At 42.5% G+C, this 60,948-nt stretch overlaps 1 protein-coding gene across 1 annotated transcript; it reads right to left on the bottom strand.

Annotated features, from left to right (window-relative positions):
- Positions 1–303: 303 nt before the first annotated feature.
- Positions 304–32,539, bottom strand: galnt13 (polypeptide N-acetylgalactosaminyltransferase 13; the record flags this gene model as incomplete). The annotated part of the gene is made up of 11 exons (XM_083777490.1): positions 304–444; positions 11,786–11,920; positions 12,067–12,165; positions 13,971–14,110; positions 17,742–17,922; positions 18,977–19,094; positions 20,350–20,520; positions 23,059–23,266; positions 23,816–23,982; positions 26,523–26,691; positions 32,398–32,539. 11 exons carry the CDS (start codon positions 32,537–32,539, stop codon positions 304–306), a joined length of 1,671 nt encoding a protein of 556 aa, XP_083633616.1.
- Between the last annotated feature and the right edge of the window lie 28,409 nt (positions 32,540–60,948).

Genomic DNA, 60,948 nt, shown 5'->3' with positions numbered 1-60,948 from the left:
GATGTCTGTGGAGGTGCAGCGAGCCAGTGAGTAGGGACTAGGGAGGTAAGGGGCGGACTGGTGAGGCAAGGCCTCAAGGGCAGTTCAGACCACACTGGGATTTGTTTCTGCAACGTTCTAATGCTTAATTTATGCTCCGTCGCTACGACACTGTCACGTGCCAAAAATAGCTGATCTACAAGCTCAGATAGCGTCACACCTTGCAGATCGGCTATTTTTGGTGCACAACATTGTCACATGACAACGTATAAATTGGGCTTAAAACGGCGTTGTCTTGTCTTTGTCTCTGGTCTGAACATGGCCTCAAACATTCAGAGTCATGTTGCGTAGCAGCCACTGCTGCGAGCGGCTCCCTGTGCAGTCTCTCAATGTGGGAACCATCTTATCCTCCTCTGAGGGCATGTCCAGACACTGGTTACTGTTCACGTGCAGGAGGGTCAGTAGCTGCAAAGACAAGAAACAACAACACTGAACACACGTACAGTTGCACACAGACACGGGCAAGTGTACATACAAACACAGCGCACAGCCGCACACATACAGGTACAGTACACATTCTCTCTCTCACACACACACACACACACACACACACACACACACACACACTGGAAAAGATAGTTTGTCATTGCCCCAGGAATTTACTTTTAAATATGTCTGATCTGGTATTTCATCCTCAACATCTTTGCTGTGTAGGCTGTGTATTGGTGATGATGTGAGTGCAAATAACCCATCATTTGACCTATATTTTGTAGGCTATCCCATTCCCTCTCATTCTTCCTCCTTTTTCTTTCTTCTCCATTCCGTCTCGTCAGTGCTAACAACAAAACGTGAAATGCCATAAATGCCATGTACATTATCAAATACACCTGTAGCGAGTTTAATTCAATTACAGTGAGATAATATGAATCTCAGCATCTGACTACCATCACAGGCAACGACACACCGAGAGAGTGAGAGAGAGAGAAAGAGGGAGAGGGGGTCAGACTCAATGGCCTTAATTAACCATTTATGTCCATGTCCTTTGCGCTAACATACGGTACTTCTGCAATTTTGTACTTCAGTGACTTCAGGGGCCTCAGTAGCAGTAATGATCACTTTGATTATTTTGTCACCAGTGCCCTCGACTGGCGACGAAACGTGAGTTATAGCCCATACAGACACGATGCTATAATTGTGTCCTGATGCTAATGAGCTAATGAGTGCTGTAAAAGCTTTCTTAAGAGAACAAAGATGAAGAAATAAAGAATAAATGGCCCCACCCCTATAGCTTCAAAAGGACCTGCTGCTGAAGGGTTTCAAGTGTTAAAGAGGCTAATACATTCGCTCACAATATGAGAAATGATTGTTGGTCATTAAACACAGCAGCCATCCAGTACCAAACTAAATAAAGGAAGGAACATTACCAAAAACGTGAATAAGTAATCAGGGATAATAATTTGCATTCTCACACAGACACAGACCACTTGTTCTTATTTCTTACAGTGAGACAGTGTGGATTTAAGACTTCATTAAAAACCTTGATTGTGAGTTGACTGTTGACAGAGGATTTCCAATCTAATCAGATGCTCAAATCATAATATTTGAGCTTGAGCTTCACCCAGTTTGTAATACAAATCTCTGATGATCATTCTGGATGTGGATACACATACTTGCTCTCTCTCTCTCTTGCGTGTGCACTGTGCACACTCACATACACACACCTGACTTACAGGGCACTTTGTTCAAACAAAGTGACATCACAGAGAGCATGTGGCATGCCACCTGCCAACCATTACAGTGAGGCAGACCTATGGATGAAATGTAGAACTGTGATTCATTCATCATCACTGACAATGTCTTATTCAAAGTATTGTCCTGATGTAATCACTGCCCCCATTAGCCTCAGTCTTCTTGCACTTTTGGAATAAATACAATCAATGAGATCAAATAAAACATCCCAGCATAACAACTCATAATGGCAACATTATTGCAGACTTATTAATGTTTCATTTAACATACTGTAAGCCTTATATCAGAACTAAATGCATGCCGTGATCAGTAATGCACTAATGAAGATATCCTTTTTGCTCTCATTCAAGGATCCAACCCACTCTGGTTGCATAACTGACAGGGGAGAGACTACAACAGAGGGAGGACGAACAGCCATTCCATATTTAATGAAAATATTAGAAATGTGGGGCCCTTGTCTTTTGCTCATAATTATTTCATGGCTCCTCTGAGGCAGTAAAAATTCCCATCTCAGCCTCCCAGCAAAACCAACCAGTGTTGCAAGAGCAAGTGTGTGTGCGTGCATGCGTGCATGCGTGTGTGCACAGCTGAGACCAGCTAATTAAACGACAGTTTCTAACCATCAGCCCTGCGTGAGGAATAAAGTCCTCCCCCCTCCCCTTTGTCACCAAGGAGCACATTGGACTTGCTGACAGCTACTGAAACCCTGTTTAATGTGCACTTGTGCACTTATGCTGACATCTTATGTCAGCACATAGTGGTGGAAGAAGTACTTAAAGCTGCCATAAGCAATAATATTTGAATAAAATACAAAATGTTTTGTAATAATAATCTAAATCTGCAAGTAACTAGAGGCTAAGGGTTTCAAATAATTGTAGTGGAGAAAAATGTACAATATTTGCCTCTGAGATGTAGTCTCTGAGAGTAGAAGTATAAACTAAAGTATTGAAAATGGAAATACTAAAGTAAAGTAAAAAAATATATCTTAACATTGTCACGGTGACATGCCCCAGAACACTTCTCTGCTGAAGCATAAATTTGACACGCCTAGTCTTTTTTGAGAGTGGTGCGGTCGTGAGACAAAGCATAATTTAAGCTTTAATGCTGCCTAGGTCGCTCACTCTCTGTCTGAGCCTGGCTGTGTGTGTCACAAGGACTTTGAGAGTTAGCAGCAAATCAGGTCATCTAACAGCAGGTCACTTCACCACAGCAAACTTTGACACGGAACACCAGCCCCAGGAGTCATTTACCCAATTTACAGTGCCTGTTGACCAAACAGTGCCATGAATCATGATACAGTAACAGTAAAGACTCTTTGCCTGACACAGAGACGCAGGCCGCAGTGCCTCCCAAACTTTTCAGGTGGAGACCCAAAAGAGAGACTAGACGTTTGCCTAGACGGGACCCAAAATAGTGAAAATAGCAGATATACAAGCACACAACGCGTCGCTTCACTACTTCTTAATTAAATTAATGGTATTTCTTAGATTTAAAATGTATACAATTATTTTCATTGTTTTATTTTAAAAAAAACTTTTGAAATATATTTATTTTAAATGTAGGAAAGGAAAATGGAATTTTTACTACAAATTACAAACTACAAATCAATCAAAATCATGGACCCGTTAGGGTGGTTTCTACACTCTCAGAGTTAACTTAACTTAGATTTTACAATATAAATTCCCAGAGATAGAAATGCAATTAAATGGGGGTCCATAGCCAAATGCATGTCAAACTGGGGGTCCTTGAAATGAAAATTACTGTTAGAGCTGTAAAAAATGTATCTTCTCTTTTGGGGGTCTTTGGCAAAGTTGGCATACATTTTCTAATGGGGGTAGGCGGGCTAATGAGTGTAGATTTTGGGGTCGTTTACATGAAATAGTTTGGGAACCACTTGTGTAATAGTCCTGAGCTATGGGCCACATGTCTCTGTATCTGTGACCAGTGTAATAGTCCTGAGCTATGGGCCACATGCCTCTGTATCTGTGACCAGTGCAATAGTCCTGAGCTATGGGCCACATGTCTCTGTATCTGTGACCAGTGTAATAGTCCTGAGCTATGGGCCACATGTCTCTGTATCTGTGACCAGTGTAATAGTCCTGAGCTATGGGCCACATGCCTCTGTATCTGTGACCAGTGCAATAGTCCTGAGCTATGGGCCACATGTCTCTGTATCTATGACCAGTGTAATAGTCCTGAGCTATGGGCCACATGCCTCTGTATCTGTGACCAGTGTAATAGTCCTGAGCTATGGGCCACATGTCTCTGTATCTGTGACCAGTGCAATAGTCCTGAACTATGGGCCACATGCCTCTGTATCTGTGACCAGTGTAATAGTCCTGAGCTATGGGCCACATGCCTCTGTATCTGTGACCAGTGTAATAGTCCTGAGCTATGGGCCACATGCCTCTGTATCTGTGACCAGTGTAATAGTCCTGAGCTATGGGCCACATGTCTCTGTATCTGTGACCAGTGCAATAGTCCTGAACTATGGGCCACATGTCTCTGTATCTGTGACCAGTGTAATAGTCCTGAGCTATGGGCCACATACCTCTGTATCTGTGACCAGTGCAATAGTCCTGAACTATGGGCCACATGCCTCTGTATCTGTGACCATTGTAATAGTCCTGAGCTATGGGCCACATGTCTCTGTATCTGTGACCAGTGTAATAGTTCTGAGCTATGGGCCACATGCCTCTGTATCTGTGACCAGTGTAATAGTCCTGAGCTATGGGCCACATGCCTCTGTATCTGTGACCAGTGTAATAGTCCTGAGCTATGGGCCACATACCTCTGTATCTGTGACCAGTGTAATAGTCCTGAGCTATGGGCCACATGCCTCTGTATCTGTGACCAGTGTAATAGTCCTGAGCTATGGGCCACATGCCTCTGTATCTGTGACCAGTGTAATAGTCCTGAGCTATGGGCCACATGCCTCTGTATCTGTGACCATTGGATCCCACGGCTACTTACTACTTTTGATTTGGTTGACCATTCTTCTTCTTGATAAACTATGCTATTATTTTTGGTTTAATTCTTGTTGCATTCAAAATAATAAGTTGCATTACAATGTTACTGTCTGTGTGTAGAGGAGATTCATTATTATACTATTTTTGCATTATTTTCACTACAATAACTGCAAAAGCATGACTAGGCATCCTAAATGGAAGAGAATAATATAAGGTCACAGGGAGGGTGTATTACCTTTTTTTAAATGTTTCCATGTTTTGTGCCCCGAGGACCACCTTGAAAATGAGATGGTGTATCTCAAGAGCTTTGATTAGATTAATTAGATTTTTAAATAAATAAATAAATCGTAATCATTTAATGGCTCAAAATGCAGCGCTAAAGAGCTTTCCTTAAAAAAAAACATGAATAGACAGGTAGAGTGAGAGTGGTAGAGGAGGGTGATAATTGAAATACACTGCTCTGACAATAGGGACACAACGCACAGTGTACACAGCTGCTCCGTGGCTATAGTAGTGTTCAAATGCAGCGCTCGCTTCCCGAGAGGACAGGACCATGAAAGCTATGCTCACAATGGAGGATCACTTCAAAAGAACTTGTAAACAATGGCAGTCCCATTTCAATCTGCCCGGTGCATAGATAATCTGCTAAAAATAAACATGTCCTCCGCCTGCAGGCGCCGTTCACCAAGGGCTGGCACTGGCAGTCCAAGGGACAGCCTGTGAATTTTCAAATCAAAATAAAATATTTATGTTGGAAAATAAATGTCAAATGAGATCTAATTTGGTGTGAAGGCTAGCTAAAGGTCTTGCAGATACCATCTTGTACACAGCTGCATTCTGATGCGATGTCTGTCATTGCCTTACGTGTCTGTCTCCCTCTCTTTATTCATTCATTCCCAAAGGTCACCGGTAATAGCTACTAATGGCCCAGAAAACTACTGTATTTGCATGCATATTGTTAGACAATATGCATGCAAATACATTTCTGGGCCATTTAACTACCTGAAAGTACCTGGAAGCTCAACGTCATGATGAGCTTAGCACATGTATATATTGTACAGGTAAATGAAACTACTAACTACAAAGTAAAATGTGATTTTGTTTTACTTTGAGTGTAACCCTTACAGATCGATGTTTACAATTCAAAATGAAATGAAAATGAAACAAACAAAACAATCTCAGGCAATGTTTTAGCCTCACAATCTTTTCAGTAGACATCAGGGAGGCAACAAACACTTCCAGACAAGTGGAACACAAATCAACTATTGGCAGAAAATCTTGTTCAATTAACCACTTGAACTCTATATACTTTGTCGTGCAGAGAATAACAAAAATAGCCAACGTACAAGCTCGTTGTGAGATTGTAGATCTGCTATTTTCACTATTTATGAAATCTCTTTGTCTACAATGCCCAAAATAGGGAAGCCGGGTTGAAAGCAGCTAACATTCTGTTATTATTAAAGTCCACAGCAAGAACAATGCATATCTATTTCCGGCCCACACATGTCAGTAAAACACACCTCAAGTCTAGACTACTACAAAGGGTTCAGGAGTTAAACTGAGACCCCGGACTACACTACAATCTAGTTCCACTGACCTGCTCCTATTCAAGACCCCCGGCATAGACCCCCACTGGCCCAGACCCGAAGGGTGGGGTGGTGGGGGCTACAAACATTAATCAGTAGTCTTGTAGTAGCGGCGTTTTAACACGTCCAGCCGGGTGTGGTTGCGGAGGATCCAGGTCTGCACAGGGCTGTTGTTACAGGTCTCCACGGTGGGGCCATAGGTGCCATCCTCCAGGCGGTTGATGGTCAGACAGGACTGGGTGGTGATGTGGACGAATGTGTGCTTCTGCATTTGGCCATGATGGCAGTGGCCCGGGAGGAGATTGGGAAGACGGGTGAGATCTGACAGGTCATCTCTATTAAAGCCCAGCCTGACCAAGAATAATGATTCTTCATTTTGTGACATATTTTCTTGCCTATGAAATGTAATAGTTTCGGACAATGTGTGTGTGTGTGTGTGTGTGTGTGTGTGTGTGTGTGTGTGTGTGTGTTTAACCTTCAATAATATGGAATTATTGGGTTAGGATTTGACTGCTGGCTCCTAATGTAGCAAAGCAATCTGTTACTCTGTAGCCCAGGAGCCTAATATGTCCCAGGACCTTTTGGACGAGAGGTATGTCGCATTTGTGATGCATTGTGAGCTTGTATCTGTCTGTCTCTGTTTTTGCAGAATGTTTGACTATTTTTGCTGAATGTTTGTCTATTATGACATTACCAGAATAGGGACAGTAGGGTTAATATGCTGAATTACAGAACGTAACAAGCAGGTGTACTGTAACTGTATGCAAGACCAAAGAATAATAATCAGATAATGGGCCAAGTCTCAAGCCTTGCTGAAAATTCACACAGAGAACATGAATTGAACCTAGATTTGTCTACGTATGTCAGTGTCTGAATCTAGAGAAATTATCTGACAGCCGCCATACATTGTAGTGGTGTTTTGGTATATTATTTTTGCTGGTGAGAAAACAAGGAGCACAGCTCGTCGCTGGCTCAAGCCATAGCTGAGTAGGCGAAAAAAGGGCGGCCTGTCTGTCTGTCTGTCTGTCACGATGGCAGATCAGAACAGCAGGAATATGGAAAAGTCAGGTATTTCTGTGAAGCCCAAACTGATGACCAGATTAAATGTTAATGGGATTGTAGCCACCAAGGGTTCAGGGATATCTGTTCTTGTCTGTCACACTGCAGCTAAGAATAACCATGTCATTGACAGTGTTGAAAAGCCCCAATGCTGTTTATGACAGGGACAAGCCTTCTTCGTTCATGAATTATTCAGTTTTTTATATTAAGGATGTACCCAGAGAACAAAGCGTAATGACTTGGGCTCTCTCCAGGGTTTGTACAGGGCTTGATGGAAAGGCCCCCAGATCATTCTCTTATCCTCTTCTACTGTACGGTACTTGTCAGCAGATGAGGACATCTCTATCATTGATAGGTGACATACCATCTTATTCTAAAACTGTATCCTACCAGTTTGAGAGTAAATAACATACCTTTATTATGAGAAACTTTTAATAACCCAGGATATATTGAGAAATGCGAGTTAGAGTTTTCATATGTCACCTCTTCCTTAAAAGGCAACTTTACCAATATTTATATTTGAAGCCTCACTATGTCACTTTTTTGAGGGGCGCTAGCCTGTCCTATGTCCAGCTTTGAGAGTTTGTGTAAACACAAACATTGAAGACAAAAGTGTATAAACACAAACACTGAAGACAAAAGTGAGGACGTAAATTGTGATTAGCCAGAATGAGATGATGTATGATGACATATGATGATAAGAGCGCCCCTCACTTCACACGGGTGAATCTTAATGAATACAATTATTACTTGCGCAAGCAGAGCGCGCAAGTAATAGTTTCGCCCGGCTCGTATGCACCGTCCCAGCCAACCCGCCACTTTTGATGCGTATGCAAATAAAACAGCAAATTGTGCCTGATTTGCTGGGACCAGATTACATGGTGTGTATAATTGTATAACTAGCTCTCAATGATGACGTAAGAAATATGTGGATTAAAGGACCCAATGCCAGAGTGTAATTGGTTTTCGATGGTGACGTAATGACGATATGTTTTAGTATTGGGAGGATTAAAGGTAATGCTCCTATGTATACATGTATGTAATCTGGCACCACTGCCGTATCAGGCACAAGCAGTCATTACGTTACATGCATAAAGTAGGTAGGTAGCAAATAGTTAAACCTAATAATTCAACATTTCAAACGTTCCTTCACAGAGAAACTGAGATTTGACAGTTTGTAGCGGTCGAAAGTACTTGCGCGCTCTGCTTGTGCACTAGTAGGCCGTTTATGGCCTACTAGCAACAAGCAAGTATGCACTCGACAGAGTGCAGTTCTAGTTATCATTATTTTGTGTTTTGTCCAATCTGTATGGTAAAGTATTTTAATAAAAAGCAAAGCTTTTGCCTGATGAAGGCCGCATAGGCCGAAACGTTGCTATTTCCCTGTAAATAAAAGTTGGTCACTGCATTTGAAGACAGTGTGCGGTTGTTTTCCTTGTTCAAAGTATTTTAATACAATATAACTTATACGTATGGGGTGGTTGTATTTAGTCTCCATGCTCTTCTATTTTGTCATTTACAGTAGATTTCATGTCTCACCTAGACACAGGATCTGATATGAATTTTGACCTTGTGTTCATGATTCAATTTATCGCCTGAAAAATGGCAGCACTTGAAACCAGGAGTAGGAAACCGGGTTCAAATCCGGGGTAAGAGGAAAGCTATAGTGCTGCTTTAATCCAATCCTTCTACTGTATATAGTGAGGAGGACATGTGAAAGTGCTCCATGTGTTAAAAGCTCATTCACTCTCTTGGCACTGAAATATCGCTGACATATGTAGCTGTTGATTTGAATGAATTGCATGTGCCTTTTACTCTGTGATTGGTATTGCAATTGACAATACAGTTAAAGTTGAGTTGAGCCCTGCCAGGTAGTACACCCAAGCGAGGTACCAGCCGAGCGAGTGCCTGCGCCCAGTAGTGTGATGACCGTGCTGTCGACTCAGCAGTACTGTCCGACTTTCTGAAAGGGTGGAAATCAGTTCTTATCTAGTTTGAAACGACACATAGTACTTTTTAAAGTAAATGTGTAAATATTACGTCAGTGTCCTGAGCAAATCGGCTTAGTGTCTATTTTTGTTCTACACAAAAATTCCTATTGACAATGAATGGAGAATTTTATGTCATAGTGTCTGAGCAAATAGGCATAGTGTCTATTGAGCGCCCCTCACTTCACACGGGTGTGATTTTTATAAATTGAATTCTTGATTCTCAGACGTTGACGTTCAACATAGGCTATCCGTTATTTGCCGAAACATAGAATGTTAGTTATCCTCTGGTGATTGGGTTGGTCGAGCAAATGTTTATTTATGTGCAGCAGATTGCGACTCTGACTCTGGTTTCTATACATAACAGTCGGTACCTACAGTGTACATATGTATTATGTACATATTATATACATATTTTATACAGTAGGCCTATCTAATGGTGTGTCCGGGTGCAATAGATACAGTAGCATCATTGGCTACAGACATCTCTACAGATTCTGAAGGCTACTGAAAACAAAAGGACGACACTCAAAGGCAGACTCTTGGACAGCTCACCTTAACCCATTCTGACCTGAGATCAGATTCATACGAGGTTTCCACTGGGACACACACTGGTCTGATGAACCCATTCTGACCTGAGATCAGATTCTAAAAATGTCAGTCGCTCTTCGATTTTTCAAAAATAGCAGACCTACAAGCTCGTATCGCGCCACTCGGTGGCGCGATATGAGCTTGTAGATCTGCTATTTTTAAATAGCTAAAGCATAACATGATGCTGACACCAAAATGGGTGCCCGTTCAGAATGGGTTAAAATCATATTCCCAGTTGCCAACATGCTATATAAGGGGAAACGACGAGCAACATATGGCATATTATAACTAGAGCTGGGTGCAATATGCAACACAAGTGCTATCTCTGAAGTAATTGGCAAATACTGGGGCACAGCACCATCTGTTGGCTAGAAGAAATGCATGTTCCACTTTGCTGTTATGGGACTGTGGAATATGTATTTCTGAGTCTGCAGTCTCTTTCGAGTACTATAAAAAAGTCCAGTCAGTAATATGTCAGTGAAATCGCAATCTGATGCCTACCTATAATTTCAGAGGGTTCATGTATGACACATTGTCCTGCTTACCTTGTCTTCCTACCTTTTATCCAAAATATCTGACTGTAGGACCTATAGTCAGATTCAGTCAGGTTCCCGAGGCTACCTACAGTGGTACAGTGGTAGCCTCGGGAACCCATGCGCTACGCAGCCTTCTCATCTAGAGTTTGGACTGCTACATGGCCCTCACATCTATGTTTCACCACCGATCCACTGTTGTGTCTGATGTCAGTGCAGGCTGAAAACCTCTATGTACAGGTATGTGCATTTGACGCGATTTCTGTTGTGTCTGACACCAGTTCATGTTGAATGGTTTATGTTGAGTGTGACATCAGTGGATGTTAATCTCCATATCATTATCATTTGACTAACAGGCATTGCTTTGGCGGGCACTATATGCATAATATAATGTGCTTTTAACGAGGGCCCCCTGGGGGCCTCAACAGGGTGGTTCACTCAACCATTAGGCAATTTAAATATAGGATTTGAAATTGTGTTCATAACAAAATTCTCCCGTTCCTAGAAATGTAGTGGAGTCAAAAGTACAATATTTGTCTTTGAAATGTAGTGTAGTGAAAGGCTAGCTCTGGTCTATAGCTTAGAGCTATGGAACTGTTTTCTTCCTACGCTTGCATAAATGCAGACCAGCCTCTTGTCTGTAGCGAAATATAAAAAAACATTTACCTACTAACCAATACAAAGGCCGTTTGTGTCATTAGAAAGCCTACATTCCTTAAAAAAACATTGACCTACTAACCAATACAAAGGCCGTTTGTGTCATTAGAAAGCCTACATTCCTTAGTGGAGTCACTCTGAGCCCCCACCACAATGCACTTTTAGGCCAGAAAGTGATTTTTCTGGCGATTTTTTTCTCCGGAAGGAATATCTTGTCTGAGATTTTTTTCCCTTGGCAATATCTGTAGAGGGCGCTGTGGAGTAGCTAAAAGTAAAGAAAATTCAAGTGGAAAAACAATCCCTTTCTGGCCAAAAAGTGCATTTTATACATGGGGGACTTAGAGTGCATCCACTAAGGAAAGTAGGCTTTCTAATTACACAAACCGCCTTTGTATTGGTGAGTAGGTAAAACGTTTTTTTATATTTCTGCTACAGACGAGAGGCTGGTCTGCATTTCATGCGAGGGCTAGAAGCAAAGAGTGGCAGAGCCTTAATGCAACAGCAGCAAAGGGCATTAGGGCTATGGACCAGAGCTAGTGAAAGGCATACTGTAGTAACCAAAAAATACAAATACTTAAGTAAAGTCAGATTATGCAAAATAAATCTATCTTTTCTTAGTTATAGTGCTCTGTTACTTTGTTACTGTCTACCACTGCCTGTTATGTAGATCTTACCTCGGTATCATATTCAAACATCTGATTGCCCTTCATGTGATGACACTTGAGCATGACCACAGGGCCGTTGAGACGCGACACATCCAGACACAGGTCATCTGTTCTGATCTCCTTATCTGCTGTATACGAGAACACCTGGGGAACCAAGGTTGAATCTTTCATTAATTTTTAGTTGGTTTTGACTTTATCCAGTGCAGCGATTGTTCATTGAGACACAGACGATATTCCTGTTATCCTGGATCAAATGCAACGCTAAGTGAAATTTTCATTCAGCTCCTCACCTGGTTTCCCCCCATGCCATGGCAGTTGAAGAAGCCGACTTTCTCATTCTCTTTTCTTCCCATGTTGTCCACACACTGATTGGTCTCTACATTCCTGATCTACGGGTAGTAAACAAGCACTGTTATTCACAATATATGTTCCTCATAAAAATGAACTTCTAAAACGGTTAGTCCTAATACGTGATTCTGATTGGCTGGTTACCGTCACGTGACCGTTGTACTGTACATTTCACCGATAACCCACACCTTCAATCACTTCATATAATTCGCAGCTGATTCCGCATCTCTGTACTGGGGAAGGGGAGCGCTTGATTGCCTTACAAACCCATGCCGTGCGGGCGTCTAAGCACCGCCCGGCTCATATGACTGTAAATGTGTGGCTCCAGGCAGCCCAGTAAAGACATCAAGCGCTATTCTCCCGTCACATAGTCTACTTGCCGAGCAAAACAAGGAAGTGATGTGGCTTTCTCTGGTGGCGCAAAGCGTAGCTACTTGAACGTGAATTTAATAGTTTTATTAGGTTAATATTGCTATATGTTTGTAACCGTTTTAGAAAAGCAATAAGCCACTCGAGGCCCCAGCTTATCGGGTATTTTACAATGGCTGGGAGGTAGAAGACCCTCCGCTGCACGTCGGGTCTGCCTACACCTCCCAGCCATTGTAAAATACCCGATAACCTGAGACCTCTCGTGGCTTTTTGCTTAATTTTCGAATACACATGATGACAGCAAACTCTTTCCAGGAAACGTCAATCTAAAGCGCGCGTTTCCCGCTGTTCCTTTTTTTGTTTCCACAATAATTTTGGCACAGATGTCAAGTCTAATTACATATTTACCATTCAGGGAAAGGTGTAATCTAAACCCATTAATTATATTGCTGCAGGAAGTGGCACCAATATTACTCATAATCATGGCACATTTACAGATGAAAAGGATAAATGATAGGACAACACAGTTCTCCACCACCACCGCCATAAAAATGTGCTTTACGACTTTATAATTCACTGTGCTATCTAATAAACTAGCACATTGCGCTAGCTCTAATATAGAGCCGCCTTTATGTAGTGTGTTGCATAATAGGCTTATTATTCCTATGATGCAAGGACGGTGGCATTCATAATTGGGTAATATAAAACGTAACTGCTCCCGCCTTAAAAGAGGTCCATATGTTATGGAGGGAGGGAATCCGTACGAGGACGACGGGAGCTGAGTGGAATGCCGCAGTGGCTAAGAGAAACGGAGTGAGACAGCTTCGTACTGCAGCAGCTGAGGAATCCTGGAGTCTCAGCACTATTAAAGTTTGAGGATTACAACCTCATCTGACCATCAACTCCTTTACTGCCAATCACATTACTTTTAGATGGCCTCCATTTATCATAGGTGTGCATGCATGCACGCATGTACACACACACACACACACACACACACACACACACACACAGTAGACACATTTTTCTATTAGTAAGCTGTGTGTCAGCAATTGCTTCCCCCCCACACTCTGCTCGCAGATGTAATATCACCTGCACTCCGTATGTACTGTAATAAAATAAATTGTTTTTAAAGATGGGGTTTGAAGCAAATCTAGGGTACTGAAACTGCAATATAGAGCAGATCTACAAGCTTACAACACATTCACGATGCAACACGTTGTGAGCTCTATTTTTGTTATTTTTGTGTGACACTGTAGATTGTAGAACAACGTATACGAGTATAAGACTGATTTTCTTAGTGGTTTATTTTAGATTTGTCTCATGTTGATTTATTGACAGACACACACACACACGCGCTAACACTGTGATACTGCCTCCGGAAAACACAGCTCTAGACTAGGAAAGCCAGGCTCTGCCTGTGTAGTGGCTGCTGTGTTGTTGGGGATCAGATTCAGAGTACAAGAAGAGTTCATACCTCGCCAAGAGAGTAGTATCTCCTTGGGATCTGCGAGTCTGGGTAGATATTCTCCAGATACCAGGAGAATGGCCTGCATCTCAAGGCTTCGCGCAGGGCTTTGCGAGAAGACACATCTCCGTAGTCCACCCGCACCACTCCTACAACACAACACACAATCACATCTGAAGTCCCAAAGTGTGCAACTCGTTGATGTCGGGTGGAAACCTTGAATGACCGAAACTGTTCCTTTTTGAGTGGTGCTAACCACTCCTACACGCAGGTATGTATGTATGTATGTATTTGGTTAAAATGGGTAGGGTTTAAAAAAAGGCAAAAGCATGATCTATTGCACTGGCCTAAAAGTGGGTCCTTAAAAACTGCTTCAACTTCTGAGATGTGTGTGTGTGTGTGTGTGTGTGTGTGTGTGTGTGTGTGTGTGTGTGTGTATGTATTTAAAAGGGGGGATTTTTTGTAAAATCCCAACCCACAATACCTTCATATATTTAAAAAGAATACCAAAATAGGGTTACCAGTGAAGGGCAACATGCCTATTCACTGGGGACTATGCAAGGCAGAGGCGTCCACCCCCCTGAGTCCAAGTTAGACTAGACTGCATACCTAATATACAGTACTATGAAGAACAGTACAGTACAGTACAGTACAGTACGATGAAGAACAGTACAGTACAGTACTACGAAGTACATTACAGTATCAACAGCACCACTCACTTTATTACTATATCAAAAAGCAATATAAATGGTAAATGGTGCATTTATATAGCGCCTTTTATCCAAGGCGCTTTACCCATTCACACACACATTCATACACCGATGGCTGCGGAAACCATGCAAGGCACCAACCAGCAGGAGCAAGTAGGGGTTCAGTGTCTTGCTCAAGGACACTTCGACACTAACAGGCAACCTTGCGGTTACCATCCAGCCACTCTACCCCTGAGCCACCGCCGCCCGTATCAAATATGAAATTGTGATGATAGCCGATCGATCCATAAGCTCACAGCGCATCAAATTGAAGCTTGTATATTTTCTACTGTGAATAAATATATAAAACTGTACGGGTCCATTTGGTTCCATTTGTACACTCTCTGTGTTACAAATGGATAAATCAAGGACATTAAATGATAGCGTGCAGCTGCCAGGAGACAGGATTTGCCATATTTATGTAGTGTTTAGACAAAGGACATTGTTTAGAATTAAGATTGTCTAGTCCAGTCCTAATTTTTTGCACTGCCAAAGCTGACCACAAGAGGGAACTTCTGCATCATCAGATCTCGTGAAGCACCCTGCTGTTCTTTCTCTGAAAACTATTTGGGTGTTTACAAATGACATGTTTGTGAGTTAGGTGATAAACATAGCATACATTAGATACATACAGGTACTGTAGCTGAGGTATTGCTAAAGGAGAGGGTCAGTATTTCAAATGAATAAAAGGCTATCATATAATTGACACTGGGTGGAAAAATGGGTTGCAAAATCGTGGGATAAAAATTATTCAATAAAAGGCTATCATAGTTGATACATCAAGCCTATCCATGACGTATCAACACGAGGTGTAATTCATCGAAATAGGATTTGTCAGCAACTGGGTAGAGACACTTTCTAACACACCAGGCAGATGGCTTCTCCACAGTGTCTCTGGAGGAATCATAGAATGCATGTAGTTAGATCCAGGGGGTAATTTACCACGAAAGAGCACATTGTGATGATTGACGATGGAGAGCAGTTTCAGCCGAACTATGAGATTTACAGCGGCACAGTCATCAGCCACAGACCCGAGACAATGCAAAGAACGCCTGCTGTTATCTCAACAACTTCCAGTGCTTTCATCTGGGGAATTATTAGGCATTGAACGTTATCAGATTAGGCGTAAGCAGAAAATCTCTCCCTCTCTCTCGCTTCCTCGACCCCACTTAGCGTTCTCTCAGTAGGGTCTGAGCCTCATATGTTGCGGATGACGAATGGCGTGTTTAATCGTGAAATCGCCAGTGCAAAATCGGGACTGGGAGGGAGATACACTTTGTAAATGGCGTCACTGGATGCCAATACGTGGCTATCTGCCTGATAGCCACGCTGTATTCCTCTGTGCCAATATGGGGACCAGGCTGAGCATCAGCACGTCCCATATCATTCCTCCTAATATCCTGGCGGATCGGGGTTGTCGATGTCGGACCATGGTCCACAGAAAGCCTCATCTATCACTGCCTCGGCACCGCCCACAGATAATCCCACCTGGCTGCCACTCTGAGGAAGACTTTAGTGGTCAAAGGAAGAGGTCATTGTCATACCGTAAGATCATGAACGATCCCTTATATTGTAGGTGGCCAGGCACCTTCCACATGTAGCCAGAGACCGTGTCAAATCATGACTGTTAATTTAAAGCTTTATTCATTCAATTGTTTTAATGAATACAATTATATTTTAACCAATCTGTATGGTATCCAATGAGTATGTTAATACAACATATACTGTAACTAGCACTATCCCTCCTCTTTCATTGAGAGTAGACCATGGTGTCGGCTATAGGACAATACTGCCTGAGTGTGCTCATGAGCCCAATGGCCAAGCGGGGATTCTGTATTAGAAGAGCTGTATGAATTTGAACTCCCACATGGGAGCCAGGTTCGAATTACGGGTAGGCCATGAAATTTATATCAGGCATTTATAAGGAAGCTCTGCTGGATTTGAAGCTGATAATGGCCTAGATTAGAAGATGTTGCTATTTCCCGCCTGCTGGCTGCAGGAGAATTACTACGCCATTGATTACAATGGATAATTGACCAAACTATATACTTGATTTTATTACCTTCTTAGGCTTAGAACATTGTCATAAATTCTTTATGCGTTCAGTCGCTAGTTTATAGTCTTCTTTCAATTATTATTATTATTATTATCCATCCATCCATCCATCCATCCATCCATCTTCAACCGCTTATCCGTAGTCGGGTCACGGGGGGAACAGTCAACCAGAGAGTTCCAGACTTCCCTCTCCAGAGCAACATTAGTGACTTCCTCCTGGGGGTTTCCGAGACGTTCCAAGGCCAGTGAGTCGATGTATTTCCTCCAACTGCGCCTTGGTCTGCCCCGGGGTCTCCTCCCATCTCCTCCCTTAACTTCCCTTATTATTATTATTATTATTTTGTAAATTATGGTCCCATTCATTTTTAAATTGATGATAAAGTAGTGTGCTTCTAGAAGCAGGGCTTCATTGCATTGTGCCAGCTGGTTGGAGGGCCACTCGCCTCTGACACTGTGTTATGATTGTTTCTGACCGAGCTCTGTTTTCTCAGTGAAAATGTGATACGAAACCAAACCATTTTTTATGGAGCTCAACTTTAGAAAAATACTCTTGTACTGTGTTTTCCATAAATAAAAGATCAAGTAGGGGAAGGAAAGTGTGGCTACAGTGAGATATAGAGGCTGGGGTGTTGAAAGCACCACTGAATACTAATGTAAGACGGAGAGGACGGAAAAAGCAAAGTTGGATTCATTAATGACCGAGAGGCATACAGTGCAAAGGACTCAAAAGAGTAACGAATTAAATGAAGCAAGGATTTTGCTTATCATACCAGTCTGTTAGATGTTAGCTAATGCTGCATAATAACTAGCACAGGACAGGAGGCTAGTATTGTAATGGGAAAAGATGGGTTCATATCATATCAACAGTGATGCATACTGAATGGCTTCCTGCGTGTGACAGCACCATTTTGTCCCAACAAATTTGCCCTAAGATATTATGTACATTTAGCAAGTGTATTTTGATCGAACGGTGTACCTGGTGATATGATATAGAAGAAATCTTTGAAGTCGTCCATCCAGACCTCTGCCAGACGCCTATTGTTCTTGTTGATGACTTGGCCCGTTCCTCCGGGGAAACTATATGGGGTGGCCTTCCGGAACACATGTCCCACATGGGAGCATGTGACAATCTCCAATGAGCCGCCGCACTGCCAGATCTACACACAAATTAACCACAACTCATTTTAAACATTGAACTAAGTCATTCATATAAATTTGAGTTGTGTGGGATATAATTAAAATAATAATTAAAATGAGGCTCCTCAACCCCCCCCCCCCCCCCCCCCTCCATTCTGTTTAGCCTAGAACTGGTGTACTGGAGTACACTGATGTGATGTCATTTATCACATGATCCCAAGTTCTAGACCTCCAGTTCTACACTAAACAGAAGGGGGGAGATAGCCCCTCCTATGTCCAGCTTTTGGTGTGTGTAACCCAATTTGTCCTAACACAAACAAACAAACACAAACATTAAATGTCATTGACAATGAAAGGACAATTTTGAGTGTTTGTGTAAACACAAACATTGTGTAACACAAACATTGAAGACAAAAGTGAGGACGCAATTTTGGACGATAAGAGCGCCCCTCACTTCACACAGGGGTGATGTTTGAGGGGCGCTAGCCACAGCTTTTGTCCCCACAAAATGTCGGCAACACATTAAATGCCATTGACAATGAAGGGAAAATTTACGTCAACTTGTCCAACCACGTTTCATATTTGCCATCGACAATGAAAGGAGAAATTAGGTCAAATGTCCGCCAAATATGACCTAAGTTTGTGGCAACAGGCATTCTGATTGGCCAGTGTGAGATGATGCATGATGATAAGAGCGCCCCTCACTTCACATGGGTGTGATTTTATTATTTCCACACAACTCTAAGGTATATTAATGACATAGTTCAATGTTGAAAATGAGTGGTATTCCCCTTGAATCGCACTACATACTACATACTACATAGTAGAACGAATAGCAAAAATTTGCCCAGCTTGCAGGGCTGCCTTTTTACGAATTATTTTAAACTTTTCAGAAAACTCTTTCACCTCTTCATCTATACTGGCATGTCCAAAATAGTTATAGCGGAGTTAATGGGATTAAGGACAATATGGTTTAGTACTATTTGCATGGCTCAGAAACACATTTCGTATGAGGATGCTAGACAAGACACTGCCATAGCAAGGTGGAAATGTCTCTCCATTTCTGTCACTTACTCGGAAAGACATCTCCAAATTCTCGCCACCCCAGATATCCATCCCGGGATCATAGGTTCCGATTTCTTCAAAATATGTCCTGTCTATTGAGAACAAACCCCCAGCCATTGTAGGGGTCCTGCAGAACAGACAAAGCACGTTAAAAGACTGGATTCACAAATGCCTTTTGCGATACAGTATCATATTTCCTCATAATGATTATAGAAATCAGTTTAATGTACTCCCGAGGAGCACCCATTCAGGATATAATAAACCTTAAAGTATGTTGGATGCTTTGAAACAATGCCATTATGTTTTTTAATTAATTATATTTTCAGCCTATACTACGACTCGCTGTCAGTCTGCAGAGTCGGTATGCGTCAAATACTAGGCCATTGGCAACCACACTTTTTTCCCCTGCGCATAGTGGTGTATTTTAAGGAGTGTATTGTTGGTTCCAATGGTCTACAGTGTTACAAGCGGAAAGGGTCCAAATCCTACATCCTACAAATATATATATATATATGATAAGGTGGCATCTCACCCCCAGATATTTGTAAGATCTAAAATGATATAGACTTTGGGCTCCCAGATTCTATATCTGATTATCCCTAAACCAGTCTACAAGCTCACAACGTGTCAATGTAGATTGGCTAGTTGAACTATTCAAAAAAAAAAATCAAAATAGTAAAAAAAGGCAAAGAAGTTTAGGTATAAGGGGTTTAGCGGTGACAAGAATGGTGCCATCTATGTCACTGGCTTGCTGCTACTGTAGACTGGATGGATATACTATATTTAGAGGAAACACATCAATTTCTATCTGCAGGTGAAAATGGAAGTTTCATGGTCATCAGAGGAATTTGAGCATGAATTTTTTTGTAGATTTTTGTGTAGTTTGTACAACAGTACAGTGGTACGATGTTACAGCGATTGTTAAAAAGATAACACAAAAAGACCTAGGGGCTTGTTTCAATTGTGGTCCTGGGTATTCAATTCATCAAGATTTTTAGACAAAGTTGCTCGTCAGTGTCGTGCATCGGAAATAGCCAATCTACAAGCTTGGCACACGTCGAGCTGCGAGACATTGTAGAGCTTGTAGATCAACAATTTTTAGTGTGAAACAAGATGCACAACCATGTATAGATCATGTGTAAACCAGCCATGTCTGTGTTGCAGCCTCCCACCATTACAATCAACCTATATTATATCTCAGCTGAGATGATTAACTGAGAGCCAACATCGATTTGGACTTTAAATCGTTTTTCTGACGTCTGAGTGTAACCTCACTTGATTGGTGTATTGGGTATTATGCCACAGTCAGGTCAGTCACAAAGACCTTTAGACAAAACGCTTTGGAAATGGCTTCATAGGATGGCACATTTCCTTAAGTGTACCTGACAGGAAGTGTTCTGTCCCCCTTGCGTCGATCCATCTCCCTCTGGGGAACCGGGTACCAGCGGAAGTTCAGCTTCCAGTTGAATCCGCCGTAGGTCATGTCAGAGCCTGCCATGTATTCAAAGGTCTCGTCGCTTATGACATCAATAATAGGGCACACCACGGCTTTCCTGCGGACATTCATGAGAGTTAAAAAAAATAAATGTTTTTGACAGCTTATGAAAAAGGATTTACGTTACTGTAAATGTCAAGCGTATTATACAACTAAACTTGGCATTATCATTGAAAGGGGAAAAGAATCATACACATTTGTAAAGTTATTAATGTCTTCTTTCACATCTATTTTCCCCAGACTGTAGCCAGCAGCCTCTATTCATTCTCAGACTGTGAATAAACCTTTTGTATAACTAATGGTTTTGTAAGTGTTCTTTCCTTAGGTGAGAGGAGAAATTAACTGCCAACTGCTGACCACACATATTGCTTTATGCTGTAGCTGCATAATTCACTGCTTTAATACCAACTCAATACACAGAGAAAGGCATCTGCTTGTCATTTCTCCAGACATGACTGCTAAGGAGAAAATCCACTTAGTGGAATCTCACTGTTGCATTATTGATTTAGAGTTGAGTTAAATCTTAAATAAAGTAGCCATCTTAGAAAAAGCTGGGGCATGGTGGCACAGTCGGTAGTGCTGTCGCCTCACAGCTAGAAGGTCCTGACTCCTGTGTTCGATTCCCGCTGGGGACGCTGTGGGTGCTGGGGGGCGTGTTCCCTACCCGAGGCGAGGGTGGCTAAATGGCCCTTCTGTGTGGAGTTTGCATGTTCTCCCCGTGTCCCCTGGGGTAGGTACCCTCACAAAAAACATGCAGTAATCCTGGTCTCTTAACTCCCCTCCATCAGGCACCCTGGCCAGCCAGGGTGCCTGATGGAGGGGAAAGGAACTTGTTCCTTCCACGCGCTACGTCTGTTTTGGCCATAGTAGATGATTTATTATGATTATTGGTACCGATCATTGTCATTTCTTTGTATACAAAACCTAAAAGGCAAAGAAATGTATACAGTATGTCTGAATGGTCAATACCAAAATCACATTAAAATCAATAGATATATTTGTATAACATTTAATCTGCAACTAAAATGTCATGCCTTTGACAACCCTAATGTTCTTGTCCTAGAGCTAAAATTGTCAGTCAGATGCACTCAGCAACACATGCACCTATTATTACATTTGGGAGAATTCCACGCCCACATATTTGTGCCCATGGAGCGCGGAAGTATGCGGAAGTGCTGTTCACACCTGTGCTTTGTCGCCGTGATACGTCACTGTCTCGGCCTTCAACCCAGCATTGTGGGGTCTGTGACTACTGGCCAATCACAGCGTGGCTTTCCTACACCCAGCTTTTGCAGTTCTCTCGCTCTGTGTTGAAAGTGTGAGAGAGCCCTTTTCTGTATCTCATCGAAAAAGGGAAATGTAACCAGGCTTTCCCACAAATGCGGTTTAACAACAACAACAACAACACCACAGACCCGCTTGGATTATCTCTCTGTCTCTCTTATTCACGTGGAAAAAACAACAACACAGAACAACACCAAACGCACATCACTGTCTGTCTTCGTTCAAAATGTACGGTTTGTGTGTGCCTCTCACTCAGACACACGAAATTCACGGAGAAACAACAAGTTAACACTGACCGCATGACGGTAGATGAGAGTGCGCCGCAGGCGCGAGAGATTTGAGTACTATACATTTCCTGCACACAGAATCTAATCAGTATGTGCACCTCTATGCTCTTGAACATACTTACACACATCGATACATGTGCAGGAGCATAAAGGTTTAATGGTTCTATAATATAATAGTCTGTGTAATATGATACTAATTTCTGCCAGGCACCTGCGGCAAATGAATGTCTGACCCCAGATAAGAGATGAGGCATTGCAAAATTATCATCATTCTCTCCATTATAGCGTCACACTTCCACACAGGAACCTTACCTTCCCCCTGTTCTTGCAAAGCAGTTATGAAACAAGACTAAAGTGATATCCCACATGCTCAACAGAAATAATACAATACACAATATAAGTCCTGTCAATCATAATGGACATAGCTGGCATCATGACTAGAGTCAAAACAAGCCATCAGATTTAGCATTGTACTGGGAAAGCATTTGCTTTGAAAAAGCAGATGTCACAGCTATCACACATCCACTTATTCTTTACTCTGGATTGGAGCTGGCATCTGCAATTTGTGTCACTTCTAGCACAGCTCACCCAAACAAAAAGCTAATTTGGGTTAGATGTTCCTCTGAGGCAGCAACAGAAGCTACAACAGAATGAATAATCACTCTTATCAGCAGTACTGCACAGCAAACAGAAAACGTGAGTGTTAATTCAACTCAGAAGGCGCAAAGATGCACTCAAGATTGTGTGTGTACTGCCCTCAGCCATGTCAAAATAAAACATCTCATTGTTTGTGTACTAGTCACAAGTGCTTCTGGCCTCTCTACACAGCCTGGAACTTTGCATTGTAATTGTAGTGTGTTTGATGCAGTGTTGTGCGAAGATAAGAGAGCACAGGAGACTGGGTTCTGGATACATTTGCATCAATAACAATAACCTCATTTGTTTCTCTGTCTCAATAATTCTAAAATGAATGGCGTGAATTCTGTACCCTAAAAGACATCACGCATGTAATATGCAGTTCCCACCTGTCCTCTTTGATCCGGACCAGAAGAGGTTCAAGCCAGCCCACGGTGCTCTCACAGTGGGCGTCCAGGAAGGTGATGACCTGTCCTTTGGTGGCGGCTGCCCCCCTCAGTCGGGCTCTGATTAGACCCGAGCGCTGTTCCATTCTCAGAACTCTCACTGGCACCTCCAGTGTCCGCACGTAGTCATCTAGCTTCTTCTTCAGAAAGTCTGCAGGGACGACATGTTTGTGACGCATCACTGCATGCTTGGCTCCAAAGACAAATGTGTTCAGACAAAGTTGTTCCTTTTGCTTGTCATTCGCGATGTCAAACCTGCATGCTGGTGTGTGTTTCTCTTTGTGCTGCTGTGCATTCATACAATATGAATGCATACAAAGTTTGCAACATTGTAGCTACTAGCTACTCATTCAGCTATTGCCACCCTTTTGCAGAAGTAAGCTCTCTGAACAGTTGTTGCAGTGTGCTTTGTTTACACCTCAGAAACACATTAACCACATTAAACCCTATACTTACTGTAGCTGACCGGATTCCGAGGGGCTCTATACTAGGCCCCCCTCCTTTCATTAGTGCCAAGGAATAACAACACTCATATACATAATTTAGTGAAACAAATTATCCAAGCAAATGACAATTTAATTCATAGGGAAAAGAATCAACCCCCGCAGATAAGGGGTAATAATGCAAATAAGCTCTTGTGAGCTTTATAGTGTTTATACTATTGACCCTTTATTTATTGTGCATACTAGTACCAAGTTACCTCTCTCGCTGGCATCATCCACCAGCAGAATTTCCATTAGCAGGTGTCTGGGGGAACGGTTGATGACACTGTGGACTGTGCGGAGCAGGGTGCTCCATGCCTCGTTGTGGAACACAATCACAATGCTGGTGTTTGGGAGGTCGTCCGGGTGCACCTTGGCCTTACATCTAATCAACAATGGAAAAAGGACTGGGTTGAATGCAGCACAGCGCAGTGCAGTGAAGTACAGGCGAGCTGCATTAAGGTAATGGAATCATGTTGGGGAGTAGAATCCATGGGGACATCTCTGTTGAACATGATCTACTGTACACGTTGGTTATGACTCTGAGCTACTAAATCAGTGGTTCAGTGGACCCCCCATTTGAAAATATATGCCAAGGACCCCCATAAGAGAAGATTTGTATGGCTCTAGCAGTGATTTTCAACCATTTTCATTTCAAGGGCCCCCAGTTTGACCTGAATTAGGCTATGGTCCCTTATTTAACGGCATTTCTATCTCTGGGGCGCCAATGTTGCCAATGAGTTACAGACCCATAAGGGTCCATTTGGTTACTAACAATCATTTAGCTGGGGACCCCCTGAAACTCCCTCAAGGACCCCTAGGGGTCCCCGGGCCTCACTTTGGGAACCACTGTACTAGATTGGCTAGTCTTGCAGCGCAACACCGGCACGTATGAATTAAGCATATTATAATGGAAATGTCCATGTCTTATTATTATTACACATTACTTCACCGGTTGGGTAAGGGAGTGATCCTACATAGTAAACACAGAAATAAACTGATGGATGTCCAGTCCTATTTATTTGACATGTCAATCAACATACCGGTCTATTCCAATGTAATTTCTGTAGCCGTGATGTACCGTCTCTATCTGCCTGGTTAAAACAGCTTGGCACCTTGTGTCCTTCCTATTACTGCACCTGTGACCCTCTAAATACATACCCAGTGCTGTCAATCTAAAGCCTGCCACGATCGGGGTCGAGGCAGATGTTCAAACCCTCCTTGCAGGTCTTACCGCAGTCAGTAGCTTTTTGGTTCTTCCTCGCGGCACAACTCCCCTTCTAGTTGGAAATGTGGTGTGAAATATTGTAGCCAGTATGTGAAAGGGTTGATAGTCATGTCAGCGTGTCTGAACTGGGTGGGTGTCTATTAAAAGCAATGACTGAGGTCAGGGGACTGTGACGGTGCTATAGTGGAGCAATGTTAAATACAGAATGAAGCTGCGTGGTGGCAGAGTGGGAGGTGGCAGAGCCTGGGTGGCAACATTTGGCCAAGCAGGCAGCATACTATGGGTTCCATTCACAGTGACAGGACAGAATGACACAAACTAGCCCAAGAGGATGGCCTAGTTGACAATGTCTTATTCTCCATCCAGAGGCAGTGGTTGCTGGCTATTGCTGGCTACTGTCCACTGGACAGTTTTCTCCATGCGACTGGTGACATTTTTGCAAAGCCAAGCTGTGTATTGTAATATCACTCTTGGGATGTTTCCACCGAGCCAGTAGAAGGAAATACGGGGTACCTTATGCAAATGAATTCTCTCTCAAATGTAGTGTAACATTTTGACTGTATGGGCAAATATGATCAACATTTTTACTTTTGAAAAATTAAATAGCATCATACAGCGAAATTGTTTCGGTAAAGGGCAGCTGTGAGGGTGGTGTGCAATAAAGCTATTCCATAATTTCTCTCAACGCTGGCTGGCAGACACCTCAGACTGTGCTTAATGAAAGCGCTGTTGAGAATTCATGCTAGATTGGAATACATAAACATGAATCACTTTGGTCATTTCTCCAGGAGAGGAGAATGCCTGTGCATATCAGCTGCTGGAGATGAATGTGCTCATGTTTCACGCAAATTGCTCTTTGGGCTTTCATTATGTGCCTCAAGTGGATCTTAGACGCCTGTAAACAAAGCTTCGCTCCCATCAACCTGTCAGCCATTATGTATACACTTGAGGGATCTGATGCATCCAGTGTCAAAACCAGTACCCGTAATTAATAATTATTCAGTGTTGTTGTTTGGTCCATTGTCAACATCGGACAAAACCAGTTCAGAAAACATCCGAATCTGACTCTGATCTTGCTGCTAACAAAATTGATAATGACGACAGTAAGAATGGTTCATTTGTAGTAACACCACCTTCTGCACTGTTTGCATCCCCGCTGAGATTGTAAGGAATCCCTGCTGCCACGCTGAGCTGTCGAATGAACTAGATGGAATTCTGGAGCATTTTATAATGCTGACATCCCATTACTCTGACTATGTCTACGTATGTTAGAGTTCGGATAGGGTTAGGGATAGCAGAATAACGCGCCAGTCAGAATAATGAGCCGTCGGAAAACAAATGACCCAGCACCAACCCAGAGCCCAATGTCTCTCAACACATAAAAGCGCTAAAGCGGCAAGAGTCTAGAAACATATAAGTAATAAAAGCACAAAGCATTGTGTGAAATGTCAGCTCATTTATAATATAAAGGCACCACAGCATCCACTGAGCTATCAAAGCATAGGATATGGAAGAAGAGGCTGTGAAACGAACAGTGGGGATTTGTGTGCGTTTGCACATGTGTGCGTGGAAATGCTCCTAAGTTTATGCGTTTATGCTCGTTGTAGCACGAAGTGTTGTGAGCTTGTAGATTGGCTACTTTCTGTGAGAAACACCTGCATGCATCTACCATTAAGTATAACTGTGGTTTAACTCACCCATCCAGCCTGACATCTGGCAGACTCCTGTTGAGTGCGATCATGTCACTGGCCATCAGGTTGAACTGATTAATCTTAAAGAGCTCTTTCATTTTCTCCTGGTCATCCTTGGGTATGTTCACTGATTTGCCCATCTCTCCTGGGCCCTCATGGCTCCGCGATATCACAGCTGTAACACAAGGTGGGGGGAAGGACGAGAATATTACATGCAGCACATGAAAGCCAACTCACCCTCCTTCTTCTCGGTGCCGGAGGTCAGGTATTGCAGATCACACCACTGTAGGTGTTCTACTGTTGTTAGAAAGAGTGCTATATAATGTATAAAGATTCCAGTGGAGATGGGATGAACTCCGAATGAACTCACCCTTGTTGTAGGTGGAGAGTGTGGCTTTAACACAGAGAAAGATGAAAGAACAGAAAATAAACCTGTCATTGTACAGTCGTAAGATGCGAGATAAGATCTAATAATTTATTTTTTCTATTAATTGAAAAAGTAGAATCGATAGAATGATCCCTAACAAAATACGATCTGATTTCATCACTCCAAGGTTGCACCAAAGGTAAATAACCTCCCACGTACATAAGACAGTACCCTCTCTCTCTCTCTCTTCAATAATCTCTTAGAGTAGAGGCAGTTTTTTCCATGAAAGGGGGCACACAATTCACACTGGCTGCATGGCCTCAGGTTAAGAGGATTCCCTCTAACCCCTTCCTGGAGACGGGCTGGTGTATGTCGAATTGTTGGCCTCGACTGATCCGGCTCTTTTCTCTATGGTGCCGCTGACACTCTCCATTAGGACATAGGCTTTAACCTGATGTGCTTGGCTACGGAGCTGAGTGGAATTATTGACCAAACTGTCCATCAAACACATGCTCTTACCAGACTCGCCAATCCATCATCCTATAGGGACGGATCATCAGAGATCAGCCGTTTACAGGGAAATGCCTACATTTGATGTAATTATTGCCTTTAGAAGGTTTTATGACAAGAGAAGGGAAGAGCTACAGTGTGAAGCAGTAAACCATCAAGGATTGCAAGGCATTGTGAGCTTGTACATTTCTAGGGTCCCCAGTTCCAATATGATTATTTTTGGGGGGTCACGGCCTGAATAAATACATACATACATACATACTGTACATACATACTGTACATACATACTGTACATACAAACATACATACATACATACGCGGTCTAGCTTAAACTTGGACTCAGGGGGGTGGACGCCTCTGCCTTGCATAGTCCCCAGTGAATAGGCAGTTGGCCCTTCACTGGTAACCCTATTTTGGACTCATTTTAAATATATGAAGGTATTGTGGGCAGGGATTTTTACCAAAAAGCCCCCCCTTTTAAAATACATACACACATACATACCTACATAAATACATTTCAGAAGTTTTAGCAGTTTTTAAGGACCCACTTTTAGGCCAGTGCACCAGAGCAAACTCTTGCCTTTTTTTAAACCCTACCCATTCTAACCAAATACATACATACATACATACATACATACACATACATACATACATACATACATACATACATACATACATACATACATACATACATACATACATATGTATTTCAGATGTGAAGAGAACCAACTTAATATTCATTTTCTGGCACATTCACTGTGACCGCATGGTGTTTTTAACTGCCATTATCAAATTAAGCCTATTTGGAATAAGATGAATGGTCAAGGGCCAGGCTGTAACCCCAGGCCCAAAATTAAAACAGTTTTCCCTTAGCAACGCATGTTGGCTACCCTTGGAAAAAGAATTCCAGCCTAACACACCCTTACTGACCTCGTGACAAAGAGCATGCATTATAAATGATGACCACAAACCACAAATTATAAGGGAAGAAAACAGTGGCTTTGTCCTAAGGGCAACATAATTCATTGGCCCTGGCTGCTGCTTGATCTTGGGCCATTACATCAAAAAGCTTCCCCCTGACACTCTGTAGAGATATGATCACTTGTGTTTTCATGTGATGAGGCACATGCGGAGGCGTCTGGAACTGTGAGTTTATTATTATGAATTGAGATTTTTAGCAATGCATTTCTTTAAAACCCCTTTACACTTCATCATACGACACCAGTGTCACGTCACGTGGAAATAGCCATTCTGACACGTTGAGAGTAGAGATGTCCCGATACTGTATCGGTATTGGAAAAGTATCGGATCGTCCCTTATTTGGTCATATCAGGTCATATCGGTATCGGCGAATATGCCAATCTAACCTCCGATCTGACACAGGGGTAAGGGGTTGACACTATGGCAGGTAAATAAAATGTTGGAACATGTGGAGTTTGCTTTCGAGTTTCCCAAACTGCAAGTGCACAGTTGAGTGAGGAGTCTAGAGTCAGCTAGATATCTATAAACATTATTCCCGGTCGGTAAGATCTTTTTTCTTTTTGTATTATTGTCTCCACCAGGCCGAAGGCATGGGGAGAGAGTATGTTTTGCACTCCGTCCGTCCGTCCGTCCGTGTGTCCGTGAACAGCTAATCTCGGCCACCGTTAACCCGGTCGATGCCATATTTTGCACACACACTCCCTGGATGGCAACCATGAACCTCTGCCCCAAACTTTCCAGAACGGCCTGTTATAGCGCCACCAGGAGGCCGCTTTGTGCAAAACAAGTTTTTCAATGCCATATTTTGCACACACACTCCCTGGATGCCAACCATGAACCTCTGCCCCAAACTTTCCAGAACGGCCTGTTATAGCGCCACCAGGAGGCCGCTTTGTGCAAAACACGTTTTTGCACAGTACACCTACAGATTTTGTCCAAACATCACGCAAATTGCTACACAGTCTCTCTAGAGCCATTCAACGAAACGGGTCTTTCAGATTTATCAGACTCCATCCTGATTGGTTAAGATTGGCTTCCAAAGTTCACAGGAGTGCTCAGTTTCAAACAAAATGCTGCAAATCATGAACACATCGCGTGATTTCCGTGAAATTGTGCACCCACATTCCCACTAGGCCGAGGACGAAATGCCACATGAACAATTTCAACTCAGCCTCAAGGTGGCGCTATAACTGGCCAAAAAGTGTTTTTACCTCTAACTGCACGGATCTGTGGATAACCTGGTGGAGACCTGTGCCCAGAAGGGCACTTTTTCTAGTTATAAATATTATTCTCTCGTATCGGTATTCCGTATCGGTATCAGCTAACACAGCAATTGTGGTATCGGATCGGAAACAAAAGAAGTGTATCGGGACATCCTTAGTTGGGAGCTTTAGATCTTCTATTTTTGGAGGCCAGGTTTAAAATCGATAAAATCAAAACTGGAACAACATCAAAAAATATGTTCAAATAAATTAATTCCAAGTGTAAAACTTCTGTCTGTACAGCATGTGCAGGCAGCTCACGTTGTGTTATCCGATTCTCATAGGATGGCCTCTAGCATCTCCAGGCTATTTTCATGCTCGATTTAATTTAATCTTTGCTAGGAGTTTTAGGTTTCTTTATAGACTGGATCAGCTCAGCAACCTGTTCCTTCATCCTCTCTTATAACCTCTTCCTCCTCCCAGTCTGACCCAGCTGGCATGACATACAAGTATCAAATAAACTCGTACTCATCCCCTGCCATATCAGAATCCAAGGCTTCAACGCCCTCCAGAATTGCATCATATGCCGCTCCTCCCTTGGTGCTAAATGGAATTCTAGCGACAAACAAAAACAAAAAGCGGGGTACAAACAAAATCTGCCGGCAAAGGATGATTTGCAGTAGATCGACCAGTTGTGAAGTATGTTTGGTGTGTTTGCGTGCGTGCGTGCATGCCTGCGTGGAACGAGGGCAAGCTTTGTGTGGTGCGCAACTCTCCTCAGTACTGTATCTAAATAATTCATGCGTTTTAGGTTTTTGGGGGTGTTCTTTTTTGTATTCTGAGAATAACGAGAGCATACATTCTCTTGTTCAGATTTTTTGACACACCCCAGATATTACATTTACAAGAGTGGTATGATCTTTTCACCTCAGCTCCCCATCTTAATAGTGACGTAACCCCTTTAGTATCACATTTAAATCAATAGCTAATGGTTAGAGTACATTGCAACTATCTTTTCTACAACTGAAGGTACACAAATTCTGTATCTGTACTTTTATGAGGAAAAGATGAATTCCAGGAGTCATTGCACATGATGGATATGGAAATTAAAGACAGTTCTTTCCTTTAGCATTACACTATAATCTCCCATTTATAGACGTATAGTACTAAAGGCAAGCTGAAAGCTGACCACATTTCGTTTCATTTGGCCCTGGCCTCTTACACACTAGAACATTCAAAATGTGTTTTGTAAAAAAAAACAAGAAAATTACTCAGTTAAAACTGCCAGGTGCAACAAGCTCATTAGCTGCTGTGTTGCGGTGTTCAGAGTATGGGTTTTTATGCCGTTCAGACTCCCATTGGCTTAGGCGGCAGCCAATCATGACTAGGCTGCTAGTCTTTACGGTCGTCGGTAGTGGTGCGTGCAAATGTAGGCCAGCCTGCTTCGCACCTGCCAAAAAGATCTTCGACAGTATTTCAGGGGTCACAATGGTTGCCAACCACTGAAGAACTTATCAGTACACTACACATGGGTAGTGGGTGTCAAACCATAATAATTTCTATCGTGTCACCTGTACAAACAATTCACAAAACCCATTTCATATACTTAGCTGAGACTCAGATAATACAGCTGGTGGGTTTAGTTATAGAAACTAAATGTGACATTATGTTACGTTGTTAGTACATGAAGCTATCATTCTGAATAAGAGTCAAGGAAGGATTCACTGCCAACAAGCAAATCCCAGCCCCATAACAGCACATTGATCACTGCTTGATGATTGCTTTTTCAATGGCAAAACGGTTTCACACCTGGTGAGTATAATATGAGATATGACCAGCCCCAGTGACAGAAAACACTTTGTCTGACACATGGCAATACTACCAGAGCAATGGAATGGAACAGTTCAACTACATCATGTAAAACCACTAAATGGTTTTTGAAACAAAATCCTTTTGAAATCTATATGTGTAGAAAGCACAATACATTCTCACTCAGTGTCAATGGTAATTTGATCATCTCAATGAATCACCATAGCTTATATGTAGACATATGACATACAATATGGGCATAGTATTTATACATTAGTCCAGACCATGTGGTTAAATGGGCCTATTTCAGACTGATCAATTAAATCTATTTGTTGAACTCAATAATATAATACATTAGATTTATAATGGGTTTACAAACTATAATGGTTTAGTAGCTACTACTACTAGCTAGCCTTAAGAGACACAATAGACTGAATGGACAATATTTTATATTACATTCAATACATAATCAAGTGGGTGTTAATTGATTCCATGGCCTGAAAATGTAAAAAGCAAAGAAGTGAATGGCTGCATAATTGTCAGCAGCCTGAACCTGAACAGAATGTCTAATTCTGTCTAAATATTTGACACATTTAAACTTGTCTTAAAGCAATACGTTTGTAATGCTAATTGCTCTTTTTCGGCAGCAGTAGAGTTTTGTGTGTCTCCGGGAAGTTTCTGCCCCAAGCTTCTTGGAAACCTGCTTGAATGGACATGTAAAGGAAATTGAGTGCTAAAGAAGGGAAGGACACTGCTGTAGTTTCAGGTCGATTGGGATTTTGTTCGCGCTAGGAGGCAGAGGAAAGGACCTGGATCTGTCCCAAACCCTTGGAGATGCGGCCAACACTACAGTACAGTCATCATAGAACTGCTAATGCCAGTCTCAAGAGAAAGAGAAATGAATCTCTCCCACCTGAGCTTGGACACTGATGGATGGATCCCTATTTAGGCCCCCTATGGGTCTCTGCGTCTCCAGGCCAGAGGTGAAATAGGCTCGCTGAGGAGCACTCACCTCTGAGGGCGGGGAGCAGCGAGCGGTCCTTCCTATCGTCACATTTGTTGCACTCGCTGAAGTAGAGCAGCAGGAACACATCCACGAGAACCCACACTAATGAGGTGGTCAGAACCACCTTGCAGTAGACAAACCTCCGCATCACCTCTCTGGGACGTCAGCCGAGCTGGGTGGTCCGACAAAGAGAGAGAGAGGGCAGACAGGCGGGCAGGGCAGGCGGTTGAAGTGCTCAGGAGCGTATCAACCACCGATGGGGGTTTTGGAGTGAGACGAGAGGGTGAGGAGACAGGGGAGAGACTGAAGGTGGGTGTCGAAGGGGCGTCATGCCGTCATCCCACTGTGGAATGGGACAGAGAGAAAGTGAGGGTAAAGATAAGGCAAAATAATAAATATAAATTTAGGTTAAGGTGTTTATTCCCCTTCCATGGGACATTTTCTGATCCTGATCATTATTTCAGTCTTGCTACACAAATGATATACATGAAAATACCATGGCGTAGTCATGATGACCTTATCTTGCATGAGGGAACATGACAATAAAGGACTACTTCACCTATTTTCAACCTAGCTTCATATAAATGGCTCTCACTAATGTTCATTCAGATGGCATAATTTCTGTCTATTCACTTTGTGTCTCTGATGAGTGCTGTGGACAGTTCAGAAACATCCCTACCAGTGATATAATCGGCAAGCACATTTGGTAATTTAGTTTTTTTGACTGCCAGGTATTAATTCATGAATGAATTATTCCGCCACTGTCACAGAACCAGAAGTAAACAATGACTGTGTAAAATGCTGCACAATCGTATATTCTTTCACAAGAAAAATCTATGTTGTAACCACGATCATCGGTTCTTTAGTTAAGAGCTGTGAATAAAGCTTGTTTTGACCAAAAACGCCATCCTTTCCTGCATTTATCTCTGATTCTTATCAGAGAGATAAATGCATTTCAGTAAATCTGTTTACATTGAAGCGGATGGGAGACAGACTTTTCGCTTCCGGGTCATTTCCGATTTTATCGGTTTCCTAGAAACCTAGAGCCATTCATATGTTGGCGAAGAGCGCGATCTAAGGTAATCAATGAAAACACTGAAATGATGTCTGGGGACATCATTGGCAGTTAAGTGCTGGATTTAAAATGATGTCATGGGACGTCAATGGTGGTTAATCTTCTGTTTCTATCCTCTTACATAATAATAATAAATACAAATACAAGGTTGAATTCTTTCTTGTTTGAAACGACCAAACCTATACCCACCGATGATGTCACTGGTAGGCAGGTTTCTGAACTATATTGCCACATTAAAGTCACACGCCTCTGTTTATACGTGCACCTTTGTTCGTCTTCTCACACACACACACACACACATGGGGCAGCAGTACAGTACAGTACAGTACAGTACAGTACAGTACAGTACAGTACAGTACAGTACAGTACAGTACAGTACAGTACAGTACAGTACGGTACGGTACGGTACGGTACGGTACGGTACGGTACAGTGCAGTGCGGTACAGTATGGTACATTACAGTACAGTACTGGTGTGGTACCGTACAGTACAGTATGGTACAGTATTGTACAGTACAGCACAGTACGGTACGGTACAGTACAGTACAGTACGGTACGGTACAGTACAGCCTGGTATAGTACAACCTGCTACAGTACAGTATGAGCACACATATATTATATATTCATAACATATATGAAGATATGTTGAAAATGTGTCCTTTAAGTCTGACAATAACTACTTTTAAAATGGATCAATATTATTGTCTGCTTCACCCTTGTGTGTTCCATTACTTTATGTAATTCATTGCAGTACATTAAAGGATTACTTCCTTTTAACCACATTTACCCTAGCTTCCCAATTATGTGCATGTCATAACAGAGGAACATTCAGCAAGAATAGCAGTTGTACAGTTCAAGTAAATCGGCTATTTTCGCAGAAGAGATTTGCTGGGGAAAAGGAGGACAGCTCACGACACCATGTATAGACCCCTGGGGTAACCCGTTCAACAAAGTATATAGGGTTTAAGTGGTTAACGGAAAAGGAGAAAGCTAATTCTCGCTAGGAGGATTCTGTCTCTACAATGGTTGTGTTACCAAGATCAGGAAGACAGATTCCCCACTATAGTTTGTCTAGATGAAAGATTTTATTTATTTTTTATTTGCTAACATGATTTTCACTTATGCCGAAATTATAGACTGGTGAAGGAGCATCTAGCCTACTTCTACAAGCTGATATGAATGTAGAAACAAAACTAGTAAAGTACTTATTTTATTTGAGGAGAGAGAAACAGATTCAAGCTTCTAAAGTGGCAGCACGTAAACATAGGCGGCATGCGGCAGTGCATCATTTATAAATGCACATCCAATTGACAGTTTTGACACTCCAAAATCTTGAGTGTTCATTTAACTGAGAGTTTACAAATGTAACCAAATTAGCTTCAGGGTCCATTTGGTTACATTTATACACTCTGAGTCTAAAGTAATAAATGAACACTGAGGATTTTACTGTGGCCACAATATAAAGTGCATAGAACAGTAAATTGAAGATCCAGTATGCTGATTTGAATATCAAAGGATATCAGAGCAAAGTAAATTCATTCAGATTCATTCTTCAAATTTCTGATGTCTAAGATAAGATGCATACCGTACTTTGAGAAGGCTGTTTTCGATCGATATTTGTATTTCAATAGTCAATATAACTCCTGCTGTGTGTGTGCATGTGAGTTTGTTGCTTTGCGCAGATGCATATATACATACACATAATGCATCTGTGGCCTGTGTGTATCTATGCAGATGTGTTAATGTAAGTGTTTGCGTGTGAAATAGCTTCCCATATTCCTCTTTACCTTCCGTATCAACACACGCTACCTTGAGCATCTCCTGAGGGGAATTTGACAAATGTCCTTATCTTACTTCTGCAGCATATACTACTGTTGGCTTTGCACTCCACAACACACACACACACACACACACACACACACACACACACACACACACACACACACACACTGACACACACCATGGTCTCTGTCTGAATGTCCATCACTAGAGCTGTCACCATGGCCCTGGGCTAACCATTATCTCCTTCAAAAGCAAGACTGTGTCTGTCCGTCCGTATCAAGAGCTCAGATCACACTGTACAAAGGAAGGATCACAGACAAAATCACAGATAAAAAATGTATACTGTATTCCAATGACACTAAATAAGTGGATGCTTTAATGGGCTCAGTCGTAACACACAAAAGTATCACAGTCTAATCAACTAATTGATTTAATTAAGAAAGCCAAACATGGGCACTATAAACTTTTAACACAGTGCAACCTGCAAATATAGGTAGAGAGAGAAAATGAACAGAATAACTCTGGTCTGACTCTGAAATGATGGTGAGAGATGAATGTATAAAACACTTGCGCTCTCATCATACTGAGTTGTATGGTAATTCCACCTCAGCAATCTGACCATGTCTGTCTGGATCTTGGACCATCTGCTTGGCCTATCAGTGGCAGAGTGGTGTTTAGGTCTGGTGCCACAAACAACAACACTACAGGCAGCTCAAGATGCCGCACTCATAGCCTCCCCTGAAGTAGCCTGGGTCATTAGTCCAACCATCTGTACAAATGAATATTCCCTGTCCACTGGGCAGTGTGCTACAATGAGGTCTCCACTCATTACCAGCCAGCCACATATCCCACTGAAAACACCAACATGCCTTAGACGTCATTAACTGCATGCCATCCTCTGCTGTGTGTGTGTGTGTGTGTGTGTGTGTGTGTGTGTGTGTGTGTGTGTGTGTGTGTGTGTGTGTGTGTGTGTGCGTGTGTGTGCGCGCGCGTCCATGCTGGTGCTGAGCCACCAGTGTGGTATTTATATATTTATGATTTATTTAACAATGGTACAGCGAAATTAATGCGTGATTTTGCTAACAATAGTAATTAGTATCCCTGAGTAATCCAAACATGCATAACTAGATCCACACCAATTGCCTAATGAGAGAGGTGTTTGAAATGTATGGTGCTCTCCACCAATTAGATTAGAATAGTATAGGCCTACAGTAGCCGCTGCCTACATCTTTGTTGTGCTGTGGCTGTGCTGTGCATGCATTCAGTTAATCAGTTTTCCAGCAATAATCATAATAATGGATTGCATTTTTATAGCGCTTTTCTATGCACTAGTGACTACGTGCCTACTCTACTGCCTACTCAAATGACTTTACAATGGTCCATTCATTCATACATTTGGAGGTGAAGCGGCGAACAGTCAACGCCAGCGTCTTCACTTACCACATTCACACACCAATGGTGGCAACCACTGGAGGCAACGTGGAGTTCAGTGTCTTGCCCAAGGACACTTCGACATGTAGACAGGAGGAGCCAGGATTCGAACCGCCAACTCACAGGTCATTCATGGACGACCTGCTCTACCTCCTGAGCCACAGCCGCCCCAATAGCTTATTTAGAATTCATACAGTAACACATTCACACGTGGGAGTGGTCCCAATACAACAACCTTCATGGTTGGCCAAATGGCCAGTGAACAAGTTTTCCCATGGAGGAGACTGAAGTTTGAATGCCTTGCTAAAGGCAGGCACCTTTAGTGGCACACTTTAGGCATGTGTTGGTTTGTGCTTTTTGCAGACCCACAACACGGCATTCAAACCAACAACCTTTCAGACAAATGCAGTGCTTCCTTTGTTTCCATAGTTTTACTACCACCACCAGCAGGAACAGCAGGTGATTATCAGACTCGAGGGATGATCCTCTTAAGACCAAATGTAAGTGCTCTGAACACCACTAGTCTACTACAACTACAACAACAAATGTATAGGTGTGTCATATGAGTGTGCTCTTGAACATGGCCTCACACCATTTTCTCACCAATAGATAATAGTATATTTGTGTAATAAGAAATAAGTGCAACTTGCAACATAATTCTCATTGCTAAGTGTAACATTGAATATTATTTTTTATACAAACTACATCTATTTTATTTATACTTAATGTGTAATGTTGATGCATGTTGATTTTATCATTTGCTGTGAGATGGGGGTGAGATAACATGTATGGATGGTACTCACCTGTTGTAGGCTACATAGCCCACACTGGATAAAAGGGTACCGGTAACTTGAAACTAACCATCAGCACCACAACCACCACCACCAACATCATCATATTCATCACTGTCATAACTTATATTAGCCTATGTCATATAGGCTATGAATTCAAGAATTGTTTTGATAAAGCAAAAATAACAACATGCTACTTAGTAGGCCTACTTACAGAAAATACTGGTGCAGTGAATAAATGACCTGTTCCAGTCTTGCTTTCCAACAACGTGTTGAATAGGCATAACAAAACATAACCTATAATAGACTATCAATTATTAATGAAAACTGAATAAATTAGCGTAGCGACCACGCAGTTTCACTAGCCAGACAGTCCATCTCGGTGGTCCACAGTCAATTGATAGTCCAGTTCGATTAGATGAAAGCTATTTATGCACTCCTTAATACAATTTGTCCCTAGTTCTTTTGCAGTCGCCCCGACACGTACAGTATACAATCTCAATGAGTTGGCCGCACAGCGTCATTTTGTACGTTCCAGTTCTATGCAGTCAGTGCAAAATAAGATATGTCTAAAGTATGCACCTGTTCTCCGACAGAATAATCTATGTAGCTATAACGGACAGCAGGCGATACACTGTATGCTTCTAGCACAATCTAACCTCAGCTCACCGAACATAGAAGCGAGTGGAGACTGTGTGGAGAGGAGAAAATACCTCCTCTGTCATTGGTTGTAAACGGTGTCGATCATAAAACCCTCGAAGCGTCGGGGATCTGGTAAATGTAGGCATTTCTGTCGTCGGACTCGTCGGACCTCCGTCCCAAGCCAAGCATCACTAACCAACCACAATAGACACAACTATAGGCTACGCTACAGTCGCAAATATATAATTGCTTATGAATTATTAACACACAGTATTTTACTGATCTCTAGGAAGATTCAGTTAAAGCCTAAAGCAATTAAGTTTGTACCATGATGTAAGGCAGATTTATTTTACCCCTTATGGGCTGTACAAAAATGACACCTAGCCTACACTATAACTGGTACTATGTCATTGTTTTAATTAAGTTATACATGTATAATATAGTCTGTTGACAAAAGGAAAATGCAAATATAGCTGCAAGCAGCGATAAGACGGGGCCAAGCAATAAGAAAAATCACACCTGTGTGAACTGAGCGGTGTAGGCTACTCAAAACACTGCTGTCTGGCTGCAGTTATATGTTATAGTGCTCAGAAATGGCCCTTTTAGGCTGCCACTTTAGCAGTGGTGTAATGGTGATTTTTTCCCCCCCAGTACTCGCACGTGCCTACATATGCATCGTGGCATGAGCACAGAACAGCTAATAGGCTATAGCCTAACCTAAGCTTACATTGTTAAATAGTGTATGAGAGTTTTAGACACACAAAAGTAGACAAATAATCAGACAAACTTCTTTACTGCCCAGTAGCTAAACTAAAAAGCTTGCTTTGGACAAATTAATCTCTTCTTTGATGGAGGAGGAGGCATTCTTGTTGTTGCATGCAGAACACAGCAGCAGTAGCCAGTAGACTAGGCACATGGAGCCATACTGCTGTGCTGTGGTGCTTACCGTGTATGAGAAGTTGAGAACATGCGTTCAGGTAACAGTTAAAGCTGTTGTTATATATGCAAAGTAGTTGCCATTTAAATTCAGCACGGTAGGCCTACTTGACACGGTGTGAAAATAGGGTGGGGGGGGGGGGGGTACTTGGTGCGTCTAGCGTGCACTCGGTGACTCGGTGCGTCCACCATTCCATTCCGTACCTGTGCGTGCAAGTCACAATACGGGCCGTTCTCCGCCCTACCCCTCTCCTATTGTTTATATTGTGTTTAGGATCCAAGATGGCCGCAGCACCAGGAGGGGGTGGGGCCTTAGAGTATATATGAATAGAGAAGACACCCGAGTTCTCCTTCCATCCACTTGCATTAAGTTGCTCAAAAGCGCATGAGGCGATTTCACTCCTCCTTCCTGGTAGGAACAGAGTGCATTCTGGGACGGATTGCAATGGTGAGTGGCCCCAAACACATGAATGCGCTGCCTTTGATCGCGCACGAGCGTCGTCCGTCGTGAACGTGTACAATGATAGTCAACGGACAGCGCGTTCATGTGTTTGGGGCCAGGCTGCAATACCTTCATTCGGCCACTATGTCCATTTCGCCTCAGGGTTTCCTCTGGGTGCCTTCTCTATTCATATATACTCTAAGGGTGGGGCGGAGGTGAGCGTGACATACATGCCCTCACTGGGCTGCATTCAAGACACTTGCCTTGTGTCTGACACCTGACTTGTGTCTAAACACAGCTTTGATGGATGTGTTCTGCCCCCTCCCCCCCATCAAACAAAATGTTTGGTCAAGCCATATGGGCTTCCATTGGAAATGCATTGGAGCGGCCATTAAACACAGGCACAAAACAGACACGAGACAGGTGTCTTGAATGTGTGAACGCAGGCCAGTAAGGGCATATGTCGACCCCACCTGCTCACCTCCGCCCCACCGCCTCCTGGTGCTGCGGCCATCTTGGATCCTAAACACAATATAAACAATTGGAGAGGGGTGGGGCCAAGAAAGACCCTTATTGTTTTGGTACCACACCATGGCACTGCGTTCTACGAGCATGACTCCACTGCACTTTAGGGCTGCCACTTTAGGTCACCCAGTGGTATTGCAGCTGTTTGTACCCTAAGCATACATACATACATACAGACAGACAGATGAGTTATCACTGTTCAAAGTACATGTTATCGCTGTACACAAGGCCGGTCGAACTCTAGCGCCACGCGGCCACGCCACACCATCCAGGTGGCCAGTTGTCCGGGTGCCCACTTGTCTAGGGTGGCCACTTGTCCAGGGTGCCCACATACTGTACTGTATTGTATCGTACTGTACTGTACCATTCAGTACTGCACCTTACTGTACTGTACTGTACTGTACTGCACTGTGTGTGTGTTTTGTGATGTAATTTGCATCACAGCGAAATGTTGTGCAATAAGAGTGTGTCAGACAAAAGTAATATTTGTACAGTAAATATGACAGTTGCATGGAGTGGTTTGGTAGGAGTTTCTTTTACAATTTTTTATGTGCAAACTTCTCTTCAACTGGGATTTCAGATAGTTGTCCATAGATTGTGTGTAGATTAGAATGTTTCACACAAATTGTTCAAAAAAAAAAAGTGATTTTTAAACTGCTCATATTGGCGGAAAATCTGAGGGCAGAGCTTACTGGTCAAAGTGACAGATGTGTTCCGCATGAGTCAAGGCACATGTGTAAACAAGGTCCATGGCTTTTGGCCAAACATGAGTTATGCCTGTTCATGGTTTTTATTTACAAGCGATTGCTATAGCGACCCCCTTTGGCCAGTTGGAGTAAGACTGCAGGTTTCAGTGCTATTTGGCATGACCCTCTACCATACTGTAAAGTTTCATAAACATGTGACTCTGCATGTATGTATTAGGGGCAGAAGAAGAAGTTTCATAACTGCAATTTTCATTGGCTCATAAAACCTTCATTTCTAAACAAAAACAAAAGCCCAACATTTTCATTAGATATTTGTCAAAGTTTGTGTGTAGAAATGGTTTGTGAATTTTGATCAAAGATCCCAGGAGTAGATAGATTTGTGTGTTTCTGTTTTTCATATAATTAAAAATGGTGGGTGATCTAAAGGTCAGAGGTCAGAACACGTTCAGCACGAGGAGACGCATATGTGTAGGCCTATCGAAGTTTCATTGCTGATGGTCATCATGTTTTCTTGTTGGATCATTGACATCATGTTGAGTAGACAATGCTGCCATCACTGCTACCATAGAGATTGTAATGATAACTGCAGTGCAGGCCGATATTAAATAAAAACTATTCAATGTGTAAATGTTTTATGAATCTTCATAGTTTCCTATCTAACCTGATCAAATTTGTATGATCAATTCTACGTTTCTTTTTGCGAACGCACTGAGCACTAACTATGAGACCCTGCAGATCATGTCTGTGTGTCTGTGTGTGTGTCTGTCTGTCCCGCTGTTACACCACCCACCCGCCACCAGAGGGCGCAGCTGTATCACACAAAACACACACACGCACGCACTCACTCACACACACACACACACACACACACACACACACACACACACACACACACAACTTAACTTAAAAAAAACTTAACTTAAAATGAAAAAGAAAAAACTTAACTTAAAAAAAACTTTATAAACACTTAACTTCAAAAAACTTAACTTAAAAATAAAATCTTAAAAACTTAAAAAAAACACAAAAAAACTTAACTTAAAAAAACTTAACTTAAAAATAAAATCTTAAAAAAACACAAAAAGAGAACTTTAAAAAGAAAACCTTAAAAAAGTATGTAATTTATTCTAATTGTTGTTATTGCCATTTACGAGCTGCGTTCGCTTCCCGCGTTTGCGCGTCTTACTTGTGGTAGTGAACTATAGTGATTTATATGCACCTTTTTTATTCTTTGCCCATGCTGCATATCTTACATTTATATATCATCATCAAGGAGGACCAAAACCACCACCAAACCCCCCGGGCCTACCACTTAAAAATGCAAGTTGGATGGAAAACGTCCACTAGATGTCAGTGTACCCCTTGATGATAATTGCTTTAGGTTACTGATTTGATTTTACTAAGCTGCAAAGTGCAACAATGTAGTTGAAAATATAGGCTTTCGGACTCGAACCCGTTCATGACGACCTTTGCTGCATCTCTCCCCTTCTCCCTCTTTCCTATCCATCTTCACTTGATATACTTTCAATAAAGGAAGAAAAGCCAAAAACTAGCCTAATCTAGCTATATATATTTTTTATTAAATGTTTCAGTATCAGAGGAACAAACAGGATTCTTCAGTGATAAACATTCTATTTTGTCTTTCATTTTTTTGGTAGCCTAAAATTTTAAAAACGTATCCCAAAGGTTCAGTCTCATGGTGGCGCTCTTGATGTGCGCTCCGAGTCCGTAGGCTATTTACGCATGATGTGAGCTCCGACTCCTCCGAGCCCTCCCTATGTGGTTTCACCCAAACAGGTAGGCTATAATAATAACCACGGGTTGCTCTAGCTGTTCATACTGCACTGAAACTGGGTAGAGAGCGCATGAAACCAACAGTAATGCGATGCCAAAGCAGATTAATAAACTGCACAAGAGCTGTACCCGATTTGACGGCATCAAACTTCATCAACTCCATCTTTAGGCTTCTTGGACACATTTTCTTCTGGTATCGCGTCAAGTGTTACTTAATTATTTTATCATTCGCATATCGGACGGTGATACCTTAAAGGCTTAAACTTCAAGATTTGGAGATGAATTCGACCGGCTTCAACCTGACGGACGCTGGGCTCTTCAATAAAACTGAGGATTTTTTTTGCTGCAACTTTTCCTCCGTGGTGACTGATAATGGCTTTGTGGCAACCGCTCCGGATGAGAGAAGTCTCTTCATCATGAGGGTTGTCCAAATCGCCGTCATGTGCGTGTTGTCGCTCACAGTTGTGTTTGGCATATTCTTCTTGGGTTGCAACCTTCTCATAAAGTCAGAGGGAATGATAAACTTTTTGGTAACGGACAGGAGACCATCGAAAGAAGTGGAAGCCGTTATTGTCGGTGCCTACTGATGTGGACCATATGGCGTTAAAGTTGTGTAAAACGGTAGCCTCTGTGCGGCAGCTGACGTCCCACATTACTATGAAGACACGGGATGAATTCCAAACGAACATGTTTTCTTGTTGGAAAATAACTTTAGAACAACGTCAACGTGACAATATGGTGTTTTTTGAATCCCGCATTGGCGACTGAGGGTCTGAGGCACAGGTTGCTTTCTGTGACGTGACTATGAATCTATGCCGACAAACAAAATCCATGATGAGTTGGTGTGTTTTAAACACCTGGTCTTATAAAGTATTCAATCACTGTTGTATTTTGAGTAGGCCTACTGTAGATGGAACTCCTTATTGTCTAGCAGCATCCTATTGTCATAGCAGTGATAAATTGGTAGTTTTTGCTGCTAAATCCTGCCGCATATTGCTAAAGTATGATGAGGAAATAATGAATGTGTTTTTGTATGTGTTTTTGCATTATGTTAATCAATGTAATTTCGCCTATCCAAGTTTCCTGATGAAATTTGTAAATCATTATTGACAGCATGGGCAGTAGCTAGATAAAGCCCAGCATATACCCATGTATCTTGGTAGCCTAATAATTGTAATAAATTCATTGTGTAATTAAATATTTTGTTTTAATTAAGTAGACCTATTTTCCTATAGTTGAAAAGAAGAAGAAAAGAAGATGGATTAGACTATACTTTGATGGCCACAGTTTAAATCCACCAGCTCATATAACACACAGTTTAAACTAAGGCGAGCAAGCAAAAGAGAAAATAAAAGGCAAAAAAAAACTAACTGTAGCATGCATGGGCAAGGAAATTATAGGTTTTGTGAGATTCCAATGATTTCAGTTTGAGAAGACTGAAGTTATAGTAATATATATTGCAATTATAATGTATTTCCTGAAAGATTTTATTATCTTTATTACTGGTCAAGTTTCTTACTTGTTTTTTAAAGTGACACTTTCAAAAAGACACTGCATGTCTTTCTTTCTTTCTTTCTTTCTTTCTGTGATTTAATTCGTAAGGGACTATCGGTACCAGAGTTTCATCGGCAGTCCCTTTGGCAGGTCAAGATTAAAACAATAACAAACGGTGCAAAGCAAAAACTGTATACAGTAAGCTCGTACAAAGTTACATTAAAATGTACATCATGTTGATCCATGGAGCATTTAGCATATTTCCGGCCGAAGCATCTGCCCCTGGCTCACCTGGTTGCCAAGTCCCGGGGGTAAAACTAACAGCTTCAGAAATGACTTGCCTTGTCAAGCCAGGGATGATGAAGCCACTGCAATATGCTGCAGTCTGATTTCCCACCTGTGCTCGATACAGATTCATGATGTTTGTTTCCACTTACACCTACTAAAACACCACCGTCTCAATTCTTCCTGCCTAAAATCACATGATTTATCACAATAGTGTATTTTAGTGTATTATACAACATGGAGGCTGCTGTCTTATGCTGATGCAAGTATTATTTGTTAAGTGTGTATTACTGACTGTAATTTGAACGCACACAGTAACAATCACACCAGAGGAAGGAAAGTGCATGGACAGTAGGTTAGGCCTACATGAAAATGATATGAAACAATTACATTATTGTGCCTAAATAATTTGAGTGGTCCAATATGTTAGCAATTATTATGATTTAAATTCATGTTCAGTGTATTTCCTTTAAGTATGGGTCAATTATTAAAAAATGCTTTTATAGTAGAACCATCTTATAAATCACTCCATAAATAAATTCCTCAAGATTTGGTTTTTTTCATAAATCAATGCTATTGAACTCCCTTCACGTTTGTGTCCACGACTCCATTGGACCCTCAAACTGTCTGCTAAAGCAGCTAACTCCACAACCTCTCCCCCTCTCATGCAAGTAATTGACAATATATAAAGTCAGACTTTGATGGGGCAGTATTGCATTTCTTTTTTAAATATATGGTTTTCTTCATTTCCTGAAAATTTTGCATTTTTCATTTCCTGAAAAATGAACATTCTGGAGTAGAAAAGCAAAAGCATATAACTAAAGCATTGTTATAAATGTAAAAATCACAGAAGAGGTCCGAAGTGTGCATAGTTCATAGTACCAAGCATTGTGTCTGCGTGCGTATGTTACCTTACAATTGAATGCACCTTAAAACACGTATACTATTGAGATACATTTCTGTGGAGTGTGTGATACATGTTTGATGCATGCTTAAACTGAAGCTTGAATGAAAGCCAAACCTAATATACAGGGGACCTAGTATATAATACATGTACAGTATAAATTAATATAAATAAATAGAATCTCAATTCCCATATCTAATTCCCCTGACGTAGTTTGTCTTCATGATGCAATGGCTATGACAGAAATGATCAATTTCAGGCCAAACAGCAGACAATTATATTCTGTACATGGTGGTGACTGTTACCATGTACACCTTGTGATTGTTTCATTAAGGAGTGCAAGGGAATAGCTTCCAGGAAAGTGTTGTGCCAGTTTAATATCCAGCAGAGAACAATTTTCTGTCTGCAGCAGCACCATTGTAAACTGTATTTCATGGTGATATATAACACCATTATTTTTTTCCTTCCCCTTTCTTACGCACTTGTCTCAAGGGGAAAAATATTGCTTATTTTTTTATATTTTGGAGAGCCTTCATAAGGTGGCTATAATATTGATGCTGAATAGGAGGAGACCTGTATCATAGCAAGCAATCTTTCATCAGATTTCTTTAAAATGTGAAATCCACTTTAGTTCCCTATCTAGGTGGAAGACACAGACAACTCAAAATTCCTTAGCGTGCCTAGATATTGAGAGGATATAGCAACACCAAAAACACCCATGGCACTCTCTCTTACTATAAACAAACATATAGTCCACCAATGGGCATTTGAGAAACTGCCTTGCATCTCTAGTCTGAGCCGTTGATTAATGAGGGAGTTTTGAGATTTGATCTAATTGCTCAGAATTCAGCAGGTGCCGTAATCACAGGCATTGTTCCTCTTATGGCACAGCCAATGGTTTCACTTCTTTAAAAAAGAAAAAAACTACAAGCAGCCTAATCAGTACAGTATGTATCTGCAGTATAGGTAGGTATAAGCCCATTTCATAGCCCATGCCAGAAGCATTATATCGCATAGGACTACTCAAAACAGCATAGGACTACTTCACGCCCTATCCGTGTCTACTGCATGTGAACTCCATTTCACAGACACAGCATCTGCAGGGTGTTGATTATAGACAAAAAATGGCCCCAGGTCCTGGGCTGCCTTCCTATGATTGGCTGGCTGGTAGAAGCTCAGTTGATGAACTGGATAGCTACTGAGAGTAGCAGATAGCTGCGTGGCAGAGCCACAATCATCTGTTCGGCCAGTTCACTTCTGTTCACACTCTTCCTCTCTTCGGCTGCTTTTACTCTTCTCTATTTTTTCTTTCAGCCAAGTGGTAGGAAAGGTTTTGCAAATCAATGCTCCTAGCTTATAAAACAATACAATACATACGGCTATTATTGGTTTATGGGATTTTATACTATTTTTATTTATTTTCTTTTACAGTATTTATTCGTGTTAAAGCAACAGGCCATACATTTTATGTCTTCTTCTCCCAACAGGTGGGTAATTGTAATGATGTCCCAATGGTGGCACCTATCTATATCTAGTTATTGGAAGAGTAGGTAGACCACCTCCAAGCACTGCATATGTGCTATAGTTATATTGTATTAAATAATATAATCTACCTTAAAGACTGGTTAAAATTAAAATGTATTCATTAAAACAAGTCCTATTGTAGCTAATTGTATCTGATGTATTCTATTGATTTTGCCATGAAATACTCTGACCTCGGTAGGAGCTGAACATTTCAGTGGTGGTAGCTCATAGATTTAAAAAAAGCTGACACAGGTCATGCACTTACCAGCGAAACACAGACATTTCCATCAGGGGATCCGAGGGTAGTTGATCTAAAATAAGCATTATGTGGCATCGTGATTCTATGACAGCATCAGTAATCAGGGGGCTCAAGCTGTGATAAATCTCCATGGACTGGTTTTGGAGAATAATTCCATTACTTGTCGTCTCAGCTGGGTTCCAGCCACAGGATGAGTCATGGCACTCATACACTGTTGATTGTTTCACGGTGAAATATAACATTTGAACAATCCAGTCCTACTCTTGTTAACTCCCCATAATCCCATTGTGTGTGTGTGTGTGTGTGTGTGTGTGTGTGTGTGTGTGTGTGTGTGTGTGTGTGTGTGTGTGTGTGTGTGTGTGTGCGCGCGCGTGTGTGTGCGTGCGTGCTATTATAACTTTATTTAACAATAAGCCAGCAGTAATGTAATACATTAGAACTGTGTAGTGTCACTTCAAAATTGACTCAGTGTGATTGAACATAATCTAATCATTACTGATCTAAATATTGTATTGTTTAGCATGCATTCTGGGCATCGTCCTCTTGTTGAAATATAATAGAGACATCCATGCAGCAGTACATTACTCTTTTTGTCATAAAAACAGGAATAGTACTTGTCACTTGCTTTTCTTAGTGTCTGTAATGATGTGATATTGATCACAAAATCCATTTAAATCCTTGCTCAGGCTTTATTGACTTCGTAACATTTGAAAGTGAACTTTATTTTTCCTTTCTATTTTTCACAGGAATTATACAAACAATAATACTACAAGGGTAATCCCCCCCCCCCCCCCCCCCCAGGCAGCCCTCAAGGCACTGATGTGAGGGACATTTTTCTGTTGGTCTTAAGATAAACTTAAATAAGCCTTTATTTCATACATGAGACTGTGAAGCCTTTTCCATGGTAGTGTTTATTCTGCGTAAACACTGACAGACAGGTCATTTTTAATGGATATACTGGTCAGTAGCCCAGGGAAATCTGGGTCTGGGTTGCTCCACCAGAACAAGCTGGAACAAAGCTGACCCAAAGGAGCGGCGAGGCATGGTGCAGAGAGAGGTCCGAAAGGCTGAGGAGGAGAACCGGCATGTCAAGGCTGTAGCCATGAACAAACAAGGCAGCTGGGCAAGATGGGAGAGTGTGAGAGAGGGCTCTAACCTGGCAGGACATCTGGAGCATGGAAGGCCACCGGATCAAGATCCTGTTGTGTTCTGTAAATGTTCCTATGTTCCTGCCTACACACATGGGGACTGGTAGAGAGCCCTAGCTGCACACTCTGCGGAAGGATAGCTAACCTCAAGCATGTCCTCTCTTCATGTCGCTCAAGCTTAGCAGATGGCAAGTTCCGGTGGCGACACGATCAGATCCTAACACAGTTGGCAGAGGGTGTCGAGCTGGCAAGGGCAAGAAAGATTTCTGATGGGCCCCGCTTTATCCATTTTGTCAGGGCAGGAGGAGCAAAGGGGTCCTGGCCACGGCAAGCGACTGGGAGATGCGAGCCGACCTGAAGAAGCAGCTCAAATTCCCAGAGGAGATAGCCCACACTAGCCTGAGACCAGATATTGTCCTCTGGTCTAAAGGTACCAAACAGGTGGTGCTTATCGAGCTGACGGTACCCTGGGAAGAGAGGATGAAGGAAGCGTACGAGCGCAAGCTCAAGAAATACTAAGCTCTCATCCTCGAGAGCCAGCAAAACGGATGGAAGGCCTGGAATCTGCCGGTGGAGGGGGGCTGCAGGGGCTCGGACTGCTGGGGATCGAAGGGCTGGCTAGGAAACGGCTGGTAGCCAACATCACTAAGCGGGCAGAGGAAGCATCACGGTGGATCTGGATACAAAGAGAGACAATGTATATGCAGAGCCGACCTACTGAAGGACTAAAGACATAGAGTTGGGTGGTTTTCAGCGGGGGTAGAGTCAGGATGGTGGATCTGCCGTTGAGCCCCTCCGAGGTGTCATGGGCTTAAATCAACGAAACACCAGTGAAGGGGGGTGCCCATTTGATAACCTGCTGAAGCCACCCAACTCCTGTCTAGTTGAGGTATGCGGTCAAGCCTAGCCTTGGCTCAGGGAGGAGGACGCCCCTGCCATGCAGAGTCCCGCCGGTGCCTTGAGGGAAGGAGAGACGGAGAGAGCGATGCCACTGGCCCACAGATGGCGCAGGAGCGAGTACCTGCAAAGGTGTGCCTGTTGCGATACCCTTATCGTATTTTGCATATACATTGTCTCCCATAGGGTCAGTACTGCCTACACATGTTTCATCATCACTTGTCACAGCCCTCAGCATTCGTTCTTTGAAGGTGCATAACAAACTTGATTGACCTACATGCAACATATTCTACAAGCTCACTCATGATCTTCATTTCCCGGAAAGTGAGTAATGACACAGTTACAGTAGCTGTCATCTTTCAAATCAGACCATGTACTCCAGAGTGACGTTCCTACGTTTTTGGTCTGGCATGGGGCACCCGGGTGCCACAGGTGCAGCATTGCTCTGATCAGTATGCACCAAACTAGTCACAGGGGAATGCCATGACAATATAGTCACCCCAGGGGCCAGGTTAGGGGCACCTGGCTGGGGACCACAGGCACACAAGATAATTGTAAAAAAAATAAATAATAATAATTGCACACGTTGGGTACTACAGCCCTGTTACATTAGTGTTTAACACTTCATCACCATAACTCAGTGACCATTGCTGAGTGCAATATGGAGCTAGTTTTTTTTTAAGAAATGTATGTATTTAATTTAATTTAATCAAAAGCAGAGGCATACCATACCAACATTTTGAGGTACCTTTTGTTTATAACCTGTGCACATCATAAGACCCTGGTCCGGCTGGCAACTCTTTTTTATAGTTTTCTGTGCCACATTGTCTTCTGACCTGCCACCATGACTCAAGTGTATTGGAACATGTATTTTTCATCAAACCGTTGAAAAGGTCTTCCGTTGAGACCCTTGTGCCCAGCGCTCTTTGTGTTAATCTCTGACAGGCTGTCTCAGTGTCTGAAGGCCACCAGAGGATCTCCGTGCCAGCCTCACAAGAGAGACATTCTTTAGCTCAGTGCCATGTCAGCTCTCCTGGGGCCTGATGTGGGGAAGATATTATTCTGTTCCCAGACTACCACCAAAGAATGAGTAAGACATGACTGCAAATGCTGCATGTAAATTCAGTGCTGAATTCTGGCAAAGCAAAGGCACATTTATTGTTGATATTTGAAGGCATGTTTATACACAAAAGTGATGGTTGATGTGTGATTGTATGCTTCCTGAACAATCCCATCTGGTTAAAGACGCGTGTACAGTACCACATACAGTAGGCTTTGACACCTGATAGTATGCCCCGAGTTCAATTCCTTAGCGGATTTGTTGCATGTTGCTTCCCAGTTCTCACCTGTCTCTCTCTCCATTGTCCTATCGAAACAAAGCCATTCAACATCAATTCATTTAGAAGAAAAAAACAATGAAATGTTTCTAACCAGCATCTGTACCGAAGAAATTAACTCCTGGGTGTGCAAAGATACACTGATGAATAGTGTTCTCTTCAGACCCAGCCGTAGAGATCGCTGGTGACAGTTCGGACCTGCAGCCTGCCAACTAGTGGTGTCCTGGCTGTCTCCACAGTGCACTCCTGAGCCCTGGATGTCAGCTTCACTCCGTCACTATACCAGTAATGAACAACCTTTGGCTAAACCATCTTTTGCCATTACCCACAGATCCTTCTCTTATTATCCTATGGAGTGGACATCAACTTCCTTCAATAAAAATAATGGCTAAATGACTGTACAAACTAATGGGATTGGGATTACACTATAGACCATTTTCCTACGGCAGTAAATATTTTTGCAATGATAAAATACAGAAGAGATAACTGAAATAACCGCTGTGTTGTTTTCCAAAACAGAATGCGGACGCAATACAAATGCTCTGTGAGATAAGCGGAACAGGAGGAGCACTGAGTGCATGACACTGTAGAGAAGCAAGGTATACCAGCTCTAATCTGATTTGCCAGCTGAGCAAAGTGTCCTGTGTTTTAGAGCCGCGGTACGGCCTTGGGAATTCATGCCTAATGGTGCGCTCCCTGGTACTGTCACAGCACATGAAAGTTTGTCTGAGTGCTCTATGATAAAACCGCTTCAGGGTCATGACTTATTGAGCTTCCTCAGATTGCTTCTCGCTGTGCCCCCTCCCAAGCCTGGTCTCCATTATCACTTGGAAATGTCTGCAGGTGCCCTGCCATCACACCACTGTCGGCGTCCATTTAAACCATGCTGAGGCTTAACTTCTAGAAAGCAACACAAAACCACGGTGTTGTTGGTGATAAACAACTGACCCAAAATAAACACATCAACACAGATGTAACAGATACAGGTTCAGTTGGTTCAGTAGCTGTAGGGGCTAATGGCATCCATAGTTTTGCTGGCAATAATAATAATATAATAATATAATAATAATACTGAACTGCAAATCTCTGATAGGATTTGTGTGCTGATTATGTTGTTTACAAAATGGGTAGAGTCAAGTGAAGAGATACCGTTTAAAAATAGGGACACCTTACACTTCCCGTTGTCATTTTTTCTTTGAAGGGAACGATTACTCTCAGATTTGGATTGAAGAGACAGATTTGTGGAACACACAACCCTTTGTGGGTTGACTGTGAGGAGAAAGATAGCGTTTTATTTTACTGACAAAGGACAAAATAAATGGGAGGTAGGTAATAACACACAGTTTGTAAGGGGGGAAATATTCCGAAAGTTAGACTACATTAGAAAAAGTCACTCTATGTGAAATATATATTCTTAACACGGAAAGACAGTTTCAGTCACTCAATGTCAAAATCATCCATCTCACATGCTGTGAGTGTGAGCTCACAACCATTTAACATGACAAATGACATGCTCAAACGCCACTGTGCAAAAATAGAGAAACATGCATACGTAGCAAAAGCAATTAGCTAATCATTCACTCTATGCATAATATATTTCTAAGCACTATGTGTGTGTGTGTGTGTGTGTGTGTGTGTGTGTGTGTGTGTGTACACACATAAACAGTATATATATATAACACTTCTTGGCTGATGTCCATATTGCCTGTGTAGCCCTACACAAACGAACAAACTATATATATATATATATATATATACTGTATGTATGAATCGTTCCAAGTAGGCTGGTCACACACACACACACACACACACACACACACACAAACAAACAAACAAACAAACAAACAAACATACATACATACATACATACATATCACCAGCCTACTTGGGAATACATGACCCCACCCGGTTATGCAATACCCGTTGGCATTGCTATCCCTCGGAACCTCTGCGATACATGCTGTGAGTTTGAAGTCGAGTGGTCAGACGGTTCTCGAGATACGAGGACATATACACTCACATTCATGCACGCATGAACATACGCAGAGATTTCACGCATCTTATACGTATCTAATTTTCATTTATTTAATTAATTATTTTTGCAACCCAACAGCACAAAATACTGGATAGGTTAAGAATTTGTTTGCAGATGAGATCAGAGGTTTTGAGCTGCGGTTTACTTACTAGTCTTTTTTGATAAAATAATGATTCCAGTTGTTTTGTGAAACTTCCATCCCCTGCTTTTACACGGTGTAATAGGCAGCATCAGGGCTGCTCCTGTGTGTTTCTGTGGCGTGCGTGCGTGCGTGCGTGCGTGCATGCGTGCGTGCGTGTGTGTGTGTGTGTGTGTGTGTGTGTGTGTGTGTGTGTGTGTGTGTGTGTGTGTGTGTGTGTGCGTGTGTGTGTATGTGTATGTGTGTGTGTGTGTGTCTGTGTGAAATGACAGCCCAGCTCAGTAGAGGGCCACACCTTAGAAGCGCAACAGCTGTCATAAAGGATCAGCATCCAGCCCACCACACACCAGGAGCCGCCTTCAGAGAGACCTCTGCTGTTCTGTTGTCCTGAGAGCTATTATTCTTCTTACGAATAAAAGGTCAGGTGCCTCACATGACCAGTAAACGAGTGGATGGCAAAACCCAGTAACGAACGTCATGGCCAAGCGGGTTGTCTGAATCCACACACACACACACACACACACACACACACACACAAGCGTGCGTGCGACCATGCGTGCGTTGCGTGTGTGTGCGTGCGTGTGTTATGTAACACGTATGTAAATCATACAGTAACTGTGATATGTTCCATAATTTATCTAACATACCGGGTACATGTTTTATAATCTAGAATTGATCATCAGCTTTTGTATTTACGGTGTGTACGGTCTGAACTTCCTTTTTTGGATCGCCTATTAAAAAGGAAGTTCAATTATAGTATTGTGCAGACAGCTGCAGGCGACGGCTTGACCAGATAAAAGGTCTCATCACAAAGCTTTGCAACTGGCTGGGGTTACAGACGCTTTGATGTTTTCCTCTGCTCATTTTCTCTCTTTATGTAATGATTATACAGCTCCCCAGCTCCCTTTAAAGGGTTGATTGAGGAACTGATCAGTGATTAAAGAGGAAACGCTAAAAGGAGAGTTGCTAGGCATCCAAAAAGAACTGCATGGGAGGTTGACCACAGACAGGAGAGATGCCTTTAAGTAAGCGAGCGAGTGGTGAGGGAGAGTCTGTCTGTTGTGGTTGTGACAGACCAGTTAGAAAGGTGCTTAGAGTGCTGACAGCCAACCTGGCATGCAGGGCATGGCTGCTATGAGAGAGGTGTAAGAGTACCTCGGCTGTCATTAATCTTAGCGTCCCAGTCACAGCCCATCTCATCTGCAGCCGGCGTTTGCCATTTTAGTCTGCCTCGACGACCTCAAGTATGACCTCCTCCACCGTGCCACTTGCAGAACTGATCCCGTCCCCTGACTGCACCTCAGGGCTGCACCTGTGACCGATAGCTCCTCTCAGTACACCTCTCATCACACATTTTACCCTTGTTCCTGTTCTCGACATGGAGCATCTGTCCTGTGTGTGTCCTTATCAGGCCCACTGAAGTTTTGGGCTGGGCAATGTTATCACTGAGGTGAAATATATCCATTTCACAACAACTGGCTGTCTACACTTCACTGCCTAAGCATGAAACACTTTTGACTGGACAACCAAAAGCCAATAGTGTATTGGACCGGGGCTGGGAGAGCAAGGATTAAAAATAATAATAATAATAAACATGTCGGTAGGAATGCAATGATGTATCGGCCACATATCGGTATCGGCTGATATTTGCCGTTATCAGTCAATGTCGGTATCTGCAAATAAAACTGACATTAACCGATGGCAATAGCCGATATTTATCTGTTGTTTTGCGTTGGTTATGTTGGTGTTTTGGTTATATACCAAGCTGTAGATTCTGAACATTTATTTATTGTATTGAAGATGTATTTGTTTCCCTGGCACAAAAGGGGGAAATAAAAACAACAAAAACTAAATAAAGTAATATTGGTGTCAGTATCGGCTCAGATAGCCAAAAATCAAACACATAATCCGGCATTAGGTTAGAAATAAGGTTAGTCACAAAGGTCAGGCGCTTGAAGGAGTGTTAAAGTAGCCTACCTAGTACCTGCCCACCACCACAGAGTCTGGGGGTTCGAATCTTAGAGTATATATGAATAGAGATGGCACCCGAGTTCTCCTCCCATCCACTTGCATTAAGTTGCTCTAAAGCGCATGAGGCGATTTCACTCCTCTTTCCGGGTAGGAACAGAGTGCATTCTGGGATGGATTTGCCCCAAACACATGAACGTGCTGCCGTTGAACGTGCACGAACGTGCACGAACGTGCACGAACGTGCTGCCGTCGTGAATAGGGCTGGGTGCAATAACCGCAATACCGCCATACCGCCGGTATGTAACGCATACCGCGGTATCGGGTTCATTACCGCGGTTAAAAATGAAATGCGGTTATATGCGGTTATATGAAATGAAAAGTGTATCATAATAAACAGTGACGCTCAGTCAGTCTAATCATGCCAGCAACACAACAACACCAGAGGGAGTTCAAAAAACCATGTGCAACCCAGATTCGGCACAAACAAGGATTGATTGATTGATTGATTGATTAAAATATTTATTAACAGTTTGCAGAATTACACTACATTTCAAGCACAACTCAATACAAAGACTGTTAACTGTGAGTGGACACTTGTTTACAAGAGGGTCCACCTAAATTCATTTGGGCGGCTGTGGCTCAGGAGGTAGAGCAGGTCGTCCAATGATCCATGGGTCGGCGGTTCGAATCCCGGCTCCTCCTGTCTACATGTCGAAGTGTCCTTGGGCAAGACACTGAACCCTACATTGCCTCCAATGAGTTGGTCGGTGTGAGCTCGCCACCATTGGTGTGTGAATGTGGGAAGTGAGGACGCTGGTGTCGACTGTTCGCCGCTTCACCTCCCAATGTATGAATGAACCATTGTAAAGCGCTTTGAGCACTTGGAAAAGCGCTATAAAAATGCAATTCATTATTATTATTAATAACCGCCATACCGGCGGTATGGGGGCCGGCAATAACCGCGGTAATAAAAATCGCATACCGCCCCAGCCCTAGTCGTGAACGTGCACAATGATAGTCAACGGACCAGCGCGTTAATGTGTTTGGTCCCACGCTGCAATACCAAATTCGGCCACTATGTCCATTTCGCCTCAGGGTTTCCTCTGGGTGCCGTCTCTATTCATATATACTCTAAGGTTTGAATCCACCGTGGCGCATCCAGCTTTGTCGATCGTCTATCTATATGAACACAATTTGCCCATGTTTGTCACTATTTGTAGCTCCTTTGGTAGCTGATGGTAATGTTTCTAGCGAGGCAGAAACATCTGCAGACAAGTATCAATGACATCAGTGAATACCCTAGATAGAAGTAGTGGCTATTGACACATTGCATGCATAAAACAGAGCATTTGTAGAAGCCTTATTTAAAGACAGTCCACACCAATGATTTGCAACGCAATTCCTTGTAACATGCAAGTTTACTGTTCATAGAATCAATCAAATCAAGTTATTTCAGTTTCAGTTCACTGCACACATTATCACTTTTGATAGAGAATCGGCTAGCCTGGAATCCAGACGAATCTGCCAGTGGAAAAAATAAAATAAGAATTGCCCTTGATAGTAGTCTGACCATGCCATAAAAAGTACTATGGAAACCTGAAAAACCTGTCAGTCCGTCCGTCGATCCGTCACGTCACCATATATGGCTGTCAGTCCATCACGCCTCATGACATGCTCCCTATATGGCCGTCTCCATATGAAGATCACGGCACTGACCTCATCAAAACCTGGATAGCCATACATGGAGAAGACTATATCATCACCTAGATCTGCATATATGGAGCCGGCCAGCAACTCTACATCTGACCTCAAACCCTTAGATCTCCATATATGTATCTGACCTGACAATCCATATGTTGATCCTTCCCCTTCCATCCTTCCTCTTCAATGTCTCCCTTTTGACTGATACCATTTAAACTCTAGACAGGCCTGCCCCAAAGTTATTAGTGCAGTCTGCTGTCACTCAGGCGGATGTGTGCATGGGTCGCCCTCAGCGTCTTACTGGTAATAATAACTACCTTGCTGATGAAGTTGACAAAAACATAAACAAACCATGTGAGCTTTGGAAGTTACTTAACCAACTAGGCTGCAGTCAGAAACTGAAAACTAGGTTTACAAACATCATCATCATCATCATTTCGGACGACACTCTCATCCAGACAAGCTGAATATGGATAATTGTTTAAACATGTTCGTTAGAACCATTGCCACAACACTGGTTAACAAACTGCCCACTCACTCTGGGCTTTATGGTGTAAAGCACATGCAAGATGATTTCAAATTCACCACAGTGACAACTGATGAGCACTACAACAAATCAAGGCCACTGACCATGAGAATATCCCCTCCAAATTTCTGAGAGACACAGCCTCCTCCATTGCTCCAATCATTGCCCACATAATACACATCTCCGTCAAACAGGGACACGTCCCCGAAGATAAGCTACCACCCTATTTCTATTCTTAGTTCTCTCTCTCTCTCTCTCTCTCTCTCTCTCTCTCTCTCTCTCTCTATCTCTCTCTCTCTCTGTGTGTTTGTGTGTGTGTGTGTGTGTGTGTGTGTGTGTGTGTGTGTGTGTGTGTGTTTGTTTGTTGTCAATGAGTCTGTGTGTTTGTGTGTGTGTTAGGCTGCTCAACAGTGTGAAGCAATGTTATTTCCATACTCATTTGGACATGGGGACGAAAGAACAGACAGACCAATCCAACCTGGTTTCAGAAACTCCCATTCCATTGACACATGCCCTACCCCTTTTTCAGAGACCACATCAAACACGAGGTGGATGCGGGCAAATACTGCGGCATGATCAAGCTGGATCTCCAAAACGCATTTGACACCGTAAATCATATTGATTGATAAGCTTAAAGCAATCGGTTTTGATAGCACATCAGTGAAATGGATGCTCTCCCTTTCCCTTACATCTACAACCTGCTCATGCCAAGGTGGGATGGCTCAGCGTAGAGGATAGAGTACAGCAACTTCAACTTGCAAATGAGATCAGGATCAGATATTTAGCCATTAATGCCAGATAAAGTACGTTAATATAAATTATTTTATTCTCCTTTCCGCTGACAAATTTTTTCATTATTCTCCCCGATTTGTAATAACTTCTATCTACAGGCAATCTACACTCCAAATGCTTTTCTCTGTCTGACCAATTAGAACAAAGAAAAAACAGCAATACTTGAGCATTTTTCCGTAACCTGTAATGGGTTCACAGTATGAAGTTCCAATAATGTATGTATAGTGTGAACTACAACAGAATAATGGACAAATATGTGATATTTTAGTCCGTCTTTAGGCAATTTATATTAACTCCAGCAGCTCAACAAAATCTGCAGTGATTCTTCTCATTTCAGTTGCACTGATCACTGATCACACTTTCATACTTTGCCCATAGCCTACACGGTCCAGCAATAAGGTAGGTTTCACTTAGCATTTTGTTCTGTCAGTCAACACTAGACTCACTGTACACTTTTCTACACTATACAAGCTCTGCTTGTACTGCACTTTGTTAGAAATGTCTTTACTTCCTCGATGTAATGTTACAGTATCTGCTTTCTAGAAATGGCCACCAACTCCAAGTCTGAAAGCCTATTCCACTGAATCCATCCGCCGTCAAATCAGAGACTGCTTAGAAACCCAATCAATCCCTGGGGTGGTCACTGGTCACTGGACTCCAGCTGAAATTCACACGCTACCAAACACAGAGTCATGAGGCTCCCATTGCCAATATCTGCCCCTCGCGTTCATCCCCACGGTTTTCATTTCAGAGATGCAGGGTAGAATTAAAATCAATATGTACAAATCCATGGCATTTTCCACTGCTGTGAGCAGCTACCCACTGCCTTGTCATATGTTAGATTTAACTGACACGCACAGAGCGAGTGAGAGGAACACTACTCTATCACTAACTGACTTGCCGATATGGCAGCAAGCTAAAAGCAGGCAAAACAGACCCCTCTTTTACGAGCCAGATCGAGGCACACATATACAGTAGAGTAATGGCAGGCTTCATCAACAGGCACAGTAATTCAGTGACATGTGCAATGAGTAAACATAGGGCCGTTGCTAAACTAAAGATAATTAATGATCCATGCTTGGCTCAGTATGTCTTTCTCTCTAAAGCAGAAGCTCGTGGTAATGAGAGTGGACAAATGAACTCATAGTTGTTTCAGAGAACAGTTTCATGAGCACGCACAGCACTGGTAGCTAGGCCAGCTCAGCGTGAACATCTGAGCCAGTGCTGGGCTGGTCTCCCTTGGAGGACCCCCCAGGGCAGGGGGAGAATGCAGTGCTTCAACTGCTACCTTCGTTCATAAGGCAATGCTGAATGTCTGGCTGCATGTCACATGTCAGACACGTGCAATATGTTGTCTGTGCATTTGAAAGATTATTAGAGATTAGAGATTTTTTTAAATACACACTAAATCCAAGGGTTTAGGTTCTGAACACTTATTTGTAACAGTATTTAAACGTGTCACAGTGTTTGGATTATAAACAGTACATGTTTAATCGCTGTTTGAGGTGTACTCGTGTTCTAGTTTTATGACCATAAATAAACATTTGGCATTTATTTATTACACATTGATGTTTTGCTTTTAAACACGTCACATGTTCTAGGATTTTACAGTGTACTGTATATAATATATACAGTATCTATTTTGTCCCACATCTAATCTGTAGTGTAACAATATATACTATATATTGTTACACTACAGATTAGATGTGGGACAAAATAGATCAAACAAGCCAACGGTGCTGGAGATTAGCTGTCCACAGACGGACACACGGACGGACGGACACACAGACAGAGGGACAGAGTGCAAAACATACTCTCCCCCATGTCTTTGGCCTGGTGGAGACAATTATGAGATGAAATATATCATTATGATATGAAATATCATAATTGACAATCTCCCACTGTTAACAGTGAATGTACGTTAACCTAAGATAACAGCAACACAAAAGAGATCGTAGGTCTTGTAAAAGGACTCAAAAGAACTATGATTTTCTCATTGTACATGCCTCTCAGGACTGATGTCCTTTGACAGCAGTCACTCCTACAGCCCTGAGCGATGGACATATAGGGTGACCCACACACACTTTCAACACAGGCACTCAGACACACGCACACGTGTGTGGCCCCACCCCCAACCACACACACACACAAAATCACAATGCTGCTGTTACAAAAGGCCCCACCCCCAACCACACACACACACACACACACACACAAAATCACAATGCTGCTGTTACAAAAGCAGAGGGACAGGAGGATAAATTCACACCACATGCACGCGTGTGCACATGTACGCACAATCACACATGCACGCATCACACACATGCACGCATCACACACATGCACGCGCACACACACACACACACACTGTGCTGCTGTGCTGTATTTGGACCGTTGCGGTGCTGGTGTGTTGTATTTGGTTTGGATGGTTCCACAAATACCTTTTAGGAGCAAGTACGATAATTTGTGTTTGAAAATTGTCAGGTACGATGTCAGGTGCATGGTTGTGCATGGAAACTGCCCTGCTGGCAGTCACAGAAGCACTACATGCTGCCCAAGCTGCTTCCCACTCTGCAGTACTGATTCTCCTAGACCTATCAGCAGCATTTGACACAGTGAACCACCAGCTGCTCCTAGAAACCCTAGCGGAGCTAGGCATCGGTGGAACGGCACTAAAGTGGTTCTCCTCCTACCTCACCGATCGGACCTACCAGGTTTCCTGGAAAGGTCTGCTATCATCCCCCCGAACCCTCCAAACTGGGGTCCCACAGGGATCTGTACTTGGTCCCCTCCTTTTCTCACTGTACACTAAATCCCTTGGCACTATCATCTCTGCTCACAATATATCCTATCACTGCTACGCCGATGACACACAACTGTTCCTATCCTTCCCCCCCTCTGCCACTCAGGTGGAAGAGCGCATCACTGCATGCCTGGCTGACATATCACAGTGGATGTCCTCCAACCACCTCAAGCTGAACCCAGACAAGACTGAGCTTCTCTTCTTCCCAGCTAAGTCCTGCCCTATGCGGGAGCTAACTATTTCCGTAGACAACGCCCTGGTAACGTCTGTCCCAACAGCCAGGAATCTTGGTGTTGTCCTGGACAGTCAGCTCTCGTTCAAAGCTCACATCACAGCTGTCACTCGATCATGTAGGTTCACACTCTATAACATACGACGAATTAGACCGTTCCTCACCCAGGAATCAGCCCAGCTCCTAATCCAGACAACAGTCTTGTCAAAACTCGACTATTGTAACTCCCTCCTTACTGGCCTACCAGCATGTGCACTTAAGCCTCTCCAGCTGATCCAAAATGCAGCAGCTCGCTTGGTCTTCAACCAGCCAAAATTCTCACATGTCTCCCCCCTGCTCCGCTCCCTCCACTGGCTCCCGGTCGCTGCCCGCACAGAATACAAAACTCTG

This window comes from Protomyctophum parallelum (genome assembly GCF_964188405.1).
Source record: "Protomyctophum parallelum genome assembly, chromosome: 11".
NCBI lineage: Eukaryota > Metazoa > Chordata > Actinopteri > Myctophiformes > Myctophidae > Protomyctophum > Protomyctophum parallelum.
The sequence above is the reverse complement of the archived record's forward strand: the minus strand, read 5'-3'. Positions and strand labels throughout refer to the sequence as shown.